The sequence below is a fragment of the Rhinoraja longicauda genome, chromosome 15 (genome assembly GCF_053455715.1).
Source record: "Rhinoraja longicauda isolate Sanriku21f chromosome 15, sRhiLon1.1, whole genome shotgun sequence".
Taxonomy (NCBI): Eukaryota; Metazoa; Chordata; class Chondrichthyes; order Rajiformes; family Arhynchobatidae; genus Rhinoraja; species Rhinoraja longicauda.
The window spans coordinates 5,939,903-6,011,991 of record NC_135967.1 but is presented as its reverse complement, the minus strand read 5'-3'; the positions used below and the strand labels follow the sequence as shown (position 1 = coordinate 6,011,991).

General features: G+C 44.7%; 1 protein-coding gene across 1 annotated transcript; it reads right to left on the bottom strand.

The window, feature by feature from the left end:
* Positions 1-19,584: 19,584 nt before the first annotated feature.
* Positions 19,585-49,034, bottom strand: chmp1b (charged multivesicular body protein 1B). The gene is made up of 8 exons (XM_078412139.1): positions 48,924-49,034; positions 45,245-45,342; positions 39,428-39,574; positions 35,997-36,065; positions 34,113-34,220; positions 31,428-31,471; positions 28,262-28,334; positions 19,585-20,403 (listed from the first exon to the last, which is right to left on the bottom strand). The coding sequence occupies exons 1-8, from the start codon at positions 48,940-48,942 to the stop codon at positions 20,359-20,361; spliced, it is 603 nt and encodes a 200-aa protein (XP_078268265.1). The 5' UTR covers positions 48,943-49,034; the 3' UTR covers positions 19,585-20,358.
* Between the last annotated feature and the right edge of the window lie 23,055 nt (positions 49,035-72,089).

Genomic DNA, 72,089 nt, shown 5'->3' with positions numbered 1-72,089 from the left:
CCAATCTGATCTCCCGGTGGCTGAGCACTTCAACTCCCCCTCCCATTCCCAGTCTGACCTTTCTGTCATGGGCCTTCTCCAGTGCCATAGTGAGGCCCACCGGAAATTGGAGGAACAGCACCTCATATTTCGCTTGGGCAGCTTGCAGCCCAGCGGTATGAACATCGACTTCTCCAACTTTAGATAGTTCCTCTGTCCCTCTTTTCTCCTCCCCCTTCCCAGATCTCCCTCTATCTTCCTGTCTCCACCTATATCCTTCCTTTGTCCCGCCCCCCTGACATCAGTCTGAAGAAGGGTCTCGACCCGAAACGTCACCCATTCCTTCTCTCCTGAGATGCTGTCTGACCTGCTGAGTTAATCCAGCATTTTGTGAATAAATACCTTCAATTTGTACCAGCATCTGCAGTTATTTTCTTATATAGCCTAACGTCAATGGTAGGCAAGTTGCTGGAGAGCATTCCGAGGGACAAGATGTATTTGCATTTGGATAAACAAGGGTTGATGAGGGATAGTCAGCAACGTTTTGTACGTGGGAAATGGTGTCCCACGAATCTGATTGAGTTTTTTGAAGTAACTAAAAAGGTTGAAGAGGCCAAAGCCATGGACATTGTCTATATGGACTTTGGCAAGGCATTTGATAAGATTCCGCATGGTAAGCTGCCGTGGAAGGTGAGATTGCATAAGATCCAGGGAGACCTAGCTGACTGGATAGAGAATTGGCTTCATGATAGAACACTCATCCTTCTGTGCTCCAAGGAATAAGGTCCTAGCTTTCCCAACCTCTCCCTTTAGCTCAGGCCCTCAAATCCTGGCAACATCAGTAGAGCTGCTGCCTTACAGCGAATGCAGCGCTCGAGACTCAGGTTCGATCCTGACTACGGGCGTCGTCTGTACGGAGTTTGTATGTTCTCCCCGTGACCTGCGTGGGTTTTCTCCGAGATCTTCGGTTTCCTCCCACACTCTAAAGACGTGCAGGTTTGTAGGTTAATTGGCTTGGTAAATGTAAAAATTGTCTCTAGTGGGTATAGACTAGTGTTAATGTGTGGGGATCGCTGGTCAGTGCGGACCCGGTGGGCCGAAGTGCCTGTTTCCGTGCTTTATCACTAAACTAAACTAAAAAATAAACTAAAACTGACATACTCCTAAATCTTCTCTGCCCTCTTTCCAGCTTAAACCCTCGACAGCATCTTATGTTTCTATAAGATCTTATGCAATTTCCCAGAACTGACTGTAAAAGCTTCTTTAGATATGTAAAAAGGAAAAGATTAATGAAGACAAATGTAGGTCCCTTACAATCAGAGACAGGTGAATTTATAATGGGAAACAAGGAAATGGAAGAACAGTTAAACGAGTACTTTGGTTCTGTCTTCACTAAGGAAGACACAAACAATCTCCCAGAAATACTAGGGGACTGAGGATCTAGTGGGAGGGAGGAACTGAAGGGAATCCACATTAGTCAGGAAATGGTGTTAGGTAAATTGTTGGGACTGAAGGCAGATAAATCCCCAGGGCCTGATGGTCTGCATCCCAGAGTACTCAAGAAGGTGGCCCTAGAAATCGTGGATGCATTGGTGATCATTTTCCAATGTTCCCTTGACTCTGGACCAGTTCCTGTGGACTGGAGGGTAGCCAATGTAACTCCATTTTTTAAGAAAGGATGGAGAGATTAAACGGGGAATTATGGACCAGTTAGCCTTACATCGGTAGTGGTGAAGATGCTTGAGTTGATTATTAAAGATGTTATGGCAGCACATTTGGAAAGCAGTGACAGGATCGGTCAAAGTCAGCATGGATTTATGAAGGGGAAATCATGCTTAACTAATCTTCTGGAAGATTTTGAGGATGCAACAAGTAGAATGGATAAGGAAGAGCCAGTGGATGTGGTGTATCTGGACTTTCAAAAAGCCTTTGACAAGGTCCCACACAAGAGATCAGTGTGTAAAATTAGAGCACATGGTATTGGGGGTAGAGTATTAACATGGATAGAGAACTGGTTGGCAGACAGGAAGCAAAGAATTGGAATTAACAGGTGCTTTTCAGAATGGCAGGCTGTGACTAGTGGGGTGCCGCAAGGCTTGGTGCTGGGACCCCACTTATTTACAATATATATTAACGATTTAAACGAGGGAATTAAATGTGACATCACCAAGTTTGTGGAAGACACGAAGCTGGGTGGCAATGTGAGCTGCTAGGAGGATGCTATGAGGCTGCAGAGTGACTTGGATAGGTTAGGTGAGTGGGCAGATGCATGGCAGATGTAGTATAATGTGGATAAATGTGAGGTTATCCACTTTGGTGGCAAGAACAGGAAGGCAGATTATTATCTGAATGGTGTCAGATTATTATCTGAATGGTGTCAGATTATTATCTGAATGGTGTCAGATTAGGAAAAGGGGAGGTGCAACGAGACCTAGGTGTGCTTGTACATCAGTCACTGAAAGTAAGCGTGCATGTAAGCAGGCAGTGAAGAAAGCTAATGGCATGTTGGCCTTCATAGCAAGAGGATTTGAGTTTAGGAGCAAGGAGGTCCTATTGCAGTTGTACAGGGCCCTGGTGAGACCGCACCTGGAGTATTGTGTGCATTTTTGGTCTCCTAATTTGAGGGAGGACATTATTGCTATTGAGAGAGCGCATCTTAGGTTCACCAGGATAATTCCTGGGATGGCGGGACTGACATATGATGAAAGAATTGGTCGACTGGGCTTGTATTCACTGGAATTTAGAAGGATGAGAGGGGATCTTATGGAAACATATAAAATTCTTAAAGGATTTGACAGGCTAGATGCAGAAAAAAACCCCTGATGGGCGGCACGGTGGCGCAGCGGTAGAGTTGCTGCTTTACAGCGAATGCAGCGCCGGAGACTCAGGTTCAATCCTGACTACGGGTGCTGCACTGTAAGGAGTTTGTACGTTCTCCTCGTGACCTGCGTGGGTTTACTCTGAGATCTTCGGTTTCCTCCCACACTCCAAAGACGTACAGGTATGTAGGTTAATTGGCTGGGTAAATGTAAAAATTGTCCCTAGTGGGTGTAGGATAGTGTTAATGTACGGGGATCGCTGGGCGGCACGGACTTGGAGGGCCGAAAAGGCCTGTTTCCGGCTGTATGTATATGATATGATATGATATGATATGTTGGGGGAGTCCAGAACCAGGGGTCACAGTTTACTAATAAGGTGTAGGACATTTAGGACTGAGATGAGGGAAATCCTCTTCACCCAGAGAGTTGTGAATCTGTGGAATTCTCTGCCACAGAAGGCAGTGGAGGTCAATTCACGGGAAATTTTCAAGAGTTAGATTTAGCTCTTAGGGCTAAAGGATTCAAGGGATATGGGGAAAAAGCAGGAACAGGGTTCTGATTTTAGATGATCAGCCATGATTATATTGAATGGTGGTGCTGGCTCGAAGGGCCGAATGGCCTACTCCTGCACCTATTTTTCTATGTTTCTATGTTTCTAACTCCAATGATTTCAGATCAGATTTTCAACCCCTTTATCCCAGGAATCAGCCTGGTGAACCTTCTTAACACTGCTTTCAGTGCAAGCATATCCTTCCTTCAGTATGGAAACGAAAACCATACTTTGTACTGCAGATGCATTTCACCGGTTCCCTGCAGCACTGCATCGAAGCCATCTGTTTTTGTATTCATTATGCCTTGCAATACAAACAAACATTTCACCAGGCTCCCTAATTATCTGTTGTATCTTCCAGCTAACATTAGACATGTTGTCCTAATAGGATCCCCAGATGCTTTTGCACCACCACTAAATAAAACACTTTTCATTCTTTGTTCGAAAGTGGCTAATCTCACCTTTTCTCATATTAGTCCATTGCTAAATTGCCCAGGCTCTTTTGTATCTTACTTACAGCTTGCTAACCTACCTATTTTTATATAATGACCAAATTTGGCCTCAGTGCATTCCGCCCTTTATCCAAGTATTTGGAGCCATTTAGTGTGGAAATAGGCCCTTCGGCTCAACCTGGCTCATCTACACTCGTCCCACTTGCCTGCATTCGGTCCATACGACTCTAAACCTGTCCAATCCATGTACCTGTCCAAATGTTCCTTATCTAATACAGATTCTAACAAATTAATCCCGGCACTGATCCCTGAGGATCCCTCTGATGGCCAATGTGGAAATCACCAATCGGAAAAAAGTACAAAAATTGTCAGTCTGAAAATTTACAAATGAATAAATTGTTAATGGCAGTCCACAAAACAAATTCAGCGCTTTTTTTAGTTTTTACTACTGCTGATTAGACTGAATATTCAACATGGGATTAAATCCAATGTCGTATGATACCACAGACCGATGTTTGGATATCATTGGAGTGTATTCAACCTGATGCTCCAAGTGATGAGAAATGCAATGCCTGTTTGCTACAGGTCAGTTCACTGAATCGGTATGTTGTTTGTACTAAGACAGGGAATATTTCAAGAAACACATACGACGGAAAAAAACCAAATCCCAGATTTTGTTGAGCAGGCTAGGACTCTTTGCCTTGGAGCGCAGGAACTTGAGGGGTGATTTTATAGAAGTGTACAAAATTGTGAGAGGAATAGATCGGGTAAACGCACAGTGTCTCTTACCCAGAGTAGAGGAATTGCGAACCAGAGAACATTGATTTAAGGTGAGGGGGAAGATTTAATAGGAACCCGAGGGGTACCTTTTTTTTTACACACAAACGGTGGTGGGTGTTTGGAACGAGCTGCTGGAAGCTCTCATGTGTGTAGGAAAGTGTTAGTTTACGGTGTGGTCCCTGGTCGGCGCGGACTGACCTGCTGAGTCACTCCAGCATTTTGTGATACCTTCGAGCTGCTGGAAGAGATAGTTAAAGCAGGTACTATCACCAACATTTAAGAAACATTTAGCAGGTACATGGATAGGATAGGTTCAGAGAGATATGGGCTAAACACAGGCAGGTGGGACTATTATAGATGAGGCATGTTGGTCGGTGTGGGCAAGTTGGGTTGATGGCCCCATAGCAGAAGCGTCCATGTCGCGGGGCTAGAAACTGGAAGTGTCCTGAGCTAATTCTGCTACCACCAAGATCTATTGTACAAGTGATGGTTCCCACTGATTGTCGCCGGAAGCTTGCGTCCTTTTCAGGACAGACGATGACAGCAATGTAACATTTGAAACATGGATGACGGACACGAAAGAAGAAGAAGTTGGGTTGATGGGCCTGTTTCCACGCTGCATGACTCGATGACTAATGTATGATCCACCAGATAATCATATTTAATGAAATCATGCGAGACTACTGCTCTGAAATTACAGTTTCCTCTGAATTTGTTTTGAAAAGAAAAACTTAAGACAAAGGAAAGAGGATTGAGGGAAGGGAGTGTTTCGATGATTCTGTTTGACCTGCTGAGAAATTCCAACATTATCTTTTTTATTACTGGATAAAATGTTGTTCATTGAGCTGGTCGTACACGCTATTTAAAATTGCATCTTCTAGGTTATAGTACCTCTTCTCATTCTTCCTACCAAATCGTAACTTTCATTATCTCTAACTTGAAACTGCCAAGTACCTGCCAGTTTCAACTGTCGGTATAACTCAGTGAAGTCTGTTCCTCTTCATAGTTCACTGCATCCGCAGGTGAAGTCATTTACGTGTTTGGAAAATGTACCCTGTACGGTGTGGCGCAGTTGCGTAACGGTAGAGTTGCTGCCTCACAGCGTCAGGGACCCAGGTTTCATCCTGACTGTACAGAGTTTGTACATTTTCCCCCGTGACCGTAGTGGGTTTTCTCTGGGTGCTCCGATTTCCTCCCTTACTCCAAAGGCATACAGATTTGTGAATTAACACAAAATTCACACTGGAGAAGGGTCTCGACCCAAGATGTCACCTATACCTTCTCTCCAGAGATGCTGCCTGTCCCGCTGAGTTACTCCAGCATTTTGTGTCTAACTTCGATTTATACCAGCATTTGCAGTTCTTTCTGACAGATTTGTAGGTTAATTGGCTTGGTATAATGGTAAATTGTCCCTAATGTGTGTAGGATGGTGTTAGTTTACGGTGTGGTCCCTGGTCGGCGTGGACTCAGTGCCTTTTTCCACGTGGGTTCTCTAAATTAAACTAAACATGAGTCATGGTAAGAGAAGTAGTGGTTCTTTGCCAACCGTTGAGAACGCAGTTCACATCACACCAGTCTAAAAAACGATATTTAATTATCATTCTCCATTTTCTGTCACTTAGTTAGCCTATTATCTGTGCATCCTTTTATTCCATGTGCTTTTATCTTGACGATCAACATTTTTTGTGGCATCTACTAGTCAAGTCAAGTCAAGTTTATTTGTCACATACACATACACGATGTGCAGTGAAATGAAAGTGGCAATGCCTGCGGATTGTGCAAAAAAAGAATTACAATTACAGCATATAAATTAAAGTTAATACAGAGATTTGGAAGCCCCTCAAACATATCCCTCATTGACCTTCTCCGTAATCAGAGTCATTGTCACGGGGGTCATAGAAACATCACCAAAATTATGTCGTCAGTCAAACATTGTTCTTTTAGAACCCTTTTAAACCCCACCATTGAACATAGAAATTTAGCCCTTTGGCGACGCATTCAGCGGATCCAAGAAATCATTCATCTGGTTACTAACAGTTCCACATGATGTAGGGTCTGTCAATTTTGGCAATAGACGGCTACATTTTGAATCACGTTGAAAAAATGCAAGAATTTTTTATGATGTGAATACATAAATTTCTATGATGCAAACCATTACTCTGAGGCACCAGGCTCTGTGCATTCCATGTTCTTTTCTATATTACATAGTTTATTAAAATATTTTCAAAACATTATCTCTGGTTCAAACTACAATTGTGAAGCTTGTGTGATGGGAATATAACCTATTTAGCAACAGGTGACGATGCAAGGAAGAAAAGCCAGCTGGAAAGAACTAGACCCAATCTTTAACTGCTGGCCTGAGAATAAATGCAAGAGACTCAATAACAACATATCAGCTTCAAATATAATTCATCCCCAGGCATTTGATTTAAAGCTCTTTAAATAATATCAGTACCAGAGTCTGGGCAATATTTGCTTTAATGGAAGTTGGCAGCTGTTCTAATAGGACCTCTATATCTGTTACACCAGAGACTTGATTTTTCTTTATTTTGCAATCAAGGTACTTAATGTAACACTGTAATATAGTACTCGACAATGTGTCTTAAATCACCCAATCTCAATTCATATCTTTGGAGAGCTCCGACTAAAAATCAAGAACAAATCCAAAGTTCAGCAGCATTCATTTCTAATTTGATATTGATGTATTAATATGAAATGAAGAAAGGTCATTTATGCTGGACTATTTAGGGTTGACTAAGAAATACAATGACATTGCAATATGGAAACAAGCAACCTACTACTATAAAAATAGATATTTGCATTAACCTATGAAATAGTCCTGATCATATCAACCAACCAAGTTGCCATTTCAAATGCATAATACCATACGCAATGGTAGCATAGCTATTATGCCACTGGACTGGAAAGCAAGAAGACATGACTTCAAATCAATTGGTGGAAAACTTAAAATCTCTTGGTGTTCTGAAATCATTAGTTAATTCAACAATTGGGATCAGTATCGGTGACCACAATAGTATGGGCCACTTGGTGCACCAATGTCGTGATTTGATCTGGTTTGGCTGACATGATTATCTAAACCAACAATTTTTCACAAACCACTCAGGTTAGTCTAGTTGAGAGATACAGGGTGGAAACAGGCCCTTTGGCCCACCGCATCCGCACCAACTAGCGATCCCCGCACATTAACACTATCCTACACGCACCAGGGACAATTTTACATTTACATCAAGCTAATTAACCTACAAACCTGTACGTCTTTGGAGCGTGGGAGGAAACTGAAGAACAGGAAAACTCCACACAGGGAGCACCCACTTCAGGATTGAACACAGACCTCTGGCATTATGAGGCAACAGCTCTGCTGGGTGAAACCCACAGAGGGTCGACAATGGAACACACTATAAATTCTGCTGCCCACAGAAATCTGCCTCCACCTTATCTGGGAAGGGTCAAGCACCACGAGATTAATGTCATTGCGGGGCAGGATCTAGCACAATAGATTTACAATGTAGCTCCTGGTCTCGATTTGTAGTCTTTATCAGGTTAAGGGCCACTTACTTGCACCACAAAATTTATTCCCAGACAAGCTAGGATTTTGTACAATGGGATTTATCCTGGGACAGGCAGGATTTCACCTCACAGTGGACCAGATCTAGCCCATCGCAAGCCATGATCTGGCACCATGGGCATTACCGCCTGTGCTGTTCACAATCTCACCTCATGGGGTTGACCCCACTGTACACTAGGATCTCACTCCATGCTATATTCCAACGCAGGCCATCTTATTCACCCCGGTAGTTTAGTTTAGGTTGGAGATACAATGCGGAAACAGGCCCTTTGGCCCACCGAGTCCGCACCGACCAGTGATCCCCGCACATTAACATTATCCTCCAAAACACACTAGGGACAATTTTACACTTGTACCAAGCCAATTAACCTACAAACCTGCACGTCTTTGGAGTGTGGGAGGAAACCGAAGATCTCTGAGAAAACCCACGCAGGTCACGGGGAGAACGTACAAACTCCGTACAGACAAGCACCCATAGTCAGGATGGTATCCAGGTCTCTGGCGCTGTGAACAGCAACTCTACCGCTGCGCCACCGTGCCGCCCTTACATGCCAGCTCTTACATAATAGATTTTTTTCTAGAACAGGTAAGGATCATGGGATGCATCACTCCTCACCATACCCTGGGGTTTGGTCTCATATAGTCCAGAATCTTCCACAGCCGGGGTATCCCAGAACACCCCAGGATCATAAGGCCCTGAGCTTTATTCTTGCATTTCCCATCTTGCATCACAGGAATGTCCCAGTACACTCCAGGATCTTGCATTTCAGCCTTATTTCAGTAACTTAAGGTGAGTGGGGGAAAGATTTAATAGGAACCCGAGGGGTAACTTTTTTATTTACACAAAGGGTGGTGGCTGTATGGAACGAGCTGCCGGAGGAGGTATTTGAGGCAGATACTATCACAACATCCAAGAAACATTTAGACAGGTACATGGATAGGAAAGATAGAGAGGGATTCGGGCCAAATGCAGGCGGGTGGGACTAGTGTAGTAGGGGCATGTTGGTTGGCATGGGCAAGTTGGGTCGAAGGGCCTGCTTCCACATTGTATGACTATGAATCTGTGGCTCGATGGCTCACAGGTTGGTATGCGAGAAGTGGGTTTGAATTCATGGGATATTGGCATCAGTATTGGGGAAGGATGGAGCTTCTTCATCTTCTGTCGTATGTCTTTTAGACCTGCAGCTCCGTTGAGGCGAGCCAGGCCAAGGTGTCATCGCCCAGGTCAATCAGACCTCGTTCACCATTCGGTGGGCGGTATTTGGGGCTCCACTGTCTGTGCTCCACTGTCTGTGTTGGGTCCCCACACTCGCAGAAGGCACTGTCCACGAGACCCCACCTCTTCATCGCTGCTCCATAGCGTCCGACGCCTGTCCTCAGGCGATTGAGGGTTATCCACTGCTTTCGGGGCAGGTCCTGGCCAGGGACGTCCATGGGTTCACTGATGTAGCGGTGTAGCCTAGCTGGTTTCGCTGACTTCCACTGGTTTCTCCATCTCGTCTTGACCCAGGCAGACTTGGAAGTGTCGACCGGTGTTGTACAGAGCAGCTCGTGGGCTTGCATGGCAAAGGGGCACCGTGACTTGAGGCACACGTGTCGTGGTGTCTCCGTCACGATCCGATGGAGAAGGTGGAAATCACTGGTCTGTGCCTTTCGAGAGAGGGCCAGCGTGGCTGCTCCTCATCTGATGTTGGCCGGGATGATGCCGGCAAGGACGGGCAGTAGGTTTACTGGGGTGGCTCGTAGGCATCCGGAGACAGTCCGTAGGGGGCTGTTGAGGGCAGCATCCAGCTTCTTAGCGTGAGGGCCATGGCACCAGACCGGGGTGCAGTACTCGGTGGCTGAGAACACCAGGGTCGCTGTGGACATGCGCAGTGTCTTCGTCATGGCTCCCCATGTGGTGCCGGCTAGGCAGCGTATCAGTGCGGCACGGGCGCTTATCTTTACCTTGGCACCTTGCAGGTGTTGTTTGAATGACAGCGTTCTGTCGAGCTTCACACCGAGGTACGTGGGGGCGGGCTGGGACTGTTACCGGGCATTATCCATCATGACTTTCATCTCGCGAGTCGCTTCCCTGTTGTTAAGATGGAACATCGCGGATGTTGTCACCCGTGCTGAGCTTAAGAAGCCAGTCTTAATCGCTGCACAATCGCTGAGCAAGGACGGAGCTGTTCCAATGGGACAGACTCACTCCACCTGAACCCTGCAGGGTTTCGGTTAAACAAAGTCCTGGCAACCCACATGACCAGGGCTATAGATAGTGCTTTATGATAAACAGTGGAGGGGTGGTCTCCAGATTGGAAAAGCATGTGGAAACGGAAGGAGAGTGCAGGAGAGGTTACCACAGTCTCCAGAATAAGAAACAGGCCAGGAAGTTTGGAAAGGGACAAGAGTTCAACGTCAGGCAATATGGGGACCAATCTGAAAAGAAGGGCAGTGAATACAGAACTGAAGATGTAATATCTCAATGCACTGAGTACATGAAAAACGGTGGATGAGTTTATAGTGCCGTTAGAAATTGGCAGGTTTTACGGAGACATGGCTGAGAGAGGATCATAGCTGGGCGCTGAACATCCAAGGTTACACGTCCTATTGAAACGACAGACAGGTGTCTCTGTTGGCAAGGAATTAAATCCAATCCTCAGCAAGAAACGACAGTGAGTGGATGTTGTTTACTGGAATTTTCAGAAGCCATTTGATAAGGGGCCGCACTAGATGCTGCTAAAAAGGATAGGAGCCCATGGCGTTAGAGGCACGGATAGATGGTTGGCTGAATGGCAGAAGGCAGAGTGAGAATAAAAGGGTGTTTTTCTGTTTGACTGCCAGTGACTAGTGGTGTTCCGCCAGGGGTCCATGCAGGGGCCATTACTCTTCACGTTATATGTGAATGAGCAGGGAGTCAGCAAAATGACTTGCACAGGTTGGGATGGGGGAAATTCTAAATGGCCTACCCCTTATTCTTAAACTGTGGCCCCTGGTCCTGGTTCCAAGAACTTTAATAATTGCAGTAAAATTACACAACTTAAAATGTAAATTAAAAATAATCCTTCCAGTCTTATATCATGCTCAAAAAAAGTGTTCCATTTGTCTTTCATGTATTTGGAAGCAATGGAAAAATATCAAGTAATACATATTAGCAAATACCAGAAGCAGGGAAGTTCCTTCTTCTAGCCATCTGGAGAACATATTCTGACTAGACTACAGACTATTATGCATTACAACCGTCATTTGATCTTCAGCCTTAGGACATGGATCGTGTCTTCCATAGAAGTGAAAGGCTGAATTTATTACTGACCCACCAATTCCTGGTGTTTGTACAAACAGGAACCTCTAAAAAAAAAAAGCACTGGGGCCTGTTGTGTTGGCAATGAAGAGCAATTGTCTCAAGATGTTATAAACTTTCAAATGTGTCAGGTGGTGGAGAAAGAGACGACATGGGGCATGCAATGGATGGGAAAATAAAGCCTTAAGCCAAAATATACAATGGAAATTTAGAAAAATGTGTGCAGTTTCATAATTGCATTTACCACGAAGGGCAGCAGTAGAGATGCTGCCTTACAGTGCTTACAGTGCCAATCCCGACTATGGGTGCCGTCCGTACGGGGTTTGTACATTGTCCCCGTGACCGCTTGGGTTTTCGTCGAGGTCTTTGGTTTCCTCCCACACTCCAAAGATGTACAAGCTTGTAGGTTAATTAGCTTGGTATAAATGTAAATGTGTAGGATCGTGTTAGTGTACGGGGTGATCGCTGGTCGGCGCGGACTCGGTGGGCTGAAGGGCCTGTGTCCGCGCTGTATCTCTCAACTAAAACCAAACTTAACTAAGACTAGTTTTGGAAATAAGACACAAGTGACCATAGTTGGTGAAATCTTCAGTTAAAAAAAAAAAAAAACTGTTGGAGGATCTCAGGGGGGTTAAGCAGCATCTGTGGAAGGAAATGGACAGATGACATTTTGGGCTTGGTCCCTTTTTCAAGGTTGCTTGACGGGAGTTAGCTGGTAGAAATAGGGAAGGGGTGGGACAAGAGTGGACTAGAGATGGGTGAATGAAGGCTCAAGATATTCGCAAAGGGTGGAGGTAGTATGTGGAGAAAGCAAAGCACCGCAGATTGTGAATCTGAAAGGACGAACAGCACTCAGTATTCCACTTGGGTAGCCACCACTCAAAGCATGAACATGGAATTCTCCAATTTCACATATCTCCCCACCCCATTCCCTGCCCCTCTCCATCTCATTTACCCAGGTCCTTTCACGCATTTTTCTATCCACTCCCCCATCACCTTGTTCCTTCCCCCCTCCTCCTTTAGCTCATTATCCACTATTATTCCTTATGGATCCCCTACTGGCACTCCCTTCCCATCTACTCACAATCCTTCCCTTTGGTTCTACATTTCACGACTCACCTCCTTTTCTTATCAGATTCCACCATCTGGTGGCTAAGCTGGTAGACCCATTGCCTCATGGCTAGAGACCCGGGTTCGTTGCTGACCTCGGGTGCGGTCTGTGTGGAGTTTGCACTTTCTCCCTGTGACCATGTGGGTTTCCTTCAGTTTCCTCACACATTCCAATGGCATGTGGGGTTGTAGATTAATTAGCTTCTGCCAATTGCCGCTAGTGTGTAGGATATGAAAGTGGGATAACATAGAGCTGGTGGACAGGTGATTAATGGTCGGCATGGACTAGCTGGGCCGAAGGGCCAGTATCTCTAAACTAAAAGGATATTTTAGTTCAACTACATTCAAAGGTTAAAATTAATTTAGCATCATGCACTTACATACCCACATGAATAAAATCAGCTATCTATTTCAGAACAGTAAATTAACGCCAAGGCTCAGATAACTTCTACCATAGAGCTTTGTTTTTCTGGGTCCTGAAGTTATTAGATGTCTTAGATTAGATTACTGATTTACAGCTTCTCAAAATCCATCCCTGCAAATATTCCCATCCATCTCCCCAAACAAAATAACATTGCAAAGCAAAAGTGGAGACTGTCTTCTTTAATAGGAAGGCAAAGTATAATCCAGATAAGTTATACTCAACACAAACTCCAATGTTCTTCTGGAAACTGGCAGGAAATATTAATCTCACACACATAGTACAAGTCTGTTCATGATTATTTTAATTTCAATGAAACGTCAAAGCCATTGAGCCATGCAGTAAATTGGCCACTTTATAATGTACCAGGGCATGTAACATCAGCTAGACTTCATGCACATTTTGATTTTAAAAAATGAGTTGCAAGCTGTTGAGTACAAATTGTAACACAAACGCATGCAACTCCTAAACAGACCAGTCAAGTTAAATGGTTGGAGAAACAAGCAGCAAGTGTTATCCGTGGCAAAGGAGGTTGGGTGGATTTAATGTCAATTCAATTATGGAAGTAGGGGATAAAATGTATAGAGTCAAAAAAGGGAATGATCGACCAATTAAAGGCATACCATTCTTAATTTGGCAATATCAGAGATTAATAGTTCGTAGAATCATATATCAGTGAAATGGGCCCTTTCTCCCACTTTACCCAGGCTGTCTGTCATCTACCTACAATGATCTTATTTGCCTGCATTAGCCATGAATTTACATTTTCTAAGTTCCTCACTAAATGCCTCTTAAACATTGGAATTGCATTTTCCTTTGCAACCTCCTCTGGCAGCTTATTCCAAATAATCACACCTTTTGTGTGGAAAAACTTACCACTCAGATTTCCTTTAAATTTCTCCCCTCTCAACGTACACCTGTGCCCTACAGTTCTCGACTCCCCTGCCCTGAAAAAAAATTCTGATAATCTATTCTATCCCAGCCCCTCATAAATGTATAAACCTCTACAAAGCACCCCTCAGCCTTTTATGTAATAGTGAGAATGAAATCCTCCGATCCAATCTTTCTTTATAACTCCAGCCCACCATTCCAGGCTACATCCGAGTGAATCTCTTCTGCACTCTCTCTACTCCTACCATATCATTCCTGCAGTGTGACGATCAGAACTGGACCACTATTCCAAGGATAGTCTAGCCAATGCTTAGCACGATGACAAAACCCTGAACCATCATATTTTCACACATTCACAGTAGACACTTACAGTGCATTCAGAAAGTATTCAGACCCCTACACTTTTCCACATTTTGTTACGTTACAGCCTTATTTTAAAATGGATTAAATTCATTTCTTTATCATCAATCTACACACAATACCTCATAATAAAAAAGTGAAAACAGGTGTTTAGAAATTTTTGTAAAGTAATTAAAAAGAAATAACTGAAATATCACATTTACATAAGTATTCAGACCCTTTGCTATGACACTCAAAATTGAGCTTAGGTTCATCCTGTTTCCATTGATTATCCTTGAGATGTTTCTACAACTTGATTGGAGTCCACCAGTGGTAAATTAAATTGATTGGACATGATTTGGAAAGGCACACACCTGTCTATATAAGGTCCCACAGTTGACAGTGCATGTCAGAGCAAAAACCAAGCCATGAAGACGAAGGAATTATCCGTAGACTGAGACAGGATTGTGTCGAGACGCAGATCTGGGGAAGGGTATAAAACAATTTATGCAGCATTGAAGGTCCTGAAGAGCACAGTGGCCTCCATCATTCTTAAATGGAAGAACTTTGGAACCACCAGGACTCTCCATAGAGCTGGCTGCCCGGCCAAACTGAGCAATCAGGGGAGAAGGGCCTTGGTCAGGGAGGTGATCAAGAACCCGATGGTCACTCTGACAGAGCTCGAGTTTCTCTGTGAAGATGGGAGAACCTTCCAGAAGGACAACTATATCTCCAGCACTCTACCAATCAGGCCTTTATGGTAGAGTGGCCAGACGGAAGCCACTCCTCTGTAAAAGGCACATGACAGCCCTCTTGGTGTTTGCCAAAAGGCACCTAAAGGACTCGCAGACCCTGAGAAACAAGATTCTCTGGTCTGATGAAACCAAGATTGAACTCTTTGGCCTGAATGCCAAGTGGCACTGCTCAACACCTAGCCAATACCATACCTACGGTGAAGCATGGTGGTGGCAGCATCATGCTGTGGGGATGTTTTTCAGCGGCAGGAACTGGGAGACTAGTCAGGATCGAGGGAAAGATGAACGGAGCAAAGTACAGAGAGATCCTTGATGAAAACCTGCTCCAGAGCATTCTGGACCTCAGACTGGGGTGGAGGTTCACCTTCCAATAGGACAACGACCCGAAGCATACAGCCAAGACAACACAGGAGTGGCTTCGTGACAAGTCTGTGAATGTCCTTGAGTGGCCCAGCCAGAGCCTGGACTTGAACCTGATCTAACATCTTTGGAGGGACCTGAAAATAGCTGTGCATCGACGCTCCCCATCCAACCTTACAGAGCTTGAGAGGATCTGCAGAGGAATGGGAGAAATTACTCAAATACAGGTGTGCCAAGCTTGTAGCGTTATACCCAAGAAGACTTGAGGCTGTAATCGCTGCCAAAGGTGCCTCAACAAAGTACTGAGTAAAGGGTCTGAATACTTATGTAAATGTGATATTTCATTTATTTCTTTTTAATTACTTTGCAAAAATTTCTAAACACCTGTTTTCGCTTTTTTATTATGGGGTATTGTGTGTAGATTGATGATTAAAAAAAAAAAGAATTTAATCCATTTTAAAATAAGGCTGTAACGTAACAAAATGTGGAAAAAGTGAAGGGGTCTGAATACTTTTTGAAAGCACTGTACATACAAATCTAAAATAGGAATGGGCTAGTTGGGGCTTGACCATACGCAGTCGTTTAATAAGATCATAACAGATCAGATTGTTAATCTGAACTCCACATTCCAGTTTACTTTTTGTTTGCTGCTTATTAATTATCTATCTACCCATCATAAAAATATTAATAGGCTCAAGCTCTTCTACCCTTTGGGGAAGAGTTCCAAAGACTCACAACCCTCTGAGAAAAATAAGCACCTCATCATAAAATAGCAACCTTTAGTTCTGAACAATGAACCCAAGTTCTAAATTATCCCAAAAAAGGAAACATTTCCACATCCTCCATGTTAAGATCACAAAGGATTTCATCAGGTTATTCAATTCCACTTTCATTTTCTAAACTTCAGCAGATAGAGGCCTAGCCTGTGTTTTCCACATAAGACAACCCACCTGTTCCAGGTATTAGTCTTCCCTGAATCAATTCTAATGCATTCACATTGTTCCTTAAATAAAACCAATACAGGAACAGTCCTCCAGATCTGGTCACATTAATGCTCTATTTAAATGAATTACTTTTGTATTCAATTTGCCCAGCAATAAACAATAACATTATTAGCTTTCTTAATCATTTGCTTGACCAGTGTACCAACCTTTGCAGCAGAGGTCGTAGAAGTAGCAAGCAAACATAAAAAATACTGCAATAAACAGTCTGCTGGAGGAACATGAATGGGTCGAGTAGCATCTGTGGATGGAAAGGAATGGTCGATGTTTCGGCAATAGTCAGTAAAGCAAGGGGGCAAAGGTTTCAACAGTAGATTGGAATGTGGAGTTCAGACTAACAATCACGTTCATAATCACTCCATCAAAAATACTTAATTGCTTGTGAAAAGAGACACAAAATGCTGGAGTATATAGAACAGTCTGCCTATCGCGAGAAGGACAGGCAGGGAGAGAAGGAAGATGGTGACACTGAAGTATGTTTATTTCAATGCAAGTACTGCGAGAAAGCAGATGAACTTAGAGCCTGGATTGATGCTTGGGGTTACGATGTGGCCTTTGTGGAAACAAGGTTGTGGGAGGGGCATGACTGGTTAATATTCCAGGGTGTCTAATGTTTCAGATGTGATCGAGAGGGAGGCAAACGACGTGGTGGAGTTGCACTACTGATCAGGGAGCCTGTCATGGCGGCACTCAGCAGAAAAAACGCCCAGGGTGTTCCCTCCGAGGCGGCATGGGTGGAGCTTAGAAGTAAGAAAGGTACATGCACTCTACTGGGATTTACTATAGACCCCCCCCCCCCAATACCAGTTGGGAGATAAAGGAACAGATATGTAGACACATTACCAAAAGATGCCAAAGCAACAGGGTTGTCTTAGTGGGTGACTTTAACGTAACCTGACTAAGCAGAATTTGTGAAGTGCATCCCTGACAGCACGTTGCAATCACTCAGCACACTCAGTGTAAAAAAGAAATTGGCCTGCACATCTCCTTTAAACTTTTACCCCTCTCGCCTTAAAGTTATGCCCTCTAGTATTTGAATTTTGCATCCTGGCAAAAAGATTGACTGTCCACCCCATTTTTGCCTCTCATAAATTTCTATACTTCCATCAGGGCTCCCAGCAATCTTTGGCGTTCCAGAGAAAACAATGCAAGTCTGTCCAACCTCTCCCTGTAGCTAATACGCCCTAATCCAGGCATCAATCTGGCAAACCTCCTACGCACCCTTTCAAATGGCTGCACATCATTCCTGTAATGGGGTGTCCAAAACTACACACAATACCACAAATGTGGCCTAACCACAGCCCTATGTAGCCTCTTCATGACTCTTAACATTCAATCCCCTCGGCAAGGTGGCATAACGGTAGGGTTGCTGCCTTACAGCGCCAGAGACCAGGGTTCGAATCCGACTACAGGTTCTTGTCTGTACGGAGTTTGCCTGTTCTCCCCACACTCCAAAGATGCACAGGTTTGTAGGTTAATTAGCTTGGTATAAATATAAATTGTCCTTAGTGCACATAGAATAGTGTTAATGTGCAGCAATTGATGGTCGGTGCGGACTCAGTGGGTCGAAGGGCCTGTTTCCACACTGTCTACCTAAACTATAAAGGCAAGTTTACCATATGCCTTCTTTTACCACTCTACCGACTTGTGTTGCCACTTTCAGGGAGTTATGGACTTGAACTCCTAGATCCTCCTGCAGAACTCTAATCCTCCCTCAACAATGAAATATTATGAACCACCTCTTGCACTCATGTTTTGTTCTTCATGGTCTATTTTTCTTTCACTTTTTTGCAGAATCTGTCATTTATGCTTTTGTGTTTATCGGAGTCTCTGTGCATTTGCATTGTACCTGTACATCACCACACGATAATAAACTCACCTTGATTTGACTTGAAATTACCCCCAAACACCAGGGACATAAGTTAAGGATTTCAATCACTGTTATCATGCAGATGATGACCAAGGCCAACCAGAAGGCAAGGTTACTGACTGCCATGAGCAGATAGGCTTCATAACAGTAGGTTGAATAAAATATACTATGTAAAAAACAGGAATTTTAAAAATCGACAATTTTATGGTGCAAAAGTATTGATATCCCAGGCATGTATGCTCCTCTGAAATGAATTAAAAAGCAAAACCATGGGTTTTGAATTACACAGATAAATCTTCCCAGCAGAATGCAACAGCATTGATCGTAATGGTACAGCACAATTGAATTTCAACTCCGAAAAAGGAATTGCTTCAATGAATTTGTTGATCCACAAGGTTGGTTCCTTGTGCAAATTATAATTGGTAACACATGCTGTGGTAATTGGATGCAAGTGATGACTAAATGCATGCCAATTAACCAGGAAATAATTCCAGACCCTAAAAACCAAATCCACAAGTCAAATATATCGGCTTTGAATATGACAGATGCAGATTCACCACAATCCTGTTTGATTCCTTATCTGCAATCAAAAAAACTTATCCAGATGAGGTACTGGCTGATCTCACTGCATTAGACAGCCAGAGGAAGTAAAAGAGGCGAGCAATGAGCAAAAGCAGAATAATGCACCGGACAGCGAGATCGGTCAAGGAGGGCATAATTTCATCCTCAATTATCTGTTATCATATCATATCATATATATACAGCCAGAAACAGGCCTTTTCGGCCCACCTAGTCCGTGCCGCCCACCTAGTCCGTGCCGCCCAGCGATCCCCGTACATTAACACTATCCTACACCCACTAGGGACAATTTTTACATTTACCCAGCCAATTAACCTACATACCTGTACGTCTTTGGAGACCAATACGTGTTAAAGCCGTATTGCTTGAAGAATGACTATTTCAGTCAGAAAGAATAGAAAATTATTCAGCAGAAATAAAGTATTTGCAGAAGGAAAAACGTTATAAAATAGGCAAGTGTACGCAGAGAAAACCACTCTGACATCCTTGAAGAAATGACAGGGCAAGGGCAAATCACCACATGCATCAGCCACACAGAAGCAAAAATCACCTTCAGTTTCTAATCATTAGAAAACACAGAATGTTATAAACGTCTGTGAACTTATTGCAGAAAGGAACCCAAAAAAATGTACGTTTTTATTTTTAATCAAAAAATTTCAAGTTTACAGCACTGCTTTTTTTTTTTAAACAGAAAAGCTGGTCAGTGCCCCTTAGGTTAAGAAAATTAGGCCTGTAATTTGAATGAGCAGCTGTTGTCAAAGGAGGATCCAGAATGGGCAGGACTGTTTCAATTCAGAGTAATACACGTATTTTAGTTTAAAGAACCTTTAATTGTAAGGTCAAGGTACAGCGGAAGAAATCCAAAATACAAAAAGAAATCATGCTAACATGAAAACCTCGCCCAGACACAGCAGCCCAGCAATCAGTGTGCAATCATCAGGAGATTTACCTCAATAGGGCTTATTTTATACTTCGACTTAATGAGGTTATCTCTCAAAAAATGTTTTGTTTAGACTTCTTAAATAGATTATATTTTATAATAGTTGGGAAATATTCCAACAATTAAACCAGGAGCTGTCCATAAGTTAAATTTAAAGCAGGTTAAAATAAGGCCTTCCAAAGTATGATGAAAACAGGATGTCATCGTACAAAAATATTTTCAATCCTCTTAATCCAAATGTGTTTTTAAATGTGATGCAATCAGCGCAATAAGATACAATTTTTCAAGGCAAAATTGTAATACATTTTAGAGGGGAAACTTCCTCACCAGAGATTGTAGACTGTTTCATCCAAATAGAAAAGTGCACCTTAACTTTCCTCCCCCAAAAATCAGATTCCCAGTTTATATCAGGCAATAAAGTGTAACAAAGATAAATGAACTGAAGGAAGTAGAGTGTGGCTTACTTATTGAATTAACCATCTTTTAGGTTTACAGCTGAACATAAGACTTTTCTGGTAACAGCATACCAGTGACTAAACTACAAAAGAATATCCATATATCATTATCAATATATTAAAGCCACTCTTTTTCCCCCATTCGCAAGACTATGCATTAGGTATTAAGGCCAATTGTTTCCCCATTGTTACACTTGATCTCGAAGTCTTGAAAGTCTTTGGGAAAGATCATCCTGTAAAACACAATCAAAATAAATCAAAATGCTGGAATAGCTCAGCAGTTTCTATCAGCTGTTAACTATACATGTCAAATATGTTATTAGACTGTTGTAAACATAAAAACCAGGAAGGAAACTTGTCTTATAGGTGGTCTAGCCTAGATGTGACTCCAGTTTCACACCAATCTGCACTGATTTTTGTTGACCAAAATGGCACAGGAGAGAAGCCACATTTTGCAGGAAGCCTGCAATAGAATACTCGTGTCTTAACCCATTAAAACAGAAATTTGCAGTCAGAACTACAAACTGAAAGGAAATTGACCTTTCAGCTATTTAAATGCATTATCGATGGTACAATTGCCCTGATGTACTTGTGGACCTGACCCCCTGGAACACAGGCACAGCACCTGGAAGCGACACGGAGGCCTCCAGGTAAGACCAAAGCATCGGAGCATGCCATTCCCTCTCTGCCTTGCATCGTGTTGGACAACATTCAATCAGCGGAGAACAAGAGAGAAGACCCAAGAGCCAGACTGCTACATCAGAGAGACACGAGAGATTGTTGTGTTCTCTTCAACGCCACTCCAGACACACCACTCCAGACACACCACTCCAGACACACCACTCCAGACACACCACTCCAGACACACCACTCCAGACACACCACTCCAGACACACCACTCCAGACACACCACTCCAGACACACCACTCCAGACACACCACTCCAGACACACCACTCCAGACACACCACTCCAGACACACCACTCCAGACACACCACTCCAGACACACCACTCCAGACACACCACTCCAGACACACCACTCCAGACACACCACTCCAGACACACCACTCCAGACACACCACTCCAGACACACCACTCCAGACACACCACTCCAGACACACCACTCCAGACACACCACTCCAGACACACCACTCCAGACACACCACTCCAGACACACCACTCCAGACACACCACTCCAGACACACCACTCCAGACACACCACTCCAGACACACCACTCCAGACACACCACTCCAGACACACCACTCCAGACACACCACTCCAGACACACCACTCCAGACACACCACTCCAGACACACCACTCCAGACACACCACTCCAGACACACCACTCGACACACCACTCCAGGCACACCACTCCAGGCACACCACTCCAGACACACCACTCCAGACACACCACTCCAGACACACCACTCCAGACACACCACTCCAGACACACCACTCCAGACACACCACTCCAGACACACCACTCCAGACACACCACTCCAGACACACCACTCCAGCCCGAGGGCTTCTCCACTCACCATTTGGATTGCACAAATACATCAAGGAAAAGGATCTGCTTCTTGATAAATTCAGCACAGTGCTTAAACGTGACAGTCTTGTCTTTTTCCTGCTACCTTGAACTTGAATATCTGGTCGTTATGTGCCGAAGGTTCTACCTGTCGAGGGAGTTCTCCTCCATTAACCTGACTGCAGTCTACATCCCACCTCAGGCAGGCATCCAGCTAATACTTGGCGAACTGAGGGCTGCAATCAGCAAGCACAAAACGGCACACCCCAGCGCCTTACTCACCATCACCGGGGGCTTCAACCAAGTTAGCTTGAAGAAGCGTCTGCCTAACTACTATCAACAGGTAATTCTCAACACAAGTGGAAGTAATACACTCGACCACTGCAACACCGCCATCAGGAATGCCCACCCACTCCATCCATCGCCAGCACTTTGGGAAATCTGACCACCAGGCTGTGCTGGTTCTTCCTGCACACAAGCACATTCTAAAAAGCACAGCAATGGGGAAGAGGACTACAAAGAGGTGGTTAAGGGAGGCTGAGAAACAGTCACAGGACTGTTTTGAATCTGATCCATGTTCACTGCAACTGAATGAATATGCCACAGTCATTACTGACTGTGTGAAGAACTGTGTGGATGAATGTGCACAAAAGCATTCTAGGTGTTCCTCAACCGGGATGAACCAGGAGGATCGTAATCTGCTGACGGTTGGATCTGTGGTGTTTACCACTAAACCTAGTCATACTATTCAGAAACAAAGAACTGCAGATGTTGGTTTACAAAAAAAAACGACAAAGTGCCGAAGTAACTTAGCTGGTCAGGCAGCATCTCCGGAGAACATGGGTCGGAACATTGAAATCAGTCTCTGCTTAAAAATGCCCACCTTCACATTGCCTTTGCACCACTATATCTCAGAGAGGAGGAACATTGGTTGTCGAGCAGGTACGTCATCAGGAGGAAGCAGCGAGATGTGTAAGGGCAGTAGCTCGGGTTAAGCAGGGACAATGGATGAACAGGGAAAGTGTAGAAAAGAGGAGGTTTAGCTGGAGGGACCTGTGGTGCATGGAGGCGGGTCATGCAAGTTTCCTTATAAGGGCTATTTATAATGCGCTGCCTTCACCGCAGAACCTCAAACAATGGGTAGGTGGGGACCCAGAGTGTCCCTTGTGTTCAGAGGTGGCAACAATGAGGCATATTTTATCAGGATGTAGGACTAGTCTTTCTCAGGGTCGGTACACGTGGCGGCATAACCAGGTATTGAAGTGTATAGCTGCAACAATTGAGAGGAGGAGAGTACAGGTGAATTCAGTAGGCATCAGGACTGGGTGTGTAGCAATTCATTTTGTCCGTGAGGGAGAGAAAAGTAGAAGAGGGAAGTTTGCAGATAGGTACGAGTCAGGCCAGTTATGGGGAGCCAATATTTGGGAGATGCGGGTAGATTTAGCAGGAAATAATTACTACTAGTTTGATGCCTGATATAGTGTTATGGTCAGTTAGTCAGCGGATAGTGTATTTTATAGAACTAAGGGTGCCTTGGGAGAACTTAGTGGATGAGGCTTAAGAAAGGAAACGGCTTAGATATGTAGAGTTGGCAGCGAGGATGGAGAGCAAGAGTACGTCCGTTAGAGGTGGGTTGTAGAGGTTTCATAGCGAGATCGACCATGTTGCTCTTTGGAGAGCTAGGAATTCGCGGACAGAGTTTGCGCCGGGCTGTAAAGCAAACGTCAGAGGCAGCAGAGCAAGGCAGTAGGTGGATTTGGTGGAGAAGAAATAGTGTCAGTTGGAGACAGAAAGCAAACGTATGACATGCAGTATGTGTATTACTTTGTAATTGTTGTCTGTGAAAGTGTATCCCAGTCCTATTCAAGGGTGATATTTGTGCGGTTACAAGCTTAATGATGGGCTAGAGTTAGTGGAAGATAGGATGCAGGTGTTTAGCATTTGTTAGAGTGAACTAATCAGCTTCCTTTATTCAGTGGATACTGGCAGCATAGGTGGTGAGAGCAGGTATTGAGGGGGGTTGTTCTGGGACGCCAGAACCAACTGTTGAGCCTTCCCGAGGTGTCGTGAGCCTAACTCAACGAAACACCAATGAAGGGAGGTGCCCACTTGATAACCCCAATGTTAACACCGGAAATTGGAGGAACAGCACCTTATATTTCGCCTGGGCAGCTTGCAGCCCAGTGGTATGAACATCGACTTCTCCAACTTTAGATAGTTCCTCTGTCCCTCTCTTCCCCTCCCCCTTCCCAGATCTCCCTCTCTATCCTTCTGTCTCCATCTATATCCTTCCTTTGTCCCGCCCCCCTGACGTCAGTCTGACGAAGGGTCTCGACCCGAAACGTCGCCCATTCCTTCTCTCCTGAGATGCTGCCTGACCTGCTGAGTTACTCCAGCATTTTGTGAATAAATACCTTCAATTTGTACCAGCATTTGCAGTAATTTTCTTATACGCATCTACACAATTAGTTTATTTTAAAAAGAGAATGAATATGTAGGTAGCTGGGTATTTTTCCGCATATGGAGTCATTTATTGTAAGTTGGTGTATTTCATTAGATAATACCTTGGTTTTGCGCTTGGTTTTCTTAGTTGAGCGGTCATTCTGGAGTTATAGCACAGGTACTTTGCCCTTTAATTGTAATCTAGTGCCATTATTTTAAATGTATCCCCTGGTTCCTCTATTAAACTATTATTAACATAATTAATTACCATGTTTAATTCTTTCAAATTTACTCTCCATCTGCTTTGCTGCAGGAAGATTCCAGTCCAATCTTACAATTGAAATCAACTACCCCTAAAATCAATCTGTAAATTTTGCTGCATTCTTTCCAAGACTTTCCATAAGTGTTTTCATTGGAAAGAGCGAATATAAAGGTACAAAATTAAATACAAAATACAAACGGTACAAGATTAGAACGGGTGTCAAGGTTATGGGGAGAAGGCAGGAAAATGGGATTAGGAGGCAGAGATCAGCCATGATTGAATGGCAGACTTGATGGGCCGAATGTCCTAATTCTACTACTATAACTTATGAACATGAAAATAATCTAAATGTTTCCAATTTCTGATTATCAAGCCCACAATCTTCCTTAACTTATTTTTTTCATTTCTCAGTGATGCACGTCTTCTTGATATAATCAAATGTCCTTGTGTTGCTTATTTCTCATATGAACCTTGATCAGTTCCTAGGCTTGGATTTCAATGTCAATGTGCACAGCACTTGGCATTTCCGTTCTGACACACCATCTAGTGGCTCTTCACAAGAACAGCGCCCATAGAAGGTGCCGATAAATATTGCCTAGGATTTTCTTCGCCCAAGTGCAATGCAGGTACAAAAATAGGCAGAATTAAGATATTAATTAAAAAATTAGCATTTTCTTTGTGCATGATTGCCAAGGAGCAAAGTTGGTGATGGAGAGCAGAAAAAATGTGTTTAACAGTTAAAAATGAAAATCAATGTAAGGTAAGTGATATAGTGATGCAAGATGAAATGGAACCACAGGAGTCAATGACCCAGTTAACCACTGGTATTGTTTTTGTACAATGAAACATGACCGTAGCATTCCATGTTACACATGGCACAGTTACAGCGCTGGTTCCCTGTTGATGCACAACACACTGGGATAGATGGGAGTCAATTACCACCAGGTCTGCAATGCAGATCTGCACTGAATGCCTTTCAATTTATGACTATAAACCAGACCGATAAAGAGGCATACTGGGAAAAAATGGATCCCAAATATCTCAAATCTTAAAATGGAAAAATAATGCAAATACTGTACTACAAGCCACTGCAAACAGATTTCATTCCCACATCAATTTTAAAGTTTTCTGCTCTACAAGGAGCTTACTTGCACATTTTATATTAAATCTGCAGTCTTCATAAAGATGAAGCACAAAAAGGTACTGGCACTCAGCGTACAAATGCAGCAGGGCGTAGGAGAGTATGTTGGAGGAAATGGGCAGAAAATCTTCTCTCTTCATCCTCAAGAGGAAGTTGCCAGAAGGCGAGGAACCAAGTTGTTGGGAGAGGTTGGACAGGCTGGGAATATTTTCCTTGGAGCAGACTGCTTTATATATGGGAGGAGCATCAGGGCATAGATTTAAGGTGAGAAGAGAAAAATGTAATAGGATCCAGAGGGGCAACATTTTGCACAAAGAGGGTAGTATGTAATGAGCTGCAATAGGAATTGGTTGAGGCAGGTACAATAACAACATTTAAAAGACATTTAGATGGATACATGGATAGGAAAGATTCAGAGGAAAATGGATCAAAAGAGGGGGTAGGTTGGATAGGCATCGTGGTTGCCATGGGCGAGATGGGCAGAAGGGCTAGTTACTGTGCTGTATGACTCCATGCTGCACTGATTCAACAATTATTCTGAAGGTCTCAGGAGTTATCTCTAGTCCTTTCGCCTCTGTCCTGTCCAAGTGCGTATTAAACAATGCCTCTACCACCTCCTCCTGAGATCTTTACCCTGATCAAACTTGAGGGAGGCAAGAGAGGAGAGAGGCATTGATGGGGTGCTTTGTTTCTTCTCTAGTCACAGGCGAGGTCCCAGAGGACTGGAGAGTCCCCAATGTTCCAAAGGAAGCAGAGACAATCCAGGAAACCATAGGCCAGAGAATCTCATGTCAGTGGCAGGAAAATTATTGGAGAGAATTCTTCGAGATAGGATTTACTTCCATTTGGAAGGGAATGGGCTATATAGAGATAGCAAGAGAGTAAGGCATTGTAAGTGTGTCAGATGGTGAGAATGTTGTCAGTAGATGCAGCAGGATATGGATCAGCTGCAGAAATGGGCAGAGAAACGGCAGATGGAGTTTAACCAGAGCAAGTGTGTGGTGTTGCACTTTGGGAGGTTGAATGTAAGGAGTATACAGTTAATGGCAAGACCCTTGAGGGAACTTGGAGTCCAAGTTCATAGCTCATTACAGGTGAAGCACAGACTCGTAAAGACGACACATGGTATGCTTGCCTTTGCTTGGGGCTTTAACTATGAGTCAGGAAGTCATGATGCTGCTCTATAGGACTTTAGTTCAGGGCCTGTCCCACAGGCGATCTTTTAGGCGACTGCCAGCGACTGTCATAGTCATAGCAGGTCGCGGAAAAACCGCCGACTAGACCCCCCCCCCCACGACAATGTCTACGACAAGCTACAACAACCTACCACCTAGTCGACGTCAAGCTACGGCACGCTACCGACAACCGGCGACCCAATCGTCGCGAGTAGGACGTCCACCTAGGACCGCACCTACGACAACCTAGGACGACATCTACGACCACACAGGTGACAACCTACGACAACCGAAGTCAACCTACGTCTACCCGCGACAAGCTATGACCCCGTCGGCGACAACTGAAGACAAATCACGTAAGTTTGGCCTCCGGTTTTGACGTAGGTAGTCGCCAATAGAAGTCACCGAAGTCAGCACCGGCGACAACCTACGTCACCTGGCGACAACCTACGACAACACCTACGTCAGGAGACGTCAAGCTACGCTTATTGGCGTCAAACCCACTGTCGCCAACATTTTTTCAACATTCTGAAAATCCAGCAGCGACCAGAAAGACGCTGTGACTCTTTGGGCAACTGAGGAGACGACTCACGACCATGTGGCGACACCACGGCAACCATGTGGCAACAGCCTAGTCACCTAAAAAAAATCGCCTAAGTGGGCCAGGGGTTTTAGGCCTCATTTGGAGTACTGTGTGCAGTTCTGGTCTCCCCATTACAGGAACAATATGAAAGATTTGATGAGGGTGACAAGAAGACTGCCTGGATCAGAGGCATTTCCGCTACAGAGAAAGGTTGGAAAGGCATAGGATTGTTTTCTCTGGAACGCCAATGATTGAGTGGAGACTTGATGGAAGTATATAACATTATGAGAGGCGTAGATCAGGTGGACAGTCAGAACCTTTCTCCCCAGGGTGGAAATGTCCAACAATCGAGAGCATAACTATATAGGTAAGCTATAAGGGGAAGGTTTAATGGAGAGGTGTGTTTTTTACACAAAGGGTGTTGGGGACCTGGAAGGCATTGCCTGGGGTGGTGTTGGAGGAAGATACGATAGTGGCATTTAAGAGGCTTTTATCGGCAGATGGAAGTGCAGGGAATATAGATTAGGCGCAGGTGGATAACATTGGTTGAGCTAGGCATCATGTTTGGCACAACCACTGTGGGCCGAACACCCTATTCCAGTGCTGTACTGTTCTATACCTCTAATGACTATCGGTAGAAAATCTTCTCCGAGATCTTCAAACTGCCAAGATGTTACTGAATTTCAGTTTCAAAGCTAACAAGGCAGCTGTTTGTATCATCTCTTTTCCAGCAGAGTTGCTGTTATCAGTCCCAGACAGATTTAGCACATGTGCGTTGTACAATTTAATAATAAACGTAGTAAACAGAAATATAAATTACTATTACAATATAAATTAAAAATAAGTCTAAAGCAATGATACACTATCTACTCCAAATCAGAAAAACTAAAATACATACAAATATTGAGGAAAGTACGTAAAATAGTTTTGAAACAGAAGTCACAAAATTAAGATCTTACCTGTTCTGCAGATGCCACACTGCTACTAACAGATCCCATTTGACCTTCAGGAAGCTGTAGATTCAAATCAAGACTGAAAATAAAAGAACATGCCCTACATTAGACATTACCCATCATCATTCCTGTGCTACGATAGAGACTATAGTGTTGGAAATATTCAATTCGTACAGAAGCCTGCTAAAAAAAATGTCGAGAGTTTCAGGTTAACTGTTTCAACTTCTATAAATTCTGCCTAATCTGCTGAGTATTTCCAGCAATTTCATTTTATTTTGGATTCTAGCATCTGCTGAATATTGCCTTTGCTGTACTATATTGAAATCATTGCTTTGTGGTGGTCCCTGGGTATCAGGCCACTCCTTGGGTCAGCCCCCTCGTCACTTGACGGGCAGGCTTAAGGGGTTAAGAGTCAGCCCGTTGGGGGGTGTGGTTTATCCCGAGGTGGACTGCGCTGTGAGTAGCTCACAGCCAAATAAAGAGCTTTACTAAACCTGCCTGGCGTCCAGCCTTTTCTCTGGCCTCCGCCAGGCCACTACAGCTTGCAATTTTCAAACTGCATTGAAAGTGACAACGTTTTGAACTTGGAATAATTGTAGGATGTGGCTGTGTTGCAGTAATGAAACCAAACAGGTTTCTCGTCAACAATGGTGACACAAACTTCTATGGTGCTTCAAAGACAGACATGAATTGACGTGAGCCCTAAATATAAGCTATTCTGTAAATCTGAAAAATGTATTCAATATTAGTCTCAGGATAGACACAAAAAGCTGGGATAACTCAGCGGGACAGGCAGCATCCATGGAGAGGAGGAATGGGTGATGTTTTAGGTCGATACCCTTCTTCAGACTGGTTAGGGATAAGGGAAACGAGAGATAAAGAACAATGAATGAAAGATCAGCAAAAAAGTTACAATGATAAAGGAAACAGGCCATTCATTGTAAGCTGTTTGTAAGGTGAAAATGACATTAGTCTGTTCATTGAAGAAAAGAATGAGGAACTAAAGTAATTGTAATGACTTTGCAATATGGGAAGTGCATTTGGTTTACAGCAGTCAAATGACATGCCATGCAATGACTAATATAGATGGCATCCTTTCCAAGGTTTCGCAAGGGCAACATTTTGCATCAATGTTTGACGACTAAATGCTGAGTAACGCATGAGTAAACATTTTATAACCAACTGTGTAGAATAAATAAAATAGTTTTAGACAACTGTTCAAGAAACAAACTAAACAAATCTTCCAAATAAATGGAAACAAGACACTACAATGCAAGAATCCTGAGCAATAAAAGAAAACTGCTGGGGGAACGCAGGGGGTCAGGCAGCATCTAAAGAGGGAAATACTCATGATTTTTGCTCCAATCCAGCAATCAGCAAAATAATTCAAACTATAAATTGCTTTTGCAAGTAATTATGTGTTAGATCTCAGCCACAAAACAAACAAGTCAAAATTTCCAATTATGCCAAGTTTCCAGTCTCTATATGAATATTACTAAAGGAATATCCATTATAACTAACCAGCCACCATAATTACATGCTTCTCTAATGCATAGACTTGAAATGCTTTTAAATAAATTTCAATTATAGGCAACAAGCGTATCTGTATATACGTCAGTGATAATAAATCTGTCATTAAGTCAGTTTATCATATCATATCATATCATCATATATATACAGCCGGAAACAGGCCTTTTCGGCCCACCAAGTCCGTGCCGCCCAGCGATCCCCGTACATTAACACTATCCTACACCCACTAGGGACAATTTTTACATTTACCCAGCCAATTAACCTACATACCTGTACGTCTTTGGAGTGTGGGAGGAAACCGAAGATCTCGGAGAAAACCCACGCAGGTCACGGGGAGAACGTACAAACTCCTTACAGTACAGCACCCGTAGTCAGGATCGAACCTGAGTCTCCGGCGCTGCATTCGCTGTAAAGCAGCAACTCTACCGCTGCGCTACCGTGCTGCCCAACAACCCGTGGCTGCCCTGGCACAAGGCAAGTGTTTCTATATTATATTACTACGTGTCATTTATTTTTATTTTCGTTGCCTCAGCAAAACATTCAGTAAATTAATGATAAGCAGAAAACAGACATGTTGCACTAATCTTGCAACGTTACACCACTCCTGAGATGCTGCCTGACCTGCTGAGTTACTCCAGCATTTTGTGAATAAATACCTTTGATTTATACCAGCATCTGCAGTTATTTTCTTAAATTAAAAATACTTATTTACTTTAAGTGTTCGTAGGATCCAAATTAACTGCCCATTACTTTTATTTCTCTCTATTTTATAATTCCAAGTATAAAACCAAGGTATCCCTCGGCCCTTCAAGTTTGTTCTATACCAAAATCACTGGTGAAAGAAACCAAGCATGCTTATATAATAAAACATGATATCAATTTCCGTTTTAACATTATTCAAGTAACAAAAAACTATGGCCCTTGGTTACTTCCAACATTGCACAGAAATGTTGTGTGACACCCTTATTTTTCAAATTACAACAATCTGTGTAACTTGCAATTAAGATCATTAATTCAGGATACAAAATAATTAAAAACGGGATGTGAAAAATTGAAGAATCATCGCAATAGTTCAAATTAACTACTTGTTACAATAAAAAGTGACCAATGTAATGTGGGGAAAATATCATCAAATCGTTTTACCATAATATGCTACTATAAAAAGATTCAAAGATGCCACAATAAAATTGGACTTGTCTTTGCCAAAATAGTTGCACTATTCCTCTTGATTAAGTCATACTGTAGTCTGACTAGACAGCACTTCAGCTGGTCAATAAAAGTGCTGGAGACATTACTAAGATCCAAAGACAGACACAAAAACCTGGATTAACTCAGAGGACATGCAGCATCTCTGGAGAAAAGGAATAGGTGATGTTTTGGGTCGAGAACCTTCTTCATCAAGGTGTAGTTCCTCTGCTCTTTCTTTCTTTACTATGGTGGAATTTATGAAAAAGGATAGCAAAGACTTCAATTTGAATCTTTCATCCAAAGCCAGCCGATAAGTCTCTAGAAAGGTGATTGGACTCGAGTCTTCAACCATTGTGTTAACACTGAACTAGTCGGACAGGATTCAAAACTAAATAACACAGGCAAAGCCACAAAGCAGCATCAAAACTCTTACAAAATGTTCCTGCATACTAACCCAGCTTCATCAGCCATCTCTAGCATCAATGAATCCACTTGATACTGGAGAGAAAGAGATAATCTGTGAGTACATATTAGCAGAGGAAAATCCGATACAAGTTTAATGTCCATTTAATATCATCAGCATGTCCTAAAGTTGAGTTACTTCTGAAAAAGGTAATGTTTCACGACAAACATGTAATACATACCAATCTACGTCTGATGAGCAGCAAACATAATTGACAAGCAAATACCAGATTTCCCGTTTGAGGAAGGCACGTTATCAATGGACCTGACATTTTGAAAAGGATCAATGAACGGGTGCATCTACCTTAGGTTTATGGGTTATCTTCATCTCTTTAAATATTGAACCACTTTCTTGAACTGCAGTGATGCAGATGGTAGAGCTGCCTCCTCACAGCTTTGGAAACCAGAGCCGATCCCAACCTAGAAAGCTGTGTGCGTGGAGTTTGCACATGCTCCATGTAACCGCGTGGGTTTCCTCTCACATCCCAAACATGTGCGGGTTTGCAGGTTAATTAGCCTCTGTAAAATTGCCTTTTGGTGTGCAAGAAGTGGAGGAGTCAGTGGGATAACGTAGAACTAGTATGGATGAGTGAGTGGTCAATGGTTGGCATGGATTCCAAAGGACCAGTTTCCACACAGTGCGGTTCTGATTGAGTTCCCAGGATTTTGTCCCAGCAATAAAGGAATGGCAATAAATTGCAAATTCACACCATTCCAATGTCAAAAAACTTGCATGTCATGTCAATGGCTTGCACTTCCTGCCCTGTACAAATTGACAAAGGGGCAAGATCCAATGCAGGACTGAGGCAGGTGAGAGGCCACAAGTCAGTATAGCAAGTGATGAAAGGATGTCCAGTGGGCAAAATAGGCAAGAGCATTGTAGGGAACGAGCACTGTCGGATTGATTTCCATTTATTTTAATGCGAGAGACATTGGATGGATGGACTCAGGATGTGGATAGAAACATGCGACTGGGAAGCTGTAGCCCTTACTGAAATCTGGTTAAGAGGGACCGGACTGGCAGCTGTATGTTCCAGGGAACAAGTGCGACAGGAGAGATAGTGGTGCAGGTAAAAGAGGAGGAGGTGTTGCTTTATTGATTCAGGGGAATATCATGGCAGTAGTCAAAGATAACTTTAATGATGGTTCATCCAGTGACGATATATGGGTGGACTTGAGAAATGAAAAGGGGATGATCAACTCCCTTGTTGGGAGTATACTGTATGCATCCAGATATTCAATGGGAATTAGTCAAACAAATATGCCATGAGATTGCAGGTGGCAACAAGACTAACAAGGTTGTCATAGTTGGGGATTTTGACTTCCCCAATAATAGATCGGCACATGTCCATGGGTGAGCAATTGAGACCAGCAACCACTGTTCTATTAGCTTTGAAATAGTTATGGATAAAGACAACCCACGAGTTAAAATTCTGAATTGGGGAAAGGCCAACTTTGATGGCATTAGACAGGAACTTTCTAAAGATGATTCTAGTAGGTTGGTTTGCAGGCAAAGGAATATCCAGAAAGTGGAAGAGGTTGGGCAGGGTAGGACATTATTCCTTGGGGCACAGGAGGATGAGAGTTGATGTTATGGAGCTGTTTAAGATAATGAGGGAAATAGATACGGTAAATGCAGTCTTTACCCAGAGTAGGGGAATCAAGAACGAGAGGTTTAAGGTGAGAGGGGAAAGATTTAGTAGGAGCGCAAGAGGCAACTTTTCAACCGAGGGAAGTGGGCAAGTGGAACGAGCTGCTAGAGGAGGTAATTGAGGCAAGTACTATAACATCATTTAAGACATTTAGACAAGTAAATGGATAGGAAAGATTTAGAGGGATATGGGCCAAACACGTGCGGGCAGGTAGGATTTGTGTAAATAGGGAATCTAGGTTATCATGGGCAAGTTGGGCCCTTTTCCGTGCTGTATGACTACAATACTATGACTCTATGAACGTTAAAAGAATAAATATCTGCCAAAAATAACACTTACTTCGATAACGCCATTCCACCAGGTGGCGCCAGCAATGGCTACCTCGCCAACAGTCTGTCTCGTCCCTTCCTTCTTTGTTGTTTTATAGTATGTGTTAAATATATGTTTTAGTATTGTTTAGCTTGCTTTATGTGGGGGGTGGGGGGGTTGGGGGAAACTTTTAATCTTTTCCGCATTGTATCTCTGTCCGCACTGAGGCCCAACATTGTGGAGTTTGCGGCCTCTCGCTGGAGATCGATTTTGGGAGCTCCAACCGCGGGAGCCTGCAGGACTTAACATCGTGGAGATGGAAATCCCTGTCGGGGATCGACCTCGGAGCGCCAAGCGCGGGAGCTTGTGGACTTAATATCGTGGTGCTTGTGGTCTCCGGTTAGGGAGCGATTTTGGGAGCTCCAGGCCGCGGGGGCTTCGATTGACCCGACTGCGGATGGCTCAACTGCCCCGACCACGGGAGAATAAAGAGAGAAGAAGATTAGACTTTATTGCCTTCCATCACAGTGAGGGATGTGGGGAATCCGCTGTGGTGGATGTTTATGTTAACTTTTATGTAGTTGTGTGTCTTATTGCTTTTTTTTAGTATGGCTGTATGGTAATTTGAGTTTCACTGTACCTTAATTGGTACGCGTGACACTAAACAGACCTTTGAACCTTTGAACTAAACAGCAAATGATACCCATGTCCCTTACCTGTGGTGTGGTTAGTGTTGTAGTGCTGCTCATTGTGTCCTCCATTTGCTGGGTCTGTACATCTAATGTCTCAAACTGATGTTCAAACTTATCCATCAGAGCAGAGATCTGTAAGACAGAGGTAATATCATTGTTGTAAAAGTTTCTGGATCTCCATTGATATTATTCAGAAGTGCAAATACACCTGAGGAAGGACCGCACATAAATTATTGCACTAATGATGACCATGAACTCGTTTCTTTAAAAAAATGTCCGCTGCAGAGATTGCCACAAAATTAAATCCTGCAACCTGTTTTGTGTTTCCTTGTCCTAGAATCTTACACCGACTGCTTCAATTTTTACAATAAAAAATTTGATTAATCCCTCTGCTCAATAGATGTTTAGTGGATACAAAATGCATGTTTTCTCTTTCCTTTGATTTGTTTCTGGTTGCTAAGAGTCGTTGTACACAAGATAGCAGAATACATTTCATTTTGGTAGGATTCTCCATTTCTAAATGTTTACTGTCCTTTACCTTTGAGATAATCGTCTACCTTGAGATTCCAACATGAATTCTTTTCAAAACCAGTGACAAAAACAAAGCTGCTAGATTACATGCTAGGCTCACTTTCCTTAAGACCTATTTCCTAACTCAGGTAGATTAAATTCTTTATGGTGAACTTGATTCCTCCTTTGTATTTATTGCAAGTTTTTAAAGAACAGGTTTGATATTCCTTTTCCTTATCATTGCTTTTTTTTTTTAAACATCCTGGTTTTCTTCATAATCTCTATTCCTATTGTATATTTCTGTAATCATATTTGAGCAATGGCCGGAATCCCCAGCGTCCATACCCTCCTACGGAAAGCCCAAGCCAGATGGGCAGGCCATAATGCCCGAGTGTCGACTGCCAAAACAGCTTCTGTATGGAGAACTGTGTCAGGGCAAGCGCTCAGAAGAAACGGTTTAAGGACTGCCTCAAAGTGTCCCTCAAAGACTTGGACATCAACCTCAGCACCTGGGAGTCTGTTGCTCTGGACCGTCCAACCTGGCGTAGCAAGCTCACCACAGGAGCCCGTGCAACAGAGAACAGACGCACTGCAGAGGCCCAGAGGAAACGCACCGCGCGCAAGGCCCGGGCTACCTCCACTTCCACTGCAGCACCCATCCACTTGTGTCCTACGTGTGGGCGTGCCTTCCGGGCCCGGATTGGCCTCACCAGTCACTTCCGGACCCACAGTCACCAACCCTCTAACTGAAAGTGAAGTCATGGTCATCTTCGAACCCGAAGGACGAACGACAGCATTTGAGCAATACAGCTAACCACCGTGGAAGATCACAATCAATAAGAAGCAACTTTGTTCTGCCCCTCAAAGTTTAAACAGTTTCCCCTGCAGATCAATGTCAGAGTACAGAAATGCTATTTTGTCAACTATTTAAATTCACGTCACCACATTAACATCCTCACAGCCAATCTTTTGAATATTTCAGTGTCTATCCAGAAATCAGTAGTATAAGGCATATTGACACACCTCATTCCTTTCGTATGAAAGATATCAGCATGATCATAAAAAATGCTGCAAATACTCAGATTTATATCTCAATACTTTAAGAATGGAACACAAATATGGTTTTATTTTATACCTTCTGACTCAGTTAATTATAAAGTCTACTTCCAAATTATTCTACTTATAAATGCCATCCACATGAATGATATTAAATGCCAACCCTGTTTCTAGAGTCTACCAAAATATTAGAGGAACAAAGATTATGCAGCAATTGTTATAAACTTGTTTTTGCCGAATAGAACATGACTAAATTAGCAGCTTACTATGCGACGCAAACTACGACTGGAAATAAATAAGTCGAGTGGTTTATAAACGGAGGTAATTTATATTAAGAGGTACCTTTTCCAGGTTCATACTTTTTAAGGTGATGTCCATGGATTTGACAACTCCTGCCATAGATTTGGTTACCTAGAATAAAAGATTATGATTTGTTAAATGCAGAAAGTAACTAATTGGCTTGATCAATAAGTTTGCTGATCATCAGTCCCAAATTAGCACACTTCAAATGAGCGTAGAGGTACAGCTTTTGCCAGAGTTACAGGTTAACTAAACATTATTGAAACAGACTCATACGGTGTGGATACAGGCTAATCTGTCCATGCCAAATAAGTGGCCAACCTGACCTAGTCTCATTTTCCTGCATTGGTCCACATCCTTCAAAACCTTTCTATCCATGTAACTGTTCAAATATCTTTTCAATTTACCTGCCTCAATCACTTCCTCTAGCAGCCCATTCGATACCCACCACACAATGTGAAAAGGTTGCCCCTCAGATCCCCTTTAAATCTTTCCCCTCAAAACTTAAATCTATGCCATCTAGTTTTAGTTCCTTCTACCTCAGAAAAAGACTGAGATTTTATATATGATCAGACCTCCCAACATTTGATTTTACAAATTCATAATTTTGATGTCCAAAATTCATAATTGTACATCAAAATTCATAATATGGCACATAATGCAACTTATCAGCAAAAAAAGAGGACTGAACGTCAACTGGGCATACGTGTTGCGCTACATTCATGTGTGAAAAACGACAATTATTTCCAACAGTCTGGAGTTCTTGGACTACATGTATAATGTCAGGCTTATCATGAGTATATTCTGCTATGTATGGAAAGGTTATTGAACAGAGATACTTTTTGCAACACAAAGAAAAAATAGTTTTGGTTTTTCTATTTTGCTTTTTCCTTACACATCCCAATTCTCTTGGTATTGAATAAAAGAACAATGGTCATAAAATGTATGACCAAGTTATGAAGAAAGAGTTGATATATGCGACGCGACTAAGCATACGGAAGTATTTGTTCAAGTAAACTCGCACATTAATTGATAATCAGCCCAAAAAGGTGGTAATTGGCTTTTGTGCTGTGTTTTATATTTTAACCCTGTCTTAATGAATTAATATAGTTATATAATCTTGCACTTAAATTTAATATTTACTCATTACAGTGCCACCACTGATTTTCTGCACTCTTGGTTCCAGAGCTTTGCTGGTTTACCCAGCCGGCCACGGATGTCGGCTATGGGGATAGATGTGCTGGCTCCAGCTGGGCTGGAGTCCCAGAGCCCTGGCCGCAGGTTGCAAAGTCAACCCACAGATCGGCCATGGAAGTCCCGATGAGGTCAAGATTGGCTGCCTTGCCCAGCCTGGGTGCCACATTTTCAGGGAGACTTCCATGGCGGGGGGAATAAAAGAACAATGGTCATAAAATGTATGACTAAGTTATAAAGAAAGAGTTGATATATGCAACTTGACTAAGCATACGGAAGTCTTGTTGAAGTAAATTTGCACATTAATTGATAATCAGCCCAAAAAGGTTCTCACAGAACCCCTAGCGACGTCTAGCAAATTGGCCATGGAAGTCGCGATGAGGTCGAGATTGGCTGCCTTGCCCAGCCTAGGTGCCACATTTTCAGGGAGACTTGCAGGGTGCGGGGGATTTCCCATGGAACCCCTAGCGACCTCTAGTGGTCAAATTGACAAATTGCAATTACCGATTGTTTTGCGGGAAAATGAGAGGCGAGATCGGAATGGCGGAAATGAAATAAGAAAGCGGAAACTTTCCACCAAATTCGGAAGGGTTGGGAGGGGTGTATGATGACAAGAACACCCTCAGCTCCCAAAGCCTCCGGGAAAACAGCCTGGCCTATCCAGTCTCTCCTTATAGCTCAAACTCTCCAGACCAGGTATCATCCTCATGAATCCTCCAAACCTTTCCAGCTTAAAGATATCCTTCCTATAGCTGAGATTTGTTATCGTGCCTGAACGACTTGACTTAATTCTTTGAGCTAACAAAATGGTCATTGAGGGTAGTATGCTTGGTATTGGATTATTATTATTGTAATGATTACTGAACATAGACAAATACAGCACACGGACAGGCTATAACTGGGTGGCACAGTGGCTCTGCTGGTAGAGCTGCTGCCTCACAGTGCCAAAGGCCAGGGTTTGATTCTGACCTTGGGTGCTGTTTGCATGTTCTCCCTGTGACCACATGGTCTTCCTCCGGGTGCTCCAGTTTCCTCCCACATCCCAAAGACATGCAAATTTGTCAGTTAATTGGCCTCTGCAAAATTGCCTTTTGTGGATGTGGAAGTGGGATAAACTGTGTGAAAGGGTGATCGATGGATGGTGTGGACTTGGTGGGCCAAAGGGCCATTTTCCATGCTGTGCCTTTAAAAAGGATCTTCAGCCCACAATGACAAGATATACTTGAAAAATGATAACTTTGTTTTGCATGTTGCCCATTAAAATTATACCATACATGAGGGACAATCATACAAGTGAAGTGAATGGAGAGGTCACATTGGGCATTATCAGTTTGATCAAGGTCAGTATTTTTGGATGTTAAAAATGGTCAGACCCACCAGTTACTCTGCCCAGGTGATAATTAGAAAGTCTTACTTAAATTGCCATTTGGAGTTTATATTGGCATTTACAGAGTTCAATGGCCTATTGCATAATTTACCAAGTTATACAGTTTGAGGTGAAGATTTACAAGAGACAGTGAACCATGCTCAGTTACAATTGACATAACCCATGGCTTTCGCTTGGAACATTTAAATGCTGTGGCAGGGAATTCTGATTAGCATCATTACACGTGGAATCATGGAGTCAGAGTGGCCCTTCAGCAAAGCATGCCCATCCCAATTGCCCCCATCAGGACTACATCCTTCCATACATTGACTATTGAATGGTCCAGCACAACATGTCTTAAATATCATAATTGTATCTGTGTGCATCAACTCCTTTTCCAACATGTTGCAGATATCAACCACTATTAAACGGTGGCGCAGCGGTAGAGTTGCTGCCTTACAGCGAATGCAGTGCCGGAGACTCAGGTTCGATCCTGACTACGGGCGCCGTCTGTACGGAGTTTGTACGTTCTCCCCGTGACCTGCGTGGGGTTTCTCTGAGATCTTCGGTTTCCTCCCACACTCCAAAGACGTACAGGTTTGTAGGTTAATTGGCTGGGCAAATGTTTTTAAAAAATTGTCCCTAGTGTGTGTAGGATAGTGTTAGTGTGTGCGGGGATCGCTGGGAGGCGCGGACCCGGTGGGCCGAAGGGCCTGTTTCCGCTCTGTATCTCTGAATCTAAATCTAAAAAACTACTCCCCAATTGTTCAGGAATAGTTGGGAAAAGATTCTGGAGACAAAATAACATAACAAATTTACCACATAAAACAATCCAAGGCCAATGCTCATTAATCATAATCAAAGCATTTCTAATTTCTAAATTGTTTTGCTATTGACTCTGATCTAAACATACCTTGCCCATTGTAACTGCACTCTGAACCCGTGCTGCCACTGCATCCACTCTGGCACTCATTCGCAGAAAATTAATGGACTGATTCTTTTGCCGGATTGCATTTTCTGCATGTATTCTTGCTACTTCTGTATTACCTTTCTGAATTGCCTGTGAACACATGATAAGGTAGACATTTGAATATAGATCAATTAAGCTTAAGCTTAGAATTAAAATTAACAATGGGATAAATACAACCATCAATATCGTTTCACATTATATCTGCAGATTTGGTTTTGTTTCCACTGCTCTAGTAAATAAAAAATACAATTTTCTCGACATAATAAAATATAGATCAATGACTTGCACAAATTGTAATTTCAAGTTTTAAATGTAGTTAATGCAATATGTGCGGATAATTCTAATCTACAAAGACTATTGTCTCACACACATCAGTTTTCCAGTAATACTAGCTGGTCCTTTATACTGGTTGTTAAATGCATTGCCCAGTTTAGACAGATTCTATTTGCCATGGATTCATCAGTTGCATCTGGTGAACAGTGTCTAAAATGGTGCACAACGTAAATTGCCTTGAAATATATACCACTACCAAATTCAATTGGGTTCACTTTGCACAGAAATGTCTTCAAGAATTGCCAAGTTAATGACTTTAGTAAATGATACTGGTATTTTTATTTTGCCTTGGAGGAAATGAAAGTAAAACTGACACAATCAACTTGGAAAAATTGAATGTCAAATTTCTGTAATAAAAATGAGCAAGTACAAAGTTCACCTCAACTACTTCAACAGAAAGTTGTTGAACTCTTTTAAGGTTCACCTAATGAAAACTTGTCAAAGTTTGTGGCTACACTCAGCTTTCATATATAAAATCTAACTACATGCAGTTACGTTAATTCATTTGGAGCAATTGTTTACCTTAATTTAGAATAAAAGGAATAGATATGAACACCTGAGTTGCAAGACCACGAAAATGCATTTATATAGCAAAGTTAATGTGGAAATCCATCAAGTGGATCCAACGGCAGACGACTCCTGAAACACTGGCAAACCCTTTCTTGTTGCTCTGTCATTGGCATCAGAGATAAAGAAAAACTATTTTATACAGAGGGTCATACATTGGGGAGGGGGGGGGGGGTATTAGTTATTTAGAATGCGGTATGCTGAGACCAAACTGATTTTAGGACACAAGGGAATCAGAGGACATGTAGATTGGTGAAAAAAGTAGACTTTAAGACCAAGATCTGCCATGATCTTACTGAATTCTGTATGCCCCACACTGGCCACTATATTCTGTAGAATTTTGCACCCGACAGAAGACTATGTTATGGACATTGTACAAAAGCAAACTGGTCTCTTCACCTCTTTCTGAACTCATGTTTAAGCCTTTAAACTCAAGCTCCAAATCTCAAGTATCCACATTAAACATAGACAATAGACAATAGACAATAGGTGCAGGAGTAGGCCATTCAGCCCTTCGAGCCAGCACCGCCATTCAATGCGATCATGGCTGATCACTATCAATCAGTACCCCGTTCCTGCCTTCTCCCCATACCCCCTCACTCCGCTATCCTTAAGAGCTCTATCCAGCTCTCTCTTGAAAGCATCCAACGAACTGGCCTCCACTGCCTTCTGAGGCAGAGAATTCCACACCTTCACCACCCTCTGACTGAAAAAGTTCTTCCTCATCTCCGTTCTAAATGGCCTACCCCTTATTCTCAAACTGTGGCCCCTTGTTCTGGACTCCCCCAACATTGGGAACATGTTATCTGCCTCTAATGTGTCCAATCCCCTAATTATCTTATATGTTTCAATAAGATCCCCCCTCATCCTTCTAAATTCCAGTGTATACAAGCCCAATCGCTCCAGCCTTTCAACATACGACAGTCCCGCCATTCCGGGAATTAATCTAGTGAACCTACGCTGCACGCCCTCCATAGCAAGAATATCCTTCCTCAAATTTGGAGACCAAAACTGCACACAGTACTCCAGGTGCGGTCTCACCAGGGCCCGGTACAACTGTAGAAGGACCTCTTTGCTCCTATACTCAACTCCTCTTGTTACGAAGGCCAACATTCCATTGGCTTTCTTCACTGCCTGCTGAACCTGCATGCTTCCTTTCATTGACTGATGCACTAGGACACCCAGATCTCGTTGAACTCCCCCTCCTCCTAACTTGACACCATTCAGATAATAATCTGCCTTTCTATTCTTACTTCCAAAGTGAATAACCTCACACTTATCTACATTAAACTGCATCTGCCATGTATCCGCCCACTCACACAACCTGTCCAGGTCACCCTGCAGCCTTATTGCATCTTCCTCACAATTCACACTACCCCCCAACTTAGTATCATCTGCAAATTTGCTAATGGTACTTTTAATCCCTTCGTCTAAGTCATTAATGTATATCGTAAATAGCTGGGGTCCCAGCACCGAACCTTGCGGTACCCCACTGGTCACTGCCTGCCATTCCGAAAGGGACCCATTTATCCCCACTCTTTGCTTTCTGTCTGTTAACCAATTTTCTATCCATGTCAGTACCCTACCCCCAATACCATGTGCCCTAATTTTGCCCACTAATCTCCTATGTGGGACCTTGTCGAAGGCTTTCTGAAAGTCGAGGTACACCACATCCACTGACTCTCCCTTGTCAATTTTCCTAGTTACATCCTCAAAAAATTCCAGTAGATTTGTCAAGCATGATTTCCCCTTCGTAAATCCATGCTGACTCGGAACGATCCCGTTACTGCTATCCAAATGCTCAGCAATTTCGTCTTTTATAATTGACTCCAGCATTTTCCCCACCACTGATGTCAGACTAACTGGTCTATAATTACCCGTTTTCTCTCTCCCTCCTTTCTTAAAAAGTGGGATAACATTTGCTATTCTCCAATCCACAGGAACTGATCCTGAATCTATAGAACATTGAAAAATGATCTCCAATGCTTCCACTATTTCTAGAGCCACCTCCTTAAGTACTCTGGGATGCAGACCATCAGGCCCTGGGGATTTATCAGCCTTCAGTCCCATCAGTCTACCCAAAACCATTTCCTGCCTAACGTGGATTTCCTTCAGTTCCTCCATCACCCTAGGTTCTCCAGCCCCTAGAACATTTGGGAGATTGTGTGTATCTTCCTCAGTGAAGACAGATCCAAAGTAACGGTTTAACTCGTCTGCCATTTCTTTGTTCCCCATAATAAATTCCCCTGCTTCTGTCTTCAAGGGACCCACATTTGCCTTGACTATTTTTTTCCTCTTCACGTACCTAAAAAAACTTTTGCTATCCTCCTTTATATTATTGGCTAGTTTACCCTCGTACCTCATCTTTTCTCCTCGTATTGCCTTTTTAGTTAACTTTTGTTGCTCTTTAAAAGAGTCCCAATCCTCTGTCTTCCCACTCTTCTTTGCTATGTTATACTTCCTCTCCTTAATTTTTATGCTGTCCCTGACTTCCCTTGTCAGCCACAGGTGTCTCTTACTCCCCTTAGAGTCTTTCCACCTCTTTGGAATAAATTGATCCTGCAACCTCTGCATTATTCCCAGGAATACCTGCCATTGCTGTTCTACCGTCTTCCCTGCTAGGGCCTCCTTCCAATCAATTTTGGCCAGCTCCCGCCTCATGCCTCTGTAATCCCCTTTGCTATACTGTAATACCGACACTTCCGATTTTCCCTTCTGCCTTTCCATTTGCAGAGTAAAACTTATCATGTTGTGATCACTGCCTCCTAATGGCTCTTTTACCTCTAGTCCCCTTATCAGATCAGGTGCCTGACAATGCCTAATAACATAACCTGCTCAAGGTTAACTGGAAAACAGTACTGTAATTGCCTATTAGAATTGGGTATTCACCCTCTCATTCTCAGAGTTCAGTAGCAAAATAAGTATTTAATTTAATCATTTTCTTCAAGCTGCAAACGATGGATTAGATTTAATGAAAGGAAAGAACAGTGGCAGACAGCAACACATCCTTGATTATAAAAACATACCAAAACGAACAAATGCTATGTCAAACTTGTCACCTATGGCCTGGTGATGGTTATAATACTACTTTTGAATGTTTCATTATTTGAACTGTTAGAGAACTTACATAACATGTTCCTTAGAACGAATTAGAAAACTAGTGTCCAGAAGTATTTGTGGATAAAAGCTAATTTAATTTTCTGCGCAATATAAAATGTTAATAATGTACCTATTTAAAAACATATTATCAATACAATACAATATATCTTTATTGTCATTGTACAGGGGTACAACGAGATTGGGAATGCGGCTCCCATACGATGCAATAATTTAATTAGCTAGTCAGTATTAATTTAAACAACCCAATGAAACAAATTGTAACAGTTTTAAAACAGAATAAAGTGCAAGTAGGTCTGTGCCGGATCACTGTGCGATGTGACCATCCGGCTCAGCAGGACCGGTTCATAGCAGCTATGGCCCTGGGGATGAAGCTGTTCCTGAGTCTGGAGGTGCGGCCGTAGAAGGCCTTGTAACATCTGCCCGATGGTAGAAGTTCGAACAGACTGTTGCAGGGGTGTGAAGAGTCTTTGTGGATGCTGGTGGCTTTTCTGAGGCATCGTGTGTTGTAGGTGCCCTCCAAGGCTGGTAGCTGTGTTCCGATGGTCCTCTGAGCTCTATGGACTACCCGCTGAAGAGCTTTCCTCTCTGCCTCCGTGCAGCTGAGGTACCACACAGGGATGCCATGTGTTGGGATGCTCTCTATGGTGCAGCGGTAGAATGTCGTCAGCAGCTGTTGGGGTAGACCAGACTTCTTCAGTGTTCTTAGGTAGAACAGTCATTGCTGTGCCTTCTTGACCAGCGCAGCAGTGTTATTGGACCATGTTAGGTCCTCCGATAACATACAATAACATACTACAATATATGCTATATAAAAGCAACGTCTTTCTCGTAAGAGCAGTTAGCACACTGAAATCCAATCTTGCTTTACGTTAATCAACGGAAACATTTCCAACATATATTCTAGAAATAGATTGGCATTCAGTAATGGCTCACAGGTTTCCTATAAATTTGGGCACAATGTCACCACGAACAACACTCCTTTCAAACTGCTCGCCATTGGCTGCAGCAAATCTATTTGCTGCTATTGACTGGTATTCAACTAATTAGTTGGTTCAGATAGCTAGATCATTACATAGTCACAGAGCCATCGAACATGGAAACACATCCTTCGGCTCAACTCGTCCGTGCTAACCAACTCGTCCGTGCTAAGTGAGTCCCATCTGCCCTCACTTGGCTCAGATCCTCCTAAACCTACCGATATTCTTGTCTGTGCTTTTTGAACTGTACCTGCCTCAGCTATCTCCTCTGGCAGCTCATTCCATAACAATTGTTTTTCATTGGAAAAATCTGTTAGGAAATTAATTAAATACTTCCAAAATATTAAACATTTTTAGTTTCTGCAAGCAATTCAAAAGATCCCAATGCGTGTCATTGAAAACTGCAGGTCATTCGTCTGATATTTTTTAACTATCTTAATGCATTGATTAAGCATGTCTCTGGGTGGCTGTGTGCAAGCACATATTTCTACATTTCACTGGTAAACAATAACGCAAGTCCATCTTCTAAACTTCACACATTCTACGCCACAAATGGAGGTGATCTGATGGTTTTGTCAATGCTCACACTGGATGAACAGGAATTGCAACCTCAGCAAAGAAAACTAGGAGACACCACTAAAATGAGTCAAAATGTCAGAGGTAATAAGAATGATGCTGGGAATAGGAAAGAAACATAAAGCGCATGAATGTCATTGTAGTTCCCCCACCCCACATCTGTCAGATACATGAAATAGCTGATTACCTTTTTGATTTTGGCCTTTTCTGTTTTTTCTTCTTTATCACATTTTTTGGCACTTCTGGACAGGTCCTTTGCAGCAAACTTAAGATTAAACAAGTGCTCTGAAGAAATGTTAAGGATGCAAAGTCCGAAATGATTTTCACTATCCTGAACATGTTATCGGTAAAAATTAGAAATATAGCTGCAAGCGGTTACATAAGTCATGTCTATGCAAAGTTGTGTAAGAATCAGCAGCTTAAAAGCAATAATAGTAACATGTCTATATTGACGAGAATGATCTCAGCATATTGACATATTCCAGATCACAACAGATACAGTATGAATATCAATAATGCTGACCATTCAGTCTATTACTATTGAACCAAACATTAGCAGGATCAATAGAAAATAAGGGAATAACTGAAGGTCTTGCAACATGTTAAAATACTGTGTAGAACTTTTTTTTTTTTAAACACAAAAAAGTTTTAAACATAGAGCTTTTCATAAGAGTTATTGATTATGACTGGAGACCACCGATGTAACTGTATCCCTGCATCATTTCATAGAGTCAGTGTCGTAAGGCACAGAAACATGGCCTTCCATCCACCATGTTTATGCCCATCTACTGCAAATCCATCTACGCCCATTAGGTTGGTATCCTGCCTATGTAAATATCTAAATGCCTTGAACATAGTGATTGTATCTACTTCAATCACTTCCTCTGGCAGCAGATTTCAGAGGAAGTCATATTGGTTTCAATGGAGACACAAAAGACCGTAGGTGCTGGAATTTTCAGCAAAACAAAAAGTGCTACTGGAGGATCTCAAAAGGTCAGGCAGTAGCTGTGGAGGTAAATGGGCAGACAACGCCAGAACCTGAGGCGGCACTGCCTTACAGCGCCAGAGACTCGGGTTCGATCCTGACTACCTTTGGAGGTTGACACAAAATGCTGCAGTAACTCAACGGCACAGGCAGCAACTCTGGAGAGAAGGAATTGGTGACCTTTCGGGTCAAGACCCTTCTAATCTTCAGTTTAAACCAGCATCTGCAGTTCCTTCATACAGGTTTATAGGTTAATTGGCTTGGGTTTGTATATTTGGTACGTGTAAGTTGTCCCGTGTGTATGTAGGGTAGTGTTAATGTGCAGGGATCGATGGTCTGTGCGGACTCAAGGGCCTGTTTCCGCGCTGCATCACGAAACTAAACCTTTCTCATGTCTGGGAATGGCTCAGTTTGGCCAATTTGGTCAGCATGAACAAGTTGGGCCGAGGGGCTGTTTCCTTGCTGCATAACTCTTGACTGGTGTACAGTCCATATCCATTGATTCCTACATAGCACTACTTATTAAAATACCTGACTCATACATACACGCATTCAAAAGCTCAGTTTTAATCACTGAAGCATACATGAGTAAAGGAACTGTATTTAGCATGCACAGAAGGTCCACCGCCAACCTGCCCCTGCCATAAATCATCATCTTCTGGCAATAAGGTATACAAGAATACCCTGGAAAGCATGTACCACTCTCCAGATCATGGGAGCTATCTTTTATCAAAATAATGTATTTATTCACAAAATGCTGGAGTAACTTAGCAGGTCAGGCAGCATCTCAGGAGAGAAGGAATGGGTGATGTTTCCCACCCATTCCTTCTCCCCTGAGATGCTGCCTGACCTGCTGAGTTACTCCAGCATTTTGTGAATAAATACCTTCGATTTGTACCAGCATCTGCAGTTATTTTCTTACACTATTTTATCAAAAGATGTTGATGTTGAAACTCTCCATTTAGCATTAGTGGGCCAGTATAGTTATCGACCACCCGAGGAACAGAATGCTTAAAAGTTCAAAAGCTCAAACCTTAGTTTAGTTTCTTCAGCCCACCGAATCTGCATCGAGCAGCAATCCCCGCACATTAACACTATCCTACACACACACTAGGGACAATTTACAGTGTTACTGAAGCCAATTAACCCACAAATCTGTACATCTTTGGAATGTGGGAGGAAACCAAAGTTCTTGAAGAAAACCCACGCAGGTCACGGGGACGACATACAAACTCCAGAAAGGCAAGCACGCGTAGCTAGGATCGAACCCGGGTCTCTGGCGCTGTACGACAGCACCTCTACCGCTGTGCCACCCTAAACCTGGCAAAACAAAAGCACTATTCACACTATTGACAATTGGTCTACCAAGCAACAGCGATTCTCGGCTTGCTTCATACTTCTATGATTTGGACTGCATACTACAGGCACCATGATGAACTTATAAGCTGTAGAAGACAGTCATACAACATGTAAACAAGCCCTTCGGCCCGACTGGCTATGCTGAGCAAGATGCCTGATCTACGCTAGTCCCAAATGCCCTCGTTTGGCCCTTATCTCTATACACATTTCCTATCCATGTACTTGTCCAAATGTCTTTTAACAGTTGTTAGAGTACTTGCCTCAACTACCTCCTCTGGGTATGTTCCACATACCCATCACCTGCGAAAAAGTTGCCCCTCAAAATCCTATTAAATCTTTCCCCTCTTTCCTTAAACCTATGTCCCCTGATTCTTGATTCCCCTACTTTGGGTAAAAGACTCTGTATCTACCACTTCAAGATCACTTCTCATCTTCCGACACTCCAAGGAATAGTCTCAGCCTGCCCAGCCTCTCCATACAGCTCAGGCACTCTAATCCTGGTGACATCCTTAGAAATCTTATCTGTACTATTTCTAGCTTAACACTATCCTTCCTCTAGTAGTGACCAAAACTGAATGTAACACTCACGATCTTGACGGATATCACAAACTCTGTACCTGCAAAATTCCCCATATCCAGCAGTGAGAATCTGCCTCATTTCATTAAGGCCACAGCTTTGCATGCCTGACAGGGTACAGAGATGAACAGATTCCAAATTGTTCTCAAACTCCTCTTTGAAAAACATTAACATCTCCATCAACTCGAAGTGGAGTCGGTGCATTTGACGTGCGGGGAACCAGGAGTCTAACTCTCGGGAAAGTGGTTTAACAGCTGAAGAAGCATGACATGGTAAACTGTCCACCCTGTGCTGTGCAAGACAAGTGGCTCCTGCATTGGTCTCGTCTGTCACCTGAGAACACAAGGTCTGAAGAAGGGTCTCGACCCGAAACGTCACCCATTCCTTCTCTCCAGAGATGCTGCCTGCCCGTCCCGCTGAGTTACTCCAGCATTTTGTGTCTGTCTTCGGTGTAAACCAGCATCTGCGGCTCCTTCCTACACATCCCAAGGAACTGGTTGGAAGCAATGATCCCTCGAGCCCCAGTCCAGTTGGAGACACAAAGTTGTGAACATCCCTCCCTCTGCCTTTCAACTTATGATTCCACGACTTTCTAGGAGAAACACCTGAAGTGAAACTGGAGCTGGCGGTGACTCGGCTCTGCCTCTGGCCCGCACAGTCGGGAGGGGAAGCAGTGAGCCTGGGCCCTGGACCTGGCCCTGGCCCTGGCTGCGGGCAACACCTTGGCCTTGGCCGGGTACGGATGAGTAAACCTCTGTCTACTTCCTACAGCCAGGGACGGTGGGGCGGGGTGGGGTGGGGTGGGCCTCTCGCTGCCCGCTGTGGGATGGGTCCAGAGCCCGCTTGGTCCCGCTCCCCGGAGCCGGGCGGGGGTCGCTGCAGGCACCGCCCGGAGTGGGAGTGGGAGTGGGAGACGGGCCGGGGCCAGGGCCGCACAAAGGATACTCTCCAGGCTGGACGACATCCTCCCGGTCCCCGTGACAACAGGCCGCCGCTTCCGCTTCCGGGAACGCTCGGCCCCGCCTCCACGGCGTCACTGCGTCACCGACGCTACTACGTCACAGCAGAGCACCGCCCCCCTCCCCATCAGCTGTCCATGTTTCACCAAGACACCGCCCAGCTAGAGCAACCCCTCACTACACCACCCAGCTAGGGCAACCCCTCACTACACCACCCAGCGAGAGCAACCCCTCACTACACCACCCAGCTAGGGCAACCCCTACACCACCCAGCTAGAGCAACCCCTCACTACACCACCCAGCGAGAGCAACCCCTCACTACACCACCCAGCTAGGGCAACCCCTCACTACACCACCCAGCTAGGGCAACCCCTCACTACACCACCCCTACACCACCCAGCTAGGGCAACCCCTACACCACCCCTACACCACCCAGCTAGGGCAACCCCTACACCACCCCTACACCACCCAGCTAGGGCAACCCCTACACCACCCCTACACCACCCAGCTAGAGCAACCTCTACACCACCCCTACACCACCCAGCTAGGTCAACCCCTCACTACACCACCCAGCTAGGGCAACCCCTACACCACCCAGCTAGGGCAACCCCTACACCACCCCTACACCACCCAGCTAGGTCAACCCCTCACTACACCACCCAGCTAGGGCAACCCCTACACCACCCCTACACCACCCAGCTAGGTCAACCCCTCACTACACCACCCAGCTAGGGCAACCCCTACACCACCCAGCTAGGGCAACCCCTACACCACCCCTACACCACCCAGCTAGGTCAACCCCTCACTACACCACCCAGCTAGGGCAACCCCTACACCACCCAGCTAGGGCAACCCCTACACCACCCCTACACCACCCAGCTAGGTCAACCCCTCACTACACCACCCAGCTAGGGCAACCCCTACACCACCCCTACACCACCCAGCTAGGTCAACCCCTCACTACACCACCCAGCTAGGGCAACCCCTACACCACCCAGCTAGGGCAACCCCTACACCACCCCTACACCACCCAGCTAGGTCAACCCCTCACTACACCACCCAGCTAGGGCAACCCCTACACCACCCCTACACCACCCAGCTAGGGCAACCCCTCACTACACCACCCAGCTAGGGCAACCCCTACACCACCCAGCTAGGGCAACCCCTACACCACCCCTACACCACCCAGCTAGGGCAACCCCTACACCACCCAGCTAGAGCAACCCCTCACTACACCACCCAGCTAGGGCAACCCCTACACCACCCAGCTAGAGCAACCCCTCACTACACCACCCAGTTAGGGCAACCCCTCACTACACCACCCAGCTAGGGCAACCCCTCACTACACCAGCTAGAGCAACCCCTCACTACACCACCCAGCTAGGGCAACCCCTCACTACACCACCCAGCTAGGGCAACCTCTACACCACCCAGCTAGGGCAACCCCTACACCACCCAGCTAGAGCAACCCCTCACTACACCACCCAGCTAGGGCAACCCCTCACTACACCAGCTAGAGCAACCCCTCACTACACCACCCAGCTAGGGCAACCCCTCACTACACCACCCAGCTAGGGCAACCCCTACACCACCCAGCTAGAGCAACCCCTCACTACACCACCCAGCTAGAGCAACCCCTCACCACACCACCCAGCTAGAGCAACCCCTCACTACACCACCCAGCTAGGGCAACCCCTACACCACCCAGCTAGAGCAACCCCTCACTACACTACCCAGCTAGGGCAACCCCTCACTACACCACCCAGCTAGGGCAACCCCTACACCACCCCTACACCACTCAGCTAGGGCAACCCACACCCAACCCCGACACCACCCAGCTAGGGCAACCCCTACCCTACCCCTACACCACCCAGCTAGGGCAACCCCTACACCACCCCTACACCACTCAGCTAGGGCAACCCACACCCAACCCCGACACCACCCAGCTAGGGCAACCCCTACCCAACCCCGACACCACCCAGCTAGGGCAACTCCTACCCACCCCCTACACCACCCAGCTAGGGCAACCCATACACCACCCAGCTAGGGCAACCCCTACACCACCCAGCCCCTACACCACCCAGCTAGAGCAACCCCTACACTACCCAGCTAGGACAACCTCTACACCACCCAGCTAAGTCAACCCCTACACCACCCAGCTAGAGCAATCCCTACACCACCCAGCTAGGGCATCCCACACCCAACCTCTACACCACCCAGCTAGGGCAACCCCTGCATAACTACCCAGCTAGGGCAATCCCTACCCAACCCCTCCACCACCCAGCTAGGGCAACCCCTCCACCACCCAGCTAGGGCAACCCCTACACCACCCAGCTTGGGCAACCCATACCCAAATCCTCCACCACCCAGCTAGGGCAATCCCTACCCAACCCCTCCACCACCCAGCTGGGGCAACCCATACCCAACCCTGCCCCTCACTACAGTACACCACCCAGCTAGGGCAACCCTGCCCCTCTACATGGCAAGGCCACCAGCATAATCAAAGGCCAGTCTGACCTAGGTCATTCCTTCTTCTCCACTCTCCCATCAGGCAGGTTGTACAGAAGTTTGAAAAAGCATACATCCAGATTCAGGAACAGTTTCTTCCCGGCTGTTACCAAGCAACTGAACAGTCCTCTCACCAGCTATAGTGTGGTCCTGACCTCCCATCTACCTCATTGATGTTTGAACTATCTTCAATGAGATTTTATCAGACTTCAATGTTATACCTTTGCACTAAATAAAGGGTTCCCAACCTGGAGTAAATTTACCCCAAGGGGATAAATTTCGCCTACCATTATTGTTATTTGGACTTAAAATAATAATGTTAAAAACAGTATTTTAAAATTTCCCCATTGTCGGTTGCTTTATTATAGACAATAGACAATAGACAATAGGTGCAGGAGGAGGCCATTCGGCCCTTCGAGCCAGCACCGCCATTCAATGTGATCATGGCTGATTATGGTAGAAGTGTAAACTCAAATTACTGAACAAAACAGGGTGGGGGTAAATTTACTTTCGAAAAGTTGCCAGGGATAAATGGGACGAAAAAGGTTGGGAACCCCTGCATGCTGTACCCTTTATCCTTTATTTGTGCTCTGTGGATGGCTTGATTGTAATCACGTATAGTCTTTTCTTTGTGTGGATAGCACACAAACGAAAGCTTTTCACTGTATCTCGGGTACACGTGACAATAATAAATTAATCTAAGCTCAACAATTAAAATTGCACATACTGGAATCTGAAACAAAAATGGAAATATTGGACAAACTCAGAGACTCAAGCAGCATCCTAACCCTACTTCATTTGATTATTCTATTACTGCACTTTGATATTTTTTTCCACTGCTTCAGATTACACTACAATCTTTGCAACATTCTGCTGTTTTGCATTTGTTAGCATATATATTGTATTCATCATTATTATACAATGATCTTTTTAACGGACTTAAATAATTGCTTATCTAAGATCTGGTTTTTTTAAAGTGACTAAAGACTTATTTGAATATTAACCTCCTACAATATAGCTACAAGATTTGATTTTTTTTCCCCTTCATAAAAAGGTACAGATCTAATGGAGCGAGGAGATGGGTTTTTGTGCAGTCCAAGACGGACAATAGTTCTTGTATTCTCTCAATAGGTAAATCCCCACGTATTTGCATAAAGCTCATAAAGTATGCAGCATACTTTCAATTCACTACCCTGTCTCAGAATTATAAAGTAAACTTTATAACTTTATAATTCTGAGACAGGATAGTGAATTAAAAGTATGTTGCATACTTTATGAGCTTTATGCAAAGACAAAAATTCCTAACACCCTGGAAGTTCGTACAACAGAGGAGCAGAGGAGAAGGACCATCGAGTCTGCTCGCCATTCGATCATGGCTGATCTATTTTTCTCCCTCAACTCCATTCTTCTGCCTTTTCTCCTTAACCTTTGCACCCTTACTAATCAAAGAACCTATCAATCTCTGTTTTAAAAATACCCACTGACTTGGCCTCCACCGCCATCTGAGGCAATGAATTCCACAGATTCACCACCCTCTGGCTAATAAAATACCTCATCTCCATTCTAAAGGTATGTCCTTTTATTCTGACGCTGTGTCCTCTGATCCTAGACTCTCCCATGACTCTAAATATCCTCTCCACATCCACTCTAAGCCTTTCATCATTCAGTAGGTTTTAATGAGATTCCCCCCTCATTCTTATAAACTCCAGTGAGTACAGAACATATGTTCCTCATACGTTAACACAACCATTACGATCAACACGATCATTCTTGTAAACCTTCTTTAGACCCTCTCCAAAGCCAGCACATCCTTCCTCAGTATTCCAAATGTTGTCTGACCAGCACCTTATAAAGCCTCAGTATTACATCCTTGCTAGTCCTCTCAAAATAAAGGCTAACATTGCATTTGTCTTCTTTACTAATGACTCAACCAGCAAATTGACCATTTGGGAGTCTTTATGGTCACATATACCGAAGTACATGTGAAATTCTTTGCTTTTTGCAGTAGAATCCGGTAAGATCATACAGCAGACTTCACCTAGGCATAATAATATTATACTTTTTCTCTGCACTCTTTCCAGCTCTAAATAATACAATAAATTAATAATCAGTAATACTAAGTAACCAGACAATAATAGTGCAAAGCCAAAGTATGCAGTGCAACCAAAGCAGTCATGGTCAATGGATATTTATAAGGCAGAGATAAATAGATTCTTGATCAGTACGGGTGTCAGGGTTATAGGGAGAAGGCAGGAGAAGGAGGTTTGGAGGGAGAGATAGATCAACCATGATCAAATGGCGGAGTAGACTTGAGGGGCCGAATGGGCTGATTCTGCTCCTCTCCCTTATGACCTTATGACTTATGATAGATCTCAGACGCCTGCAAGCTATTACAAAGGTGAAGGAGACCATCATCAGAGATTTCTTATTTGCTGATGACTGCACCCTCAACGCCAGCACAGAGCAGAAGATGCAGCATGAAATGGACTGCTTCTCACAGGCCTGTGACAACTTTGGTCTCTCCATTAGCACCAAAAAGTCTGAAGTTATGTACCAGCCCACGCCTGGAAAGCCCTACCAGGAACCACACATCACGGTAAAAGGGCAGAACCTACAGGCAGTCGACAGCTTTACCTATCTGGGTAGTACACTCTCGTGAGTGGTGAACATTGACGCTGAGGTCAACAACGGGATTGCCAAGGCCAGCGTGTCTTTGGGCGACTCCGTGGGAATGTTTGGGAGCGGAGAGGACTCAGCCTTACCACCAAGCTGAAGTCTACCCTGCAGTGGTACTCACCACTCTTCTCTATGCCAGTGAGACCTGGACTGTCTACAGCAGACATGCCAAACAGCTCAACCACTTTCACTTGAGCTGCCTACGTAGACTCCTTCACATCAGGTGGCAGGACAAACTTCCCGACACAGAGATCTTAGAACGGGCCGGAATCCCCAGCGTCCACACCCTCCTACGGAAAGCCCAAGCCAGATGGGCAGGCCACGTCGTCAGAATGCCCGAGAGTCGACTGCCAAAACAGCTTCTGTATGGAGAACTGTGTCAGGGCAAGTGCTCAGTAGGAGGACAGAAGAAACAGTTTAAGGACTGCCTCAAAGTGTCCCTCAAAGACTTGGACATCAACCTCAGCACTTGGGAGTCTCTTGCTCTGGACCGTCCAACCTGGCGTAGCAAGCTCACCACAGGAGCCCGTGCAGCAGAGAACAGATGCACTGCAGAGGCCCAGAGGAAACGCACCGCGCGCAAGGCCCGGGCTGCCTCCACTTCCACTGCAGCACCCATTCACTTGTGTCCTACGTGTGGGCGTGCCTTCCGGGCCCGGATTGGCCTCACCAGTCACTTCCGGACCCACAGTTACCAATCCTCCAACTGAAAGTGAAGTCATGGTCATCTTCGAACCCGAAGGACGAACAACAACAACAACAACACAACACAGTATTCAAGAGTCATATGGTTGATGTGATGAAGCTGTTCTTCAATGTGGAGGTCACGGTTTTCCAGCTCCTATATCTTCTTCCTGATTTTAGTAGTGAGGTGAGCACGTTTCCAGGGTGGAGCGGATCTTTGATGATATTGGATGTCTTTTTGAGGCAGTGCCTTCTGTAGATCCTTTCGATTGTGGGGAGATCAGCACCTATCATGGACTGGGCCATTGAAATACACAGCATGGGAAAAAGGTCTTTTGGCCTGACAAATTCATGCCCAATGACCCATTCACACTAGTTCACTTATCCCTACACACTCAGGACAATTTATAGAAGCCAACTAAACTACAAGCCCACGCGTCTTTGGGATGTGGGAGGAAACGAGAGCACCCATAGGAAACTCACGCAATCACGGGGAGAGCATGCAAACTCCACACAGACAGCCCTCTGAGTTCATAAGTGATAGGAGCAGAATTAGGCCATTCAGCCCATTAAGTCTACTCTATGGCAAGTCTGGAGGCTTGTACTTTGTTAAAGAAGTTTATTGCGGCAGCAATATTCAATTACAAAGGATAACAAACGAGATTACAGACAACCATTAACTCAAACTGTTCACATCGAAGTTCTCTTCCGACTGACTGGTTTTGGGCGCCAAAACTACCACGTGACCTTGCTGGCCAATCCGAGGGTTCGACTCTCAGGACCAATCCCTATGGTCGCTACATGACCCCCCCCAGAACCTGAGGTACGGAACCTAACAGGGAGCCGGATTTCGTGACCAGAATGAGTAAGGAGAGGGGCTGCAGGAACCACAGGAGCAGGGGGTCCTGGATCAGGGGGAATTGCAGGAGGATGGCCCCGTCGAGGTGGCTGACCGACCAGGACAGGGCGGTCCTGATCCAAGTGTGCAGGTTTGAGCCTGGACACAGAGACGAGCTCACTCCTGCCCCCAACATCCAAGGTGAAGGTGACCGTCCCTTTACGCAACACGCGGAACGGTCCTTCATAGACCCTCTGCAACGGGGAACGATGGGCATCTCTACGCAGAAACACAAATTCACAGTCCTTCAAGGCAGGCGGTTCATGCACCATAGAACACCCGTGACGCAAAGTAGGAACCGGATCCAGGGAACCCACTCGCGCCCGGAGGGATGCTAAAACCGACGGAACCGAGGGCTGCTGACCAGGCCTGGACAGTCGGGCTGGGCGGGGTGGCAGGCAGTGGAGCAGCGGGCTCATCACTGCTAGCGGAGGGTCGAAGGCCTTTACCTCGGACATCGGCTACTAGCAAAAAGGCCCAGAGGAAATCTGCACCCAGGATCGCCTGACCGACTTCCGCGACGATAAACGACCATTCGTACGTGCGGGTGCCTAAAGCCAGAGACATTGCTCGCGTACCATACGTGCGGATGGGGCTACCGTTAACCGCGATGAGGGTAGGCCCTCTCTTACCCAATCGGGTTTCGAGGTCGGTCGGCGGTACGATGCTGACTATGGCTCCCGTGTCGACCAAGAACTCTGTGTCTGTGAATCGATCTCTGACGTAGAGGCGTCGGTTCTGGCCAATCGCAACTGCCTCTATGTACGATCGGCCGAGGCATTTCCCGAGAAAGTGCAAGGTGAGCGGCAGTTGCGGGCTTCTCCACCCCATCTCAGATGATAATAACACCAGCCGCGCTTGTGCGGATCATTTTGGCGGGGCTTCGGAGAAATGGCGGGAGTCGCGGCGCCATTTTGATGCCGCTGCGGGCTGCCCGATGGTGCCGAGACCCTGTTGATCGAACTGTGTTTTTTCGATTTCGACGCCATGAGCGCATCAGCTTTCTCCACGTATGCCACGGGGTCCTTAAAAGAAAAATCCATGAGCATAAGCCTAACATCTTCTGGATGTTGCTCTCGGAATGCCTGCTCGAACATGAGGCAATCCTTGTGCTCACCTGCCAGCGCCAAGATTTCGGCCATGAGGGCGGACGGCAGCCGATCTCCGAGATCCGGTAGGTGCATAAGCCTCTCAGCTCGATCATGCCTACTGAACCCGAAGGCTCGAAGCATGAGTACCTTCAGCGCCTCGTACTTGCCCTCTGCCGGAGGGGCGGTGATGAACTGCATCACCCGCGTGGACGTCTCAGGCGGTAGGGCACTGACCAGGTAATAATACTTTGTGTCATCTACAGAGATGTTTCTCAGGTGGAACTGCGCTTCAGCATGGGCAAACCAAAGGTGTTGTTGATGCGCCCAAAACGGAGGAAGATGAACGCTGACCGCGTTTAGTTGCGGTACGCCGGGCGTTAGAACCAAAGCAGGGGCGTCGTGTCCCTCCATGGTAGATGATCGGCTAGATCACGTCGGGGTCACCAATATGGCGAGTCTGGAGGCTTGTACTTTGTTAAAGAAGTTTATTGCGGCAGCAATATTCAATTACAAAGGATAACAAACGAGATTACAGACAGCCATTAACTCAAACTGTTCACATCGAAGTTCTCTTCCCACTGACTGGTTTTGGGCGCCAAAACCACCACGTGACCTTGCTGGCCAATCCGAGGGTTCGACTCTCAGGACCAATCCCTATGGTCGCTACAACTCTGAAATTCAATCATGGCTGATCTACCTGGGGTCAGATTCGAAACTGGGTCTCTGGTGTTGTGGGGCAGCAGCTCCATCAGCTGCAACACTCTGCTGCCCTAAATGCCCAATGTCTACCACTTTGTGTAGTCCTCTTTGCTTCTGGCCTTCGTGTTACCGAACCAGGCCATGATGTAACCACTCAGTATGCTCTCTACCGTACACCTGCAGAGAGGGTTCAATATGCAGGTGTCAATGGTGAGATAGTGAATCTCCTTAATCTTTGAAGGAAATGGAGACGTTGATGAACTTTCTTTGTGATTGCATCAATGTGTTGGGTCCAGGACAGAACTTCGCAGGTATGCATGCCCAGGAACTGGGAGCTGCTGCCACTCCCCACTGCCGTCCCGTCAATGAAGACAGGTTCATGGATCCTCAGCTTTCCCTTCCAGAATTCAATGATCGGCTCCTTGGACTTGCTAACATTGAGAGCAAGATTGTTGCTCTGGCACCATCCATTCAGCTTATCAACTTCCTCCTCTGCTCCCTCCTGTGTGGTAATGCAATCAACTAACCGGATTCTGAATCTAAGAAACCAGCCAACGTTTATAATCACAGATCTTTCTTCAGAACTGCACCTTCCACAGACACTGGCTGACTTCCCCAGACATTTTCTGTTTTATTTCAACCCATGATTCATCGCTCATGATACAGCAAGACCTCCTAAACCTAACCATTGCAACCTACATTTTATTTCTTCCCACTTCCCTACCATCTTCTGTTGGATCCCCTTCCCCTCTACTACTCACCCTCACCCCCTTCCCCCCCCCCCCTCCCCCACCCTTCTTCATTCAGTTCCACTCTTCACTTCATAGAAACATAGAAAATAGGTGCAGGAGTAGGCCATGCGGCCCTTCGAGCCTGCACCGCCATTCAATATGATCATGGCTGATCATCCAACTCAGTATCCTGTACCTGCCTTCTCTCCATACCCCCTGATCCCTTTAGCCACAAGGGCCACATCTAACTCCCTCTTAAATATAGCCAATGAACTGGCCTCAACTACCTTCTGTGGCAGAGAATTCCACAGATTCACCACTCTCTGTGTGAAAAAAAACGTTCTCATCTCGGTCCTAAAAGACTTCCCCCTTATCCTTAAACTGTGACCCCTTGTTCTGGACTTCCCCAACATCGGGAACAATCTTCCTGCATCTAGCCTGTCCAACCCCTTAAGAATTTTGTAAGTTTCTATAAGATCCCCCCTCAATCTTCTAAATTCCAGCGAGTACAAGCCGAGTCTATCCAGTCTTTCTTCATATGAAAGTCCTGCCATCCCAGGAATCAATCTGGTGAACCTTCTCTGTACTCCCTCTATGGCAAGAATGTCTTTCCTCAGAATAGGAGACCAAAACTGTACGCAATACTCCAGGTGTGGTCTCACCAATGCCCTGTACAACTGCAGCAGAACCTCCCTGCTCCTATACTCAAATCCCCTCGCTATGAATGCCAACATACCATTCGCTTTCTTCACTGCCTGCTGCACCTGCATGCCTACTTTCAATGACAGGTGCACCACGACACCCAGGTCTCGTTGCATCTCCCCTTCTCCTAATTGGCCACCATTCAGGTAATAGTCTGCTTTCCTGTTCTTGCCACCAAAGTGGATAACCTCACATTTATCCACATTATTCTGCATCTGCCATGCATTTGCCCACTCACCTAACCTATCCGAGTCACGTTGCAGCCTCCTAGCATCCTCCTCACAGCTAACACTGCCCCCCAGCTTCGTGTCATCCGCAAACTTGGAGATGTTGCATTCGATTCCCTCGTCCAAATCATTAATATATATTGTAAATGGCTGGGGTCCCAGCACTGAGCCTTGCGGTACCCCACTAGTCATTCCTATCTGCTTCCAGAATGTTCAGCCTTTTGTTGCAGATATCCACATATCACCTCACTGTCTCTGTTGCTATCTCCCCACTTCCCTCCCCACCTCACTTTTACACACCAACCTACTCCTCACCTCTACTCCCTATCCTTTGCAAGATCTTGCCTCACCCCTCCACCTGCTTCATTACTGTAGATGGGCTATTGCATGCTAGCCAATCGTAGTGTTTGTTAGTAGTAGCCCCGCCCATTATGTGCTGTATATATTAAGAACTTGCCTGCGTCAGTCAGTAGGAGCTCGGAGCTGGTATGTACTGCACCTCCTGTAATGAAGTGATCATACCAACACTGTAATACAACACATGGCTTTTAATGCAACACTTACATCACAGGAAGTGCAGTACATTCCAGCTCCGAGCTGCTGCACCTACTGACTGACGCAGGCAAGTTCTTAATATATACAGCACATAATGGGCGGGGCTACTACTAACAAACACTACGATTGGCTAGCATGCAATAGCCCATCTACAATTACACTGGCTGCTTCTCTGCTCTTTCTCTCCACAGATGCTGCCTGATCCATTGAGCCTTCAGCTCTCCTGTTTATCGCTGTGGATTCCACCATCTGCAGTCTCTTGTAACTCCAACCCACACTGCCGAGGCCTGACGTAGAAACAGCCATTTAACGGAAATTCTTAGTAAGCCTGCTCTTTTCATGCCAAGAGCTCCTGGACTACATCAACATAAACAAGTATTAATCCCAACATAGATACACAAAAAAATATATATATATTTCAATTTTCTAATAATTCATTATCTGGAACTGAAGAAACCTACAGAATTGGTAAATGGATTTCATTGTTAGAGTCATACAGTCATATAGAATGGAAACAGGCCCTTCGGCCCAACTTACCGATGCTAATAAAGATGCCCAACGAAGCTAGTTCCATTCCCTCTTAAATGTTCCTATCCCTGTCCAAGTATCTTTTAAATGTTGTTTTGTACCTGCCTCACCCCCCTTTGAGTGAAAAGGTTGTCCCTCAGGTTCCTATTAAATCTCTCCCTTCACCTTAAACCTATGTCCACTGCATCTTGATTCCCCTATCCTGGCCAAATGACTTTGTGGGTTAATCCTATCAATTTCTCTCATGATTTTACACATCACTATAAGATTACCGCACCACATCCTACGCTCCAAGGAATAAAGTCCGAGCTTGCCCATTTGCTCCCTGTAGCTCCGGCCTCTGAATTCTGCCAACATCCTTGTTTTATCATCTCTGGATAATCTCTGGATAATTGTAAAATCTCTGGATAATTTCCAGCTTAATGAGATTCTTCCTATTGTAGATGACCAAAACTGAACACAGTACCACAGCTGCAGCCTCACCATTGTCTTGTACAACTATAACATAACATCTCAAGCTCTATACTCAGCAGACACAAGCATCCACATAATGCTGGTTGTACATAAAGCGCACAAAGTGCTGGAGTAACACAGCGGGTCAGGCAGCATCTCTGCTGCGTGGCCCAATGAATTACTCCAGCACCATGTGTCATTTATTTTCTATACTCAGTACCTTGACTGATGAAGACCAATGTACCATAAGCCTTATTGACCACCCGATCTATCCGTGATGTGCAGGCCGGAGAGGCGGTGCAAGCTGGCTGTGGCACGGATGGCTGGGTTTGTAGGTGGCCGGGAAGGTGGCGCGAACAGCTGGGGCTGTAAGTGGCCGGGGACATGAATGAATGAATGAATGAATGAATGAATGAATAAATATGTTTTTGGCCAAGTATATGCATGTACAAGGAATGTGCCTTGGTGCTCCGCTCACAAATGACCACACAAACATACAGTTAACGATTAAGAATAAAGCATAAACACATCAAAACAATAAGGATACAACATTACGTTCTAAACATGTGGGTGAATGGCACGACATGTGGGACATGGTGCGAACAGCTGGGGCTTCAGATGGCCGGGGAGACAGCGTGACCTGGGGTGGTGTAGGCAGCTGGGGCTTCAGATGGCCGGGGAGACAGCGTGACCTGGGGTGGTGTAGGCAGCTGGGGCTTCAGATGGCCGGGGAGACAGCGTTACCTGGGGTGGTGTAGGCAGCTGGGGCTTCAGATGGCCGGGGAGACAGCGTTACCTGGGGTGGTGTAGGCAGCTGGGGCTTCAGATGGCCGGGGAGACAGCGTTACCTGGGGTGGTGTAGGCAGCTGAGGTTGCAGACTGGGGACGTGGTACAATCGTCCAAAGCAGCAGACGGCCGGCGGGGCGAGTGTGAGCCAGGGGTGTAAACAGCTGGGAGCTGCGAATGGCGTGGCATGGAAATAAAAGACACCAAATGCTGGAGTAACTCAGTGGGTCAAGTGGCAGAGATGCTCCAGCACTTTGTGTGTTTTTTGTAAACCAGCATTAAGGGGATGCTTGTGTCTGCTGAGTAGAGAGGTTGAGATGTTATGCTCCAGTTGTACAAGACAATGGTTTGTAAGTTGGCGTGGAGGTGGCACAGGCGGCTGGGGCTGCAAGTGGCCAGGATGGCAGTGGGAGCCAGAGGGGACATTGAGTATATGAAAAGCGCTATATAAATGTAATGTATTATTATTATTATTATTATTATTATAAAGATTCATTATAAAGATTCAAGATTCAAGGTTCAATTTATTGCCCCAATTAGGGTACAGTGAAATTTGCGATACCATATAGCCGTATTAAGTACAAAGCAACAAGACACACAGCCACATAAAATAAAATTTAACATAAACATCCACCACAGTGGATTCCACATTCCTCACTGTGGTGGAAGGTAATAAAGTTCAAGCAGCTTCCTCTTTGTTCACCTGCGGTCGGGGCTATTGAACCATCCGCAGTCGCCGCTGCCGACTGTCCGAGGCCCTCGCGTTGGGATGATCGAAACTCCCGAGTCGAGACGGTTGACAAACTCCCGAGTCGGCCTCTTCTTACCAGACACCGTGGGCTTCCCAATGTTAAAGTCCACAGGCCCCGCGGTTGGAGCTCTCCACAGTCGATCCTCGGCAAAGGATCGCAGCTCCCGATGTTAAAGTCCACGCCGTGCCCATGGCATGAAGCATCTGGCCGGTCTCCAGGAAAGGACGCCAACTCCTCGATGTTAGGCCGCAGTAGGGACGGAGATACGATATGGAGAAAAATCACATCTTCGTTGAGGTAAGAGATTGAAAAAAGTTTTCCCCAATGCCCCCCAACCTCCCCACCCCCCCCCCCCCCCCCCCCCCCACTTAAAGCAAACCAAGAAATACTAAAACATACTTTTAACACATACTTAAAATGATAAAAACAGAATAAAGGGCAGACTGTTGGCGAGGCAGCCGGTGCTGATGGCGCCACCCGGTGGAAGAGGTTAAAACAAGGGTTTACTGTTTATAAATTATGCATAGATCCTTGCAACTTCGTAGACCATTGGCAATTCTGTTTTCTAATTGAATTGAAAAATTTACACTGACAATAACAGAGCAAAATGAAAAAGCTCTGTGAATGCTGAACTGCCTGGGCAACTTGCTGAAGGAAAGAGAAGGCAATGTGATGAACTGATAAAGTTACTTCAAAATATGCAAACATTTTTCATTAGGGAGAAATACTAAACAAGAGATCATGAACGTAAGATAGACACTACTAAATCCAGAATAGGCCTCCTTTGTGCTGCACCTGGCAAAGGGAAGAATGACTCATGAAGATTTAAGTAGAGTCATACAGGAAGCTTGCTGTACATCAATAAACTAAGCCCCATTACCAGAGGACTGATGTTTGTTGTTCTCAGTCTTTGTGATGAAGCCATTCACAGCCTAAATGCATTCACTCCGAATTAGCCTTTGGAGTCATAGACTGCAGCTGATTTCCCAATGACATATTTTACCATGTCACAAAATCGAAATGATTCATGAGACTTTCTCAGTGAATGGCAAAATAGGAAACAAACTACTGCCTGGTGGAGTTGAGGCAAATCTAATAAAAGCATTTAAGACAAAGACAAACAAGCATGCGAGACAAAAAGACGCAGTTGGGGATGGATGATGAAGGCAGGGAAGATGTTTACATGGAGCCCTACACTGCTAGATGAATCACCATTACTGCAGGGACTACATTAGTCCCACAAGGAGGCCCACCACTTTCTTCATAGGCTGGGCAATAAATATCATTCTTCACATCATCCAAATCATTCAAAAAGTCATTTTTCAAAGCCTGCACCTGGGCAATTGAAGCAGTATTTATTTTACACCCACAGTTCAACAACAAAATCTTACCACACAAAAGTTATAAAAAGTTTCTTCATTATATTTGATTTTAATTACAAAAGACAAATGTAATAGTTGGTACTTCAGTACAGTTTTACAAAGTCCAGTTGCTTTTACTGGAAAACTACCTCTACTTATGTCAGGTTAATTTATAGACTCAAACCATTTTACAACATTAATCCTGACAAATTGAGGGTTTTACATTGTTAGAGTAAACCAAACATCCTCATTTTTACCCCTGGCCTGGTTGTCATGGCAACACAGAGACAGTCAAAGTCCCACTCATCTGTAATAGCAGTAAGTTACAATTAAAATGGTACGTAAACTGCTTTCAGTTTTAATTTGCTTTGAGAATTTGAGTCAATATAATTTCTAGCCCTAAATGCTTTTGGACATTCTGAAAAGGTTTTGTGTTTGCACAACTGAAAAATCAGAAGCACAACCACTATCATGCAATACATGAATGTATGAATTAAATGTGGCTTGCAGGAAAAGGCATGAGATTGTTGAATCAGTGAGAGGTCTGATTCTGGAGTGTAATCCATTATAAAGTCAATTCATGTTACTCTTCATATTTTCACATTGATATTAAAATATATAACATCAGTGTTCGAACTCTTTACCCGGGATGTTGCTTCCATGAATGGTGGGAAGAGATAAAAGGGCAGAAAGTACATCTTCTGTAATGAGCAGAATGGTTGGTGGAGGTGGAAGGATGAACTTGGAGCTATGGAGAAAACTGGTGCTGTGGAATACGGAAAAGTGCAGGGCGGTGGAGATGTGAATCCTTTTGGAGCTGGCAGGAATCATGAGGGTAATCCATGAAATGTGGAGGCTGGTGGAGCGGGGAGGTGAGGAGATGATGGCCACTATCCTTGTCCTGGCTGGGAGTGCGGTGCTCAGGAAATAAAGAGATGCTCGTGAGAGCCATGTGCATATGGGACTGGGAGAGTCACGGTTGGAGAAGGAGATGTCAAGAAAGGGAAGAATGAGCAATGGATCATGTGGATGTGAAAGCAGAAGAGAAATTAAAAACAAAGGTCATTATTTTTAAAAAGTTCTGTGTGAATGAAGGAAACAGCACCAATTCAGACATCAGTGAATTGGAGAAACAGTTGAAGGAGAGGACCATAATAGTTCTGAAACAAGGGATGCAATAGGGCGGCACGGTAGCGCAGCGGTAGAGTTGCTGCTTTACAGCGAATGCAGCGCCGGAGACTCAGGTTCGATCCTGACTACGGGTGCTGCACTGTAAGGAGTTTGTACGTCCTCCCCGTGACCTGCGTGGGTTTTCTCCGAGATCTTCGGTTTCCTCCCACACTCCAAAGACGTACAGGTATGTAGGTTAATTGGCTGGGTAAAATGTAAAAATTGTCCCTAGTGGGTGTAGGATAGTGTTAATGTACGGGGATCGCTGGGCGGCACGGACTTGGAGGGCCGAAAAGGCCTGTTTCCAGCTGTATATATATGATATGATATGATAATATCAATCTATCAACAAGACAGGTGTATATTAGACCCAGTAGAAACAAAGAACTATAGATGCCGGTTCATACACAGACCATACAAAGTGCTGGAGCAACTCAGCAGGTCAGGCAGCATCTCTGGAGAACATGAATAGGTGACATTTCAGGTTGAGATCCTTCTTCAGATTGATCACAGCGGGGGGGGGGGGGGGGGGAGAGAAAGCTGGAGAATGGGAGAGGAAGGACAAAGCGTGGCAGGTAATAGGTCAACACAGGCAAGGGGGGGTATTAACAGGCAGGTGGTTGGAACAAAGGCCAGAGGTAAGAACAGTAGGATTGAAGAGGTGCAGATTGTGAACCCGGGGGGAGGAAAGTATGGTTGTGGGTGGGGAGGGGGGAAGGGGGAATGGAGAAATAGTTCAGGTGAAATACAGGGGAGTGAAGGGAGGGGAGTGAAGGGAGGAGAGTGAAGGGAGGGAAGGGGATGGAGAAGAAGGGGAGAGGGGTTGGGGAGTTAGAGGTTACCTAAAAGTGGAGAATTCAATGTTCATACCGTTGGGATGTAAGCTACCCAAGTGGAATTTGAGGTGCTGTTCCTCCAGTTTGCATGCAACCTCACTCTGGAGGAGGCCCAGGACAGAAAGATCAGTGTGGAAAGAGTGTGGGATTGGGCAGCACAGTGGTGCTGCGGTAGAGTTGCAGTCTTACGGCGGCAGAGACGCGCGGCAGTACTCACAGGGTTGCCGCCCAACCGTGTGAGTACTTTCACCGGATGGGCTGAAGCGTTTGAAGTGGTTGGGTCGCCACCACCTTCTCAAGGCCAACTAGAGATGAGTAATCAATGCTGGCCTTGCCAACGACACCTAGAGGGTGAAAAATAAATCAGCAAAATAAAGAGCAATTGAGGGCTATGAAGAACTGGCACAGAAGAGCAGCTAATCCCAGCAGAATGAAGCCATGATCACATTGAATGGAGGTATTTATTTCACAAAATGCTGGAGTAACTCAGCAGGTCAGGCAGCATCTCAGGAGAGAAGGAATGGGTGACGTTTCGGGTCGAGACCCTTCTTCAGACTGATGTCAGGGGGGGCGGGACAAAGGAAGGATATAGGTGGAGACAGGAAGATGGAGGGAGATCTGGGAAGGAGGAGGGGAAGGGAGGGATTGAATGGAGGGCCTGGCTCGATCGGTCTGGTGTCACTGCTCTTATTTTCTTGCATTCTTGAATTTTCTTGTGTCCTCCAGAAATGTAAGAAGAATGATTCTTCCTCCCGCAAAGGACCGTAAGTTTCTGCTTTCTTATAACACTCCATTTGGATATTTTTTTCCTCTTATCAAAGAAAAAATGAGAATTAAAATCATGGGGGGAGTCAGGAAAAAGTGCTTTCTCACTTTTACATTTGAGCAAGGGGTTGTGGGGTGGGTGGATGGATGGACGATGTTTAAAAGTTAATCTGCACAAGATTTGTTGATGATTGAAATCAAACAGAATCCAGCTGACCACTGTGAACGACAGTGTGTTGTGGTGCTGCAATTCCTACCTGATTTATAGATTTTCTTGCTTTTATCTCAGTTTACTGCAAGATTGAATTGAAAAAAACACAGCTCACCGTTTGATGCATTGTCAGGTAGAGTCATTTGTCAAATACATCCTTTAAAGATGTTTATTGTTGCCATTTTTATCATTTCTTGTCCCTACCATAGCAACAGTAGGTATTTTACTGGCATTTTGTAACGTTTATACAGTATCCATTCGGTAATAATGCTTAACTAACAAACATTGAAATAAATGGTTAATTCTGTAGAATCGGAAACAGCTCTTTAAAAATGTCACATTATAATTTTTGATCTGAGGTCTGTTAAACTTATCCTGTCAACTCATCGTGATTTCTTTGGCTTGTATACACTGGAATTTAGAAGGATGAGAGGGGATCTTATCGAAACATATAAGATTATTAAGGAGTTGGACACTTTAGAGGCAGGAAACATGTTCCCAATGTTGGGGGAGTCCAGAACCAGGGGCCACAGTTTAAGAATAAGGGGCAGGCCATTTAGAACGGAGATGAGGAAAAAAAAATTCAGTCAGAGAGTTGTAAATCTGTGGAATTCTCTGCCTCAGAAGGCAGTGGAGGCCAATTCTCTGAATGCATTCAGGAGAGAGCTAGATAGAGCTCTTAAGGATAGCGGAGTCAGGGGGTATGGGGAGAAGGCAGGAACGCGGTACTGATTGAGAATGATCAGCCATGATCACATTGAATGGTGATGCTGGCTCGAAGGGCCGAATGGCCTACTCCTGCACCTATTGTCTATTGTCTATTGTCTATTGTCTTTGGCTCCAGGATTTCCCCCCAACTTCTCTTCTGCTTTATTTTTGCTCTGGGACACACACTGCTGCACCCCCTCCTCCTAGTCGCAACAGAAACAGAGTCCCTCTAGTCCTTACTTTCCACCCCATCAGCCATCGCATACAACACATAATCCACCCAAATCTGCGCCATCTCCAACGGGATCCCACCACTAGCCACATCTTCCCATCTCCACCCCTTTCCACCTTCCGCAGAGACCGCTCACTCCGCAACTCCCTAGGTAACTCATCCCTTCCCACTCAAAATGCCCCCCTCCATCGTTCCCTGGGTACCATCCCCTGGGTACCATCCCCGCGGAAGATGCAACACCTGTCCCTATGATCAGCCATGATCACATTGAATGGTGGTGCTGGCTCGAAGGGCCGAATGGCCTACTCCTGTACCTATTGTCTATTGTCTATTGTCTATTGTCTATACCTCCACTATCGGGTCTCATTCCTTTTTCTACCTATGTCATTTATACAAATGTGGCTGCTCACCCTCTCCCTTGAGAAAGTTCTGGAACTGCTCGGAGAGATCCCTGACCCTGGCATCCAGGAGCAAACCCACCATCCTGGTAATATTAAGAGCAAAGAGCATGTGCCTTGTTTGTGGTCACAGATTCTCTCATCTGTCCATCTAACTATTAGGTGTTCTATCATTAATACTCTGTTTGTCTCCACCCTTCCCAGCTGAACATTCCTAGTCTATGTTGGGAAAATTAAAACCCCTTACTATGACACCCCTATTAGTCTTGCAGCTGCCTGCAATCTCCTGGCATATTTGTTTTTCTAATCCCCGTTGTTTATTTGGGGACCCAGAGTACATTTCCAAGAAGGAGATCATCCCCTTTTTATTTCTCAGCTACACCCATATAGTTTCACTGGGTGAACCATTGGTAAAAACCATCTCAGACTACTACCGTGACATTCTCCTTAATCAATAAAGCAGTACCCCCTCCTCATTGTCCCGCTCCCCCCGCCCTCTATCTCTCCTGTAGCAACTTTTTCAGTCAGATAGTAACGTTTTCAGTCAGAGAGTTGTGAATCTGTGGAATTCTCTGCCTCAGAAGGCAGTGGAGGCCAATTCTCTGAATGCATCCAAGAGAGAGCTAGATAGAGCTCTTAAGGATAGCGGAGTCAGGGGGTATGGGGAGAAGGCAGGAATGGGGTACTGATTGAGAATGATCAGCCATGATCACATTGAATTGTGGTGCTGGCTCGAAGGGCCGAATGGCCTCCTCCTGCACCTATTGTCTATTGTTTATAGCACCTGTACCCTGGAACATTAAGCTGCCAGTCCTGTCCCTTTCCCAGCCAAATTTCCGTAACGGCTATAATGTCCCAGTCGTATGTTCATATCCACACCCTGAGTTCACCCACGTCATGCCTCCTGCATTAACATAAATGCAACTCAACCCAACGTCCTCGCTCCTGCCTATTCATGGTGGCTCAGCGGTAGAGTTGCTGCCTTACAACGCTTGCAACGCCGGAGACCCGGGTTCGATACTGACTACGGGCGCTGTCTGTACGGGGTTTGTACGTTCTCCCCGTGACCTGCGTGGGTTTCCTCCGAGATCTTTGGTTTCCTCCCACACTCCGATGGCGGACAGGTTTGTGGGTTAATTGGCTTGGCGTATGTGTAAATTGTCCCTAGTGTGTGTAGGATAGTGTTAATGTGTGCAGATCGCTGGTTGGTGCGGACTTGGTGGCCGAAGAGCCTCTTTCCACTCTGTGTCTCTAAACTAAATTAAACTAAATTAAACTAAACTAAACTAAACTATTCTGTCCATTGAACTTTCGTTCATCATCTTCCACATGGATTTCCAGCCTCTCACTTGCCTCAGTCCTGCATTGGATTGAGTCTAGCAAAACCCACCTCCCAAGATATTGGTTCCCCTCCAATTCAAATATAACCCATCCCTGATGTACAGGTCAGCTCTGTGCCAGAAGATATCCCATGCCTTCAATGGTCATCAAATCACTCTATACGTCTATCTCACACCAGGAGGTCCCTTCACTTTTTCCCTGCATAAAAACTCTCAAATAATTATTCTCAAATTTTGCTTGGACTGTTTACAACCCAGTGGTATGAATTATGATTTCTCTAACTTCAAGTAACCCCTGCATCCCCTCTCTCTCCATCCCTCCCCCACCTAAGTTGTACCAGCTTCAAAGTCGTCTTGTTGAGTCTCATTGCCTGTACTCATTCTTACCTAGCCCATAGCTAACAATAACCTGTTTCATTTATCGTCGTTACTTTTTTGCATATCTTTCATTAATTTGTTCTATATCTCTCTACATCACCGTCTCTATCTCTCGTTTCCCTTTCCCCTGACTCTCAGTCTGAAGAAGGGGCTCGACCCAAAATGTCACCTATTCCTTTTCTCCAGAGATGCTGTCTGACCCGTTGAGTCAGTCCAATGTTTTGTGTCCATCTTCAGTTTAAACCAGCATCTGCAGTTCCTTCCTACACAATTACTTTTCTTTCATGGTTTGAAGGAGCCTGGCTTCACTTTAGAATCATAGAGTCTTACAGCGTGGAAACAGGCCCTTCTGTCCAACTTGCCCACACCGGCTAACATGTCCCATCAACACTAATCCCACTCTCTTCTTGAACAGAGAGCATGGTAGCGCAGCGGTAGAGTTGCTGCTTTACAGCGAATGCAGCGCCGGAGACTCAGGTTCGATCCTGACTACGGGTGCTGCACTGTAAGGAGTTTGTACGTTCTCCCCGTGACCTGCGTGGGTTTTCTCCGAGATCTTCGGTTTCCTCCCACACTCCCACACTCCAAAGACGTACAGGTATGTAGGTTAATTGGCTGGGTAAATGTAAAAATTGTCCCTAGTGGGTGTAGGATAGTGTTAATGTACGGGGATCACTGGGCGGCACGGACTTGGAGGGCCGAAAAGGCCTGTTTCCGGCTGTATATATATGATATGATATGATACCTGCATTTGGCCCTATCCCTCTAAACCTGCCCTATCCATCCACCTGTCGAAATTTTTCTTAAACCTTGCAATAATAATGAGGTGACTACAGAGGCATGAGGGAGAAGCTGGTTAAATTTCACTGGAAAGGGACTGTAGCAGGAATGGCAGTGGAAGAGCACTGGCAGAAATGTCTGGGAACAATTCAGAAGATGCAAGGTCTTTTCATTCCAAAGAGGAAGAAAGATTCTAATGGGGGAATGAGGCAAACATGGCTGACAAGGGAAGTCAAAGACAGCATAAAACTAAAAGCAAAGGAATTTAACATTGCAAAGATTAGTGGGAAGCAGAAGGATTGGGAAGCTTTTAAAAAACAACAGAAGGTAACAAAAAAGGAATATGGAGAGAAAACATGAAATATAAAAGTAAGCTAGCAAATAATATAAAAGAGGATTATAAAAGTTTCTTCAGGTAAATAAAGAGTAAGAAAAAGGCAAGAGTGGACATTGGACCACTGGAAAATTATGCTGGAGAAGTGATAATGGGGAAAAAAGAAATGTCATAGGAATTAAATACGTTTTTTGCATCAGTCTTCACAGTGGAAGACACCAGCAACGTGACTGAAATTCAAGAGAGTCAGGGGGTAGAAGTTAGTGGAGTGGCTATTACTTGGGAGAAGGTGCTTGGGAAGCTGAATGGTCTTGAAGGTGGATAAGTCACCTGGACTGGATGGACTGCACCCCAATGTTCTAAAAGCAGTGGCTTTAGAGATTGTGGAAGCATTAGGTGTGATCTTTCAAGAACCACTAGAGTCAGGGGTATTTCCAGATGATTGGAAAATTGCAAATATTACTTCGCTGTTCAAGAAGAGAGTGAGGCATAAGAGTGGAAACTATAGGCCGGTTAGCCTGACCTCAGTGGTTGGTAAGATTTTAGAGTCCACTAGACCAAATGGACCCATTGGGCCCAAACCTCTCCTGCATTGGTGGAGCACCCTCTCCTCCCCCCTCCTCCCCTCCCTCCTCCCTCCCCTCTCCTCCCCTCCCCCCCCTCCCTCCTCCCTCCCTCCTCCCTCACCTCCCCTTCCCCTCCCCCCCTTTCCCCCTCCCTCCTTCCCCCTCCCTCCCCTCCCCTTCCCCCCTCCCCCCCCCACTCCATCCCCCTCAACTCCCTCCCGCCCCCTCCCTACCAAGGAGATAAATTTAAACTTTAAAATGTGAATAACTTTAAAAATATAACACTGATTTCAATGAAACTTCTTCCATTAGCACCAAAGGGACGACGGCGAGTAAGGTGGGCCTAAAATTGTTGCGCTATCGTGTTCTGTTTTGGCTGCAGTTCAGGAACAAACAAACAAACAAACAAACAAACAAGAGTTTTAGTACATAGATTATAAAAGATGTGGTTCCTGTGCTTGGGCAGAGTTTGTACGTTCTCCGCATGACCTGCATGGGTTTTCTCCAGGATCTCCGGTTTCCTTCCACTCTCCAAAGACATGTAGGTTGTAATTGGCTTGGTATCTTTGAAAAATTATGGGTAGTGTGTGTAGAATAGCGTTGGTATGTGGGGATCGCTGGTCGGCACAGCCTTGGTGGGCCGAAGGGCCTGTTTCCACGCTGTATCTCTAAACTAAACTAATTTACCTATTGTGACTCAGCTCAGAAATGTCGAGTAAATCAATAGGAAATTTAATATATTACAATACAATACAATATATCTTTATTGTCATTGTACAGGG

Bases quoted from the DNA above. Each gene is read 5' to 3' on its own strand.
- chmp1b (XM_078412139.1), bottom strand. The intron at 34,221-35,996 runs GTACCTCTTAAT...TCTGTCTTACAG, and splicing joins AAAGTATGAACCTGGAAAAG to ATCTCTGCTCTGATGGATAA. The intron at 31,472-34,112 runs GTAAGGGACATG...CTTTCTCTCCAG, and splicing joins CAACACTAACCACACCACAG to TATCAAGTGGATTCATTGAT.